At 35.7% G+C, this 72,089-nt stretch overlaps 4 protein-coding genes across 4 annotated transcripts; 3 read left to right on the top strand and 1 right to left on the bottom strand.

Moving 5' to 3' along the window:
* The first annotated feature begins 25,601 nt into the window (after nucleotides 1-25,601).
* Nucleotides 25,602-30,889, top strand: LOC126890925 (uncharacterized). Its single transcript, XM_050660094.1, has 3 exons — nucleotides 25,602-27,608; nucleotides 28,188-28,466; nucleotides 30,812-30,889. The coding sequence occupies exons 1-3, from the start codon at nucleotides 25,602-25,604 to the stop codon at nucleotides 30,887-30,889; spliced, it is 2,364 nt and encodes a 787-aa protein (XP_050516051.1).
* Nucleotides 30,890-32,502: 1,613 nt separating this feature from the next.
* Nucleotides 32,503-33,174, top strand: LOC126890924 (uncharacterized). Its single transcript, XM_050660093.1, has one exon. It carries the CDS (start codon nucleotides 32,533-32,535, stop codon nucleotides 33,172-33,174), a length of 642 nt encoding a protein of 213 aa, XP_050516050.1. The 5' UTR covers nucleotides 32,503-32,532.
* Nucleotides 33,175-39,118: 5,944 nt separating this feature from the next.
* Nucleotides 39,119-40,336, top strand: LOC126890923 (uncharacterized). Its single transcript, XM_050660092.1, has one exon. The coding sequence runs from the start codon at nucleotides 39,119-39,121 to the stop codon at nucleotides 40,334-40,336; it is 1,218 nt and encodes a 405-aa protein (XP_050516049.1).
* Nucleotides 40,337-43,554: 3,218 nt separating this feature from the next.
* Nucleotides 43,555-45,698, bottom strand: LOC126892497 (uncharacterized). Its single transcript, XM_050662040.1, has 3 exons — nucleotides 44,639-45,698; nucleotides 44,317-44,396; nucleotides 43,555-44,018 (listed from the first exon to the last, which is right to left on the bottom strand). Exons 1-2 carry the CDS (start codon nucleotides 45,459-45,461, stop codon nucleotides 44,332-44,334), a joined length of 888 nt encoding a protein of 295 aa, XP_050517997.1. The 5' UTR covers nucleotides 45,462-45,698; the 3' UTR covers nucleotides 43,555-44,018; nucleotides 44,317-44,331.
* Nucleotides 45,699-72,089: the final 26,391 nt, after the last annotated feature.

Below are 72,089 nucleotides of genomic sequence, written 5' to 3'. Positions count from 1 at the left end.
ATGCAGGAAAGCTTCACATATGTTGAGTTGAACCAGGTTCTGAGGTTATTTAACCAGGATGTTCTTCTTCTTCCTGGACCTCGCTTTCCAAATATTTTTCCTTGCAGAATGGCTTGTAGGAGGGCATATCTGGATTCATTTCGCATAATGTGTCCAAAGTATTCCAACTTTTGAGATTTGATGGTGGTTAATACTTCTCGGTTTTTCCCCATTCTTCTGTAAGGACCTCCTCATTTGTGACCCGATCAGTCCATGGGATTTTAAGAATTCTATTATAAGTTCAAAAAAAATTCAAAAAAATATGCTTGAAATATTTATTTCAAACTCTAAGCTCACCCCACCTTAAGGATAGCTATGACACGAATTTGATAGGCAAGCCATGCAAGTCGTTTTTGTCTATGTATGAAATTTAATAAAAAAATGTCTCATCCGGAAAGCAGATGGGTGCAGGTCGACCTATATTCGGATCTTAGACTATAACGTATATATAGTTTCGTAGAGTTTTGCTATCAGCCGTTGATGATTTGCTGATGAACGCTACTCGTGTTATTTCTTTCCGTTCATGTTCACAAGAGCATGTGTTAACAAGTAATTGGACTTCGTAAGTCCTAGGTTTTCATCCAAAGTAATCGAAAGTAGAACTGGAAGTCGATATTTTAACTCTTCGTGTAACTTTGCGTCGATTCATATACGATTTTACTAATTTTGGATCATATTCATTTACATTCATATCATACTTTGAGTCACTTTAAAACAGATACTTGAGGTTGCAACTCTAAAACTGAAGTCCGATGTTAAATTACTCATCTTTAATACCATCCTTGTGTTATAATCTTTTATTCGAAACCTCATTATTTGTCATTATATCTGTATTAATACGGAGGAGTTGTATGTAGGAGGACAGACGGAAAGACACTCATGAAACCGGAAGTATATATTTGTTCTCGCCTTGCGAAGGTTCGTCGAATAATATATCACTTTTACTATTCCGGTGACTTTAAAACAGTAGGTATTTCCGGTCCTATTTGTAAAACCGGAAGTCCTTGGTCAAATTTCTCACCTTTAGTACCATCCTTGGATTATAAGCTTTCATTCGACACCTCATTTGTCATTCAACCTGGTATAGTGACGGAAGAGTTATATTCGCGGTAGGACGGACCGACGGACAGACAGCCTTGGTCAAATTGCTCATCTTTAGTACCATCCTTGGATTATAAGCTTTCATTCGACACCTCATTTGTCATTCTACCTGGTACAGTAACGGAGGAGTTATATTCGCGATCAGGCAGACCGACGGACCAAATTGCTCATCTTTAGTACCATCGTTAGATTATAATCGTTCATTCGAAACCTCATTTGTCATTTTCCCTGGCATAATGACGGAGAGAAGTTACATTTGCGGTCGGACGGACAGATGGACAGGCAGCCTTGGTCAAATTTCTCATCTTTAGTACCATCCTTGGTTATAAGCTTTCATTCGACACCTTATTGGTCATTCTACCTGGTACAGTGACGGAGGAGTTATATTCGCGGTCAGGCAGACCGACGGACCAAATTGCTCAACTTTAGTACCATCGTTGGATTATAATCGTTCATTTGAAACCTCATTTGTCATTTTCCCTGGCATAATGACGGAGAAGTTACATTCGCGGTCGGACGGACAAATGGACCGACAGCCTTGGTCAAATTTTTCATCTTTAGTACCATCCTCGGTTATAAGCTTTCATTCGAAACCTTATTTGTCATTCTACCTGGTACAGTGACGGAGGAGTTATATTCGCGGTCAGGCAGACCGACGGACCAAATTGCTTATTTTTAGTACCATCGTTGGATTATAACCATTCATTCGACACCTCATTTGTCATTCTACCTGGCATAATGACGGAGTAGTTACATTCGCGGTCGGGCGGACAGATGGACAGACAGCCTTGGTCAAATTTATCAGCTTTAGTACCATCCTTGGATTATAGGCTTTCATTCGACACCTCATTCGCTATTCTACCTGGTACAGTGACGGAGGAGTTATATTCTCGGTCAGGCAGACCGACGGACCAAATTGCTCATCTTTAGTACCATCCTTGGTTATAAGCTTTCATTAAATGTTCTAAACATTAATTACATTTTCATTCTAAATTAGACAATTAGACAAATTTGAGTGATATAATTGTTCTTCCCTGGTATAATTTTATAATATTGGGACATGAGAAGTAGGTAACAAACTATGATGAACCAATATGCGAAATAGATTTTTCCAATACTTTTGGTTTAGATTTTACCACGAGATACGAGCACAGTATTTATCCGAGTAAAATTTTCAGCGAGACCCCGTCCTTAAACCTCCTAGAAAATGAAAAGTTCGCACCTCATATATAAAACCATTTCGAGTCATCTTAGCGAGACCGCACCTGCATACCAATCTGTACTGAAACTAAACTATCAGTTGACTATAAAGTCTGGAGTCCGCGGCTTCGCTTAGATATCTATTGCGTTATTTCTCCGATAGAGGCAGCATCTCTCGGGAAAGAATCTTTTCTCTCTGTTGCACTGCGACTTGGGGACCTCTCTTTCATACAACGGCCGGCCTTAAATAAAGGTAAAATTTGCAATAAAATCAAAGAATTGCGTATATGTCACAAAATTAGCTTAGATTTGAAATGTCCTTAATAATTCGATCTGAGAATGGTTGGAGCATTGCTTCCTCTAGAAAGTATGAAGTATATACAGTAGAAGAAAATGAAGTAAACTGCAAATGTGACATATTTTGTACTGAATGTGGCTCATGCATCCACCGATACAGGTGTTCCTGCATAGATTCTGCAATCAAATGGAATATGTGTAAACACATTCACCTCTTGTGCAGATACAGAGGTTTACATTCTGAAAACCAAGAAAATTTACAAGGTAAAAACAATGGTAATATAACTAACAAATATTTTTATTTGCTGCAACTCACACATTCAATTTATGGTTCTGGATTGACAATTGATTTTAATGTTACTGAATGTTAAAGAAGTACGGATATTGGTTTTGTTTGTTAATATCTAGTTCTGTTTGTAGTTTTAGAGTCTAACAGTGGAAATCAACTATCCCCTACTGATATTTCTAAAAATAAAGTTGAAGCATGTATTCTTACAGAAATAAGTAAAAAAGAAGAAAATTCATCAGCTACATTTAATAAAAAAAAAGATGAAGAAAAGAAGAAGAAAATTTAAATGGGATGCCCTGTATTTTATATCACTATTAAAAAGTACCATTACCGTACTTTAATTTGTACACAACATTCCCTATGTCTAAATTTATTAGTTTTCGAGATATTTTCATTTTTCAATGGACCAGTAGCTTGACTACCCAGATCACCAGAATTTAATAAACTGGACTGATTTTTTGGGGATACTTTTAAACGTTGTTTAGACGCTGTGATATGTTGCTGTGATTTATCGAGATGTGATTGACCACAACCAGTTGAAGAGGGGAGTATTGTTTACACTTTATGAACACCTAGTTTTTTAGTAGAAACAAAACTAGTATTCATCTATCGATCGCATTAAAGCCGTAGCCATGGAGGAAGTATTAATGTCAGTATTAGTCGGATGTTTAGTAATAAAGAAAAGGGAAAAATCGCGAAAACCCAGATCGAAGTGGAGCCGAAAGTGGTTACTAATGAAAAGGAAATTCTCTCATGTGAAGTTAATGCAAGAATTGAGTAATGAGCCAAACGACTGGCGAAATTATTTGAAGATGGACGAGGGGACGTATCATGAGTTGTTAAGCTTAGTTTCTCCGTTTATTACGAAACATGATACTTTAATGAGAAAAGCGACATCCCCGCACGAAAGACTCAGCTACTATTCCTTGCCACCGGAAGAACCTTGAAGGACATAGAATATTCAACTGCCATTTCTAAACCATCTCTGAGCTCAATAATCCCAGAAACCTGTGAAGCTATCTATAAAGTACTGCAACAATTTATCCAGGTATGTGTTATTTATTGTAGAACATTTTTTTCTATACAGAACAGTTTCTTATTTCCTTTTAAAAAGCGGGGATTTTTGTAGTTACTCGAGCGCGTCAGATTATAACATGGGGAGAAATATTGTACCTTGTAAATGTACCCCTACCATATATTGGATCTTAATACAGCGGAGTTCGTTAACGGGGGTCTGAAAAAAAATCTATCCTTAAAAAAACTCGAAATCGTCAGATTAAGATAAGGTAAGTTAAGTACATACAGAACAGTGTATACATATTTCAAAAATCCAAAAATCCAGTTTGAGCAGGGCGCGGCGGAAGGATATGGGTGAGTCACAAAATGTCACAAGATAAAAGTGAATATTTCGAGAAATAAACATCAGATCGAACAACTAAAAAATACGTGTTCAATATTTTTTAAATATGTATCGAATAATACCAAACACGACCCCCACGGAGAGGGGTGGGGGTCAATTTAAAATTTTAAATAGGAACCCCGCGATATTTCGCGAAATAAACAGATCGAAAAACTGCAAAATACACGTATTCATTCTTTTTGAAAAATCTATCGAATGACACTAAACATGACCCCCACGGAGGTGGGGTGGGGGTTACTTTAAAATATTAAATTGGAGCCCCCATTTTATATTGCAGATTTGGATTCCTGGCGTAAAAATAAGTAATTTTATATTTTTCAAATTGTGCATAGATGGCGCTGTAAACGAAAAAACGATTGTTGGAAATGGAAACTTAAATTAAAAATGAAAAGTCCCCACTTAAATGGCAAATTTAGTTATTAGTTTTCTACCTCTTAATGGTAACCATTTAATTTGATAGGTAAATAAATTCTAATTCGGTGTTATTCTCCCATATTGAAGCAATCCAACTCCAATTTCGATAAATCACGGTACCGTTTAGACACGATGATAAGTTAGAACAACTCGATCATCACAACAAATTGATTCAATTCGATACCAACTTCAACCCAATTCCAACTTTGATAAATCGCTGAATGCACCGTTTACACACAACGATAAGTTGCAACAACTCGACAGATATGGATAAGTTGCTTGATTTATCGCTGTGTCTAAATGACGCTTTAAATTGGAGCTGGAAGGTCAGATAATAGAACAAGTAATGGAGTTTAAATACCTAGACATCACACTATAGCTACGGAAGGTTCGAAACAGAAGTGGAAGATCAAGTTAATAGAGCAAACAGAGCCGCAGGTTGCCTGAATGACACAATATGGAGAAATAAAAATATCGGAAAAGATATGAAAGGCAGAATTTACAAAACAGTCATCAGAACAATAATGATATACGCGACAGAAACACGACCCGACACAGAGAGGACAAAAAGATTGCTCGAAACAGCGAAGATGAAAACCCTTCGAAAAATCGATGGTGAGACTCTATGGGATAAGGCTAGAAGTGCAGATATACGACAGAAGACAGGGTAAGAAACATAAGAATAGAATGGAATGACCACATAAGCCGAATGACAACAGAGTAGTCAGGACAGCGAGATACGGTTTCCCAATAGACAGACGATCAGTGGTAAGACCACGAAAACGATGGAACGACAACTTACTAGAGGCACATTGAAAAAACAGACAGTCATGTCTATACAAAAAGAAGAAGAATATGATTTATGAAAATTTTGATAATAAATCAAAAAAATGGCATCAATAATCCATTGCTTTTGTGCTTATTTTTATTTATACAATGAGTTAACTTGTTACAATTTTCATATAAAATTGGTTATAACTTTGTAAAATACCCTGTATAACATGTATATCATAACAATCCTTTATATATTTGTAATAGCGAAGTTAAGAAGATTTTGAATATAAAACAAAATACAGGGTGTTCCAATAAAAAAAATTAAGTTTGGTCTGCCACTATGTAATCGAGCACCCTCTGTAACATTCTAATTAATTTTATAAATGTGAATCTCAAAATTGGCTACAATTTTTGTTATTAACTTTGGTACCTTGGTAGAGCCTATTATGACTTATGGGGCAGAAGTTTGGCAGATGACAAAAAAAGATAGGAAAAGAATAGAAGTAGTAGAAATGGATTATCTAAGGAGAGCGTGTGGTATATCTAAAAAAGATCACATCAGGAATGAAGATATTAGAAGGAGGACACATACTGTACATTCCAGTGTAGATAAAATTGAAACTAGACAATTAGTGTGGTATGGTCACGTGAAACGAATGAATGAAGATAGATGGCCAAAGAAAGCTTTAAATTACATACCACACCAAAGAAGAAGAAGGGGAAGACCTTCAGTTGCCTGGGAAGAAAATGTACGGCACATCATGAAAGATAGAGTCATCAAAGAAGACGAATGGATGGACAGAAAACGATGGCGGTCGAAATGCGAGAAGCGGCAGAGGCTGTAGGAACCTCGCTGATAGACAGATATATAGAACTTTTATTGCTATCATGTGTACATTTTTACTTTTTCTTCAAGTGCCGTCTCCTAATCGGAGGTTGGATATCATCATCACTATCTTTACTCTATCCACCGCTGCTCTAAATAGTTCTATATAACTGCATCTAAACCAGTCCCTTAGATTCTTTAACCATGACACTCTCCTTCTTCCTATACTCCTTCCGCCTCTTCTCTTTCCCTGTATTATCAGTCTTAGCATTTCATATCGCGGTCTCCTCATTAAGTGTCCCAGATATTGTAACTTTCTTATTTTTATTGTGTTTATTATTTCGCATTCTTTACCGATTTCTCGCAATACTTCCGTGTTCGTTTTCTTCTGTGTTCATGCTATTCTAAGCATCCTTCTGTAACACCACATTTCAAATGACTGTAGCTTATTTATGTGTTCTTGCTTTAATGTACAGCTTTCAAGTCCATATCGATGGCTTAGTGTGAAAACCTCGTATCTCATCTTACAGAAAACTTTACAGGAGGGACTTTCAACTGAATTTGTGTATACTCAAGAACCCAAGAACATGAAATTATTTTTACATATTTTTGATTCTGAACACACTTGGATCGTTACACATAAATCTTTCACATTTAGGTGAGAGTATGCAAAAATTAAGTTTAAAGACTCTCGTGTAAATTTTTCTGTAAACTGAGATACGAGGTTTTCACACTAAGCCATCGATATTGTAGTATTGAGAACACGTAGCATCTCAAAGCTCTTACTCTCAGTTCTAAGCTAAGGTCTTTGTTGCAGAGAACGGTTTTTTATTTTTACAAACGCATTTCTTGCTATTTCTACCCTGGTCCTTATTTCTGTTGTTTGATCATTTTTCTCTGAAATCCAGGTTCCTAGGTATTTGTATTTATCAATCCTTACATTTTTTAGTTCACTAATATTATACATCAATATTTTATCTAATAATCTAACCAACTTTAAATTAAGGTAATATAATTTAAGGTTTAGAAACACTGATCTAGCAGATCCTAAAGTGGCTACTCATCATCATCCTTTCAGGAGGGTAGGTGGATTAAATGTTAATTACTAAAGAACTAAAATACTTAGTTGCTATTTGTGCATATTTGCAGATAGTGATGACTCAGTAAAAGATCCGGATTGCCAAAATCCAACACTACCTTCAGTTCAGCCTGAAAATTTGTCACTATCTGTGTTTGAACATTTAAATTCATCGCCATCTGTATTTACATATGAAAATCTATCACCACCTATATTTGAACAAGACAATATGTTATCTAATACTGAACATGAGAATTCAACACCACTTTTAACTGAACATCAAAATCTAATACCGACTGAATCTGGCATCGTTGTGATTGAAACTCCCATCAAGAAAGGAAAGAAAAAACTAAGACAGGAAGAATGTAACTAGAAAGAGAATGTCGCAAAAAAGTTGACAAATAGTGGTAAGTCTAAAACTAAGAAAGAAATGCCTGAACGGAAACTACCACCTTGCAGAGAAACCTATAAGTTTAAGTGCCGATACAATATAACGGAAACTGAACGGCAAGATCTTCTAAATGATTACTGGAATTTAGGAATTGTTTTAGGAAAGGAAAATTTAATGAATTAGGAGGTTTAAACCAAACTGTTGAAAATAAATTAAGTTTAGATGATTTTGAAGGATCTGATCCTATGACGCATCTTTATGATAAAACACCTGAATTAATTGTATCAGATAGTGTTGGCGACATTAGTTCATCAATGATGAATATAGGAGATAACAGTGCGCGTAACGAGGAACAGGATAGTAGTGATAAAGTTAGTGAAAGTGTAGAGGAGAAAATTATAGATAAGGCTAATGTTTTGCCAGTGCGGTCCAGAAGGGTGATTAAAGCTCCCGATCGTTTGGATCTTTAGAGGGGAGGTATTGTAGTATCGTGAGAAACAGTGTAGACACGGCTTAACACATGTAGACTTGGCTTAACGGATGTGACAGCCGTTGATGACAATGATTCTCGCAAAAATGGGTGCGGCTGTGTTTTTTAGAATACGGACATAAGCTTAGTTAGATATTAGATGGTAGTCACCGTTTGTTTTTACGTAAATGTAATAAAGTGTTTAACGGCAACCTAGAGCCATCTTGTTATTTATTTACTACTCCCGGTTACATTAGGTATATATGATAAAAATCAAGGACTTTTGCTTTTAGGATAGGAGTGTGAGTAGCAAAGATCAATTTTGAACTTGAAAAAGTTACTTGTGATCCTAATAGCATATAATACGTTAAAATATCTGTAAATTTTGGAATTTGAGAAGGTTGATAAATACTGTGCAAATATCTAATCATATCTTGAACTTCTTCACTCGAAATAATGGAACTATGCAATGAATTTAATTTTGAAAACATAACTCCGTTTGCTATATTCTCAACAAAATCTATCATCTTATGTTGTTTATTGTCGATGATTATTTCCAGAAATTAAAAAATATGACCGAATTGGAGGCAATTGCCAAACTACAGCTCATCTATAAATGGGCGAAAAGGGTTGTTGCCTATCTCTCCACAAGTCTCCGCAATTTTTAGCAAGAAAGGTTAATAAAAACGGCTAGACTTTGTTGCTCCGGAACATGCGGACAGTGTATCTATCGTGTCATGTGAAAATGCAACTGGACAGGTCATTTCTCCAATGATTTTTGAAAAACTCCATAAATTTTGAAAACTTCAGAGCTGAGGAGCAAACTCCAAGCCCTAGGCGGAAAGCACTCAACTATCAGGCGCAAATAGTAACTAAGGAACTATTCGCTGAATACAAACGTAGCAGAGTGACAAAGTAAATAAATTCCTCTAAGGAGGTTTCAATTGGGAAAGGGAAAATAATTCCGGCAAAACAGAAACATCTGGGGAAATCTAGTAATGAAAGCGACGGTTCTGGTCCAAGCTGCAGTACAACATCAAAAGCGGGTAACTGGTTTTGTCATTTAGCATATATTAATCTTGTCCAGATTGAAGACACAAACGATGAGAGAAAGGAACTTGAAATATTAAAAACTCTTATAGAATTCCAATGGTGTAATGAGTTTTTGCAAAAGCATGGACAAATTTAAATCAAAATAAATGGAATACGAAAGAACTTTTGCCGCTTATTAACGACCTCAAGAAACTTAACATTTTTTTGCAAACAACTGCACAAGAATTATTTGACAAATTGAAATCAGATGAGTATGATTTTAAGATTTATAATTCATTAAAAGACACACTGTATGCGCAAGTCATTCTTCTTAATAGAGAATTAAGAATTAGGTCAAAGGTATGGACAGGAAACTGAATATGATAGACTCTGTATCTGCTTCGTCTTCAAGCAGCTCGTCTTAATCTCGAAGCAGGTCGTCTTCGTCTTCAAGCAACTCCAGGTTTGCTTTCTTTTCAGATGACAGTGTTAAGGATCCCAACTTTCAAAGTAAGGACGATTCACTAAAGAGTGACACTGATTTGGATGAAAATAAATAAAAAAATGTTGCGACTTAGCATATATTAATCTTGTTCAGATTGAAGACACAAGCAATGAGAGAAGGAACTTAAAATATTAAAAATTCTTATAGAATCTCAATGGTGTAATTAAGTTTTGCAAAAGCATGCACCAATTTAAATCAAAATAAATGGAATAAGGAAGAACTTTTGCCGCTTACTAACGACCTCAAAACATTAACATTAACATTTTTTGCAAACAACTGCAAACGCTGAACGGTTCCCGGCGTGCTTTTATTTTATTTCAACTCAATGTTTTATCTATTTCACGTTATTTTATTATAATATAATCTACAATGCCAAGTGTTTATCATGTATTTCGCGTACCTACCCCCTGCAAACCCTTATATTACTAAATAATTAGTAATTTTGCCAATTTTGGCAAAATTGGCCAAACACAAAAAAATACCTACTAAAATCACTAGCCAGTTTTGTCTGAGTTTAGCGAACCGAATATACTGGCCAAATTCAGTTACTCCTATAAATCTGACTAACCTAGATATTCAAGAACTCATCTATGCCCAACACAAACTACAGCAGTACGACGAAATTCTCCAAGATAATCTTAATAAACCTTTCATTATCAAACACACTACCTGGTACACATCACTTCTAATTGTACTAGGAATAATTATCTTAATCATTACTTAAAACTGCTGCAAATGGTACGGTTTTCTTTATTATAACTATTAAAGAAAATCTGCTGTTGTGTGAAAGAGCCAGCCAATCCGAACCAACCATTGAAAGCCGTTTGTGGGCCATGCGTCAATGTCTACAATTAATGTTTTTCTCCGACGGATTGACGAGAAAATCATCCTGTCGTTCGTTATCTTCCTGAAGAAGAAACTCTTCAATACGTACCTGTTACGCCACCTGAAGAATTGCAGGGTCCTCCAGTGTATCAACAAGAAGTCTCATAAAAAAGACTTTTTCAGACAAGCTTAATTTACGAATATCTTAAAAATCTTATAGTTTATTATATGTTTACATTTTTTTAATTAACTCATAACTTTATTTTACAAAACTTTAATTATTTTTCTTTGCTAATATTGTTAAATTTATTTTTTGGATCTTCCTTTTTTTAATTTTTAATTCAAAACATATTTTTTTCTTTCTTTAAAATTTTTGTTAATTTTTAAAATCAAAAACAAAAAAACAGCCCCGGAGGTGTTGTATACCTCATATTTTGTACTAAATACTTTTTATTCACACTGTATGATCTCATTTAAAATATTGTTTTTCGATACCTAATCATAATTTATAAATTTTCCAAACGTTGCTGAAAACAGTACACAAAATATTCTTTGTTTCTTAAATATCGGAATATTCTCGTTCTAAAATAAGGATTCTTCCCATTTTTCATTATTTTTCACTATAATATTTAATTTTTCTAAATACAGTAGAACGTCAATAATCCGGATTAATTGGAACCGGACCCCATCCGGATTATCAAATTATCCGGATTATCGAAATTACCTAAAAAAAGGCCAGTATATACATTAAAGTACAACAAACGGTTTAAAATTTTATGTTTTCTCTTGTACAGTAAAGTGTCTATGAGGTGAAATTAATAAAAACATTTTTTTATATTTAAACACTGTATTGTAATTAATTTATAATAGCACCATGTGTAGAGTCAAAACATCAGACACTATTTGGGCTTTTAAAAAAATGTGTAAAATATTTTTGAACTGCGTAGTCCTGTCGCCAGTGGGGGTACAACGGCCTCCTGTATTCAGATGGACTTACCCAAGTTTTTTTATGTATTTTGACCCGTAGAACATGAATTTTTTGGGTAACAGTTGATCCGGATGTCGATAAGATTGTTATAAACAAAGAAGTTGAGGAATTACATAACAGCGATTTCTCGCAAAACAAAACATTTTTTTGTATTTTTTGGGCCATTCTAACAAAAAAATGTTTCTACAAATTTTATCGTAGGATTCATAGTTTTTGAGATAAACGCGGTTGAACTTTTAAAAAATCGTAAAATTGCAATTTTTGAACCCAAATAACTTTTGATTAAAAAATAAAATAGCAATTCTGCTTACCGCATTTGAAAGTTCAAGTCAAATTATATCGGTTTTAATTGTTTGCATTGCTAAAAATTTATTATTTTATTGTTAAACCAAGCTATAAACAATAAACACCTAGTGTTGAGTGATGTTTTTAATGATTTCTCATTTAAAATCGAACGAGTAGGTAGAGTAGGTAAAAGTGAGTGCGATGCTATTTCTACGTAGCATGCGTTAAAACGCATGTATTAGGCACGGGAAACACTATGTGTTTATAGCTTTTTTTAACAATAAAAAAATAAATTTTTAGCAATACAAATATTGAAAACCGATATAATTTGGCTTAAACTTTCAAATGCGGTAAGCAGAATTGCTATTTTATTTTTTATTCAAAAGTTATTCAGGTTAAAAAATTGCAATTTTTCGATTTTTTGAAAGTTCAACCGCGTTCATCTCGAAAACTATGCATCCTACGAAGAAATTTGTAGGAACATTTTTTGGTTAGAATGGCCCAAAAAATACAAAAAAATGTTTTGTTTTGCGAGAAATCGCTGTTATGTAATTCCTCAACTTCTTTGTTTATAACAATCTTATCGACATCCAGATCAACTGTTACCCAAAAAATTCGTATTCTACGTGCTAAAATACATAAAAAACTTGGGTAAGTACATCTGAATAAAGGAGGCCGTTGTACCCCCCCTGGCGACAGGACTAACGGTAGAGGTTCGTTTTTCGCAGCGAAGTTCTTAATTTATTTTAAAAGAATCAGATATTTTTGCTAGATACAAATCCGGATTCTCGACGGTCCGGATTTTTGACGTCCGGATTATCGACGTTCTACTGTATGCTGTTTACGAAAACTCATTATTTTGGATAAAGTAAATATTATGGCTTCTTCTAGTGTTCCGGTAGAGGAGAAACGTATATCTGTAAATGCAAAGCAAATTGTAAAAACTATATACGGTACCTTCCTTAAAAGAGGAGTTGACACAACTTCCGCTACGAGTGAAATATGCGATTTGACGAAAATACCTCTGACCACAGTAAAAAGAATTACATCAAATCCCATAGAAACAAGAAAAAAACGTAAAGATTCCAGGTCCACCAAATGTATGGACGAAGCCGATAAGTAATTGATACGTCGAAAAATCTATACTATGTACGAAGAGCAACGCATACCTACATTAAGAGCTCTGATGAAGTAGCGGCGCAATGTAGATGAAAGTATATAACTTCGATAAGAAAATTCCGTTCTGAAAATCGTGCGATAATTTACCACGACGAGACATGGTTTGACACATCGTCGCCTTAGAACCAAACTATTCTGTGTCCACTTTTTTTCGAAGTTAAGGTTGTACTTCTAATTTGGTCTATGTCCAAAGACCTTTCGGTCAATAATATTCCAATTGCGATTATCCCATATAATATTGTAAATATGGCGTGGTTGTTTTTATTCTATGTCCACTAAACCTTGCAAATATGCGGACCAAAATATACTATGTCCTCTGGCCCAATAAGAATTGAAGAATTCGTATCACGTGAGGACATAGAATAAGTTGGCTCAAATATTATTTCGGATACATTTTTAGTATTAGTACGTATCTGAAGTTTGTTTTGATCGCAACCGCCGGTTTCTTTAGTAGTTTATCGCGTGAAAATAGAGTAATAAACATGAGTGATTCAGAAGAGGAACCTTTTCAAGACTCGACACTTTTAACCGATTTGGAATATATTCCAGTGAGTCAGATCAGAGTAGCATATTTTTATTCTTATAAACGTACGGGGATCACAACACCTAATCGAGATTTCGAGGGTCTCACGAACAAGCATAAGAATTAAAGATAAGAGAAAAGTAATTAAAGATGATATAAATATGTTTCCCCGCGTTCCTTCTCGTTACTGCAGAAGCAGTCCCTCAAAAGAATATTTAAACAGATCACTATATTTAAGTAAAATGTATGACCTGTACATAGAATATTGTAACGAAAAGAATTTAACTCCAGAAAAAAATGGTTTTATTATAACATTTTCAATGGGGAATTTAATATAGGCTTCCATAAGCCAAAAAAAGATCTTTGTGAGATTTGTTCACAGTATGATTTAAAAAAGGAAGAAAAAAAGTTTAAGTGATGAACTAGAGGAGAAATACAGAATCCACACAGAAGCCACTTCTTCAGCCCGAGAAGAGAAGTTAAAAGATGTGAATTCCACTAAATCAGATGAATCTGTTGCCATTATTTGCTTTGATATGCAAATCGTTTTAACCTGCCCCCAAACACAGATTTCTAAAGCGTATTACAAAAAAAATTTGCTGTTTATAATTTGACAGGTTGTGCTGTAATACAAAAGCAAAGGATATTGTGTGTTATGGCATGAACTACTTGGTGGAAGAAAAGGTGTAGCCATTGCAAGTGCATTGTATCTTTTACTCAATAAACTTATAGACACAAGACCTAATGTTAGAACCATAACTTTGTGGTCAGATTCATGTGTGCCACAAAATAAAAATTCCCACATGTCTGCAGCCTTATTACATTTTCTTAAGAATCATCCTACTGTAAAATGCATTACGCAGAAATTTCAAGTACCTGGTCACAGCTGTGTTCAGGAAGTGGATGCTATGCATAGGGCCGGTATTTCAATAGCTACTGAAGCTTTTGCTTAGCTAAGCCTGTGTCAAAAGTTAAGGAGAAGCTTAAGCTGGGTGCCGTATTTCCATCATTTCCTTAACTAAACTGATGCTCAACTGTAAAGTTAATTGGTTTGGTACCTCTGAATACGTCAAAATGCCAGAACTAACTGTTCTGAGGTAAAAACCACTACTGTTGACATTTAATTTTATCTTGTCATCTGTATCAATATCATTTACTTCACTTAATTTTGTGTGCATGGTACATGTGTTGTTAGTTTATTGTCTATATTTTCTCTGGCTATATTTTTATTATTATTTTGCATAAGCAATAGATCCGTCTTTGTAATTTTGTTTATTGCATTTCCTAAATGTCAAATGGAAAGTAAGTTTATTTTTGTAAAATAAATATACCTACCTAGCATTCTAGACATAAATAATTTTCATGTGCCTACACCTTCCAAAAGTAGTAAGAATTCTATTAATCGTTATTATGATTAATAAATTACTATATTATTATGTAATAATCTAATAATAACGTTATTACTCAAAAGTTGGTTTTTAAAACAACTCTATAATTGATAATTCTATAGAAATAACCTCAAAAAACAGAAAACAAATTTTAAGCAAAGGCTTAAACCAACTCCCGCGCGAGCTTAAATTTATTTGGTTTAAGCCCATGCTTAAGCATCTAATTGAAGTGGAAATACAGGCATGTAAGCTTAAGCTCAGGCTTAAAGTAAGCTTTGGCTTAAGTGAGGTTGGAAATACCGGCCCATAGTATTTTGGACCGACATCTGAGTAAACTGGAATTGCATAGTCCTCTCGCTATTCTTAAAGATATTAAGAATGCAAGAACAAAGAAGCCATATAAACTTATTCAGGTGCAAAATCAAATTGTTTAAGTCTCTCTAAGGTCCCATATAAACACGTTGTCCAGATTTCTTACGAAAATAACGCAAATAGCGTAAAATATAAACTAAAGTTTAATGAACCAGAAATTCTGCCAAGGCGTTTCTAGAAGGTGTTCCAGATCCTAAAATTCAGTCCCCCTTGCAGACCTTCCAGAAGACAAAGTTGCACATATTAAGTGCCTAGCAAATAATTTCTCAGCAATTGATTTACAATTCTGGAAATGTATTATTAAAGACTTTTAAATTGTTTAACTTTTATGTTGTCAATGTTGTTTATTTGTGAGTGTACCTAATACAATAAAAACGATTAGTATTATTAAAATATTTAACTACTTTTCATTATTAATTTAAGTTTAAGTTGTTTTGTTATATTAACATAAGCATATTATACTATTAAACTTGCTTCGTTCTTTCTTTAATTATTATAGATGTTGATAAAGTAATATTCCATATTAATTACTACCTCAATTACGGGTCCAAATTATTCTATGTCCAAACATTGTTGTTTATAATAATTTTTTTCTCAAAAACTGTTGGTAATATCTAATGCAAACTGCAGTTGTTCTAAAGTACATATCATTATGGTTACTAAAAAAAATAAATTTATTCTCATTTAGTTTACTATTAAGATACTTAAACTTCAAAACTTTAAAAATCCTCTCCTGTAAAATTTTCAAAAGTGGACTTAGAATAGTTTGATTCTAAGGCGATGACATATTCAACGCGACCTAAAGGATTTGCCGATTCCTCCGGTAAATGTAAGGCAAGAGCTCCGTCAAATAAAGGGGAAAAGAATAACGATTTTACATGCTGGATCAGAAAATGGTTGGGTTCTAAATGCCCTGTCGCTTTCTGCAAAGAATATTAAAGACTCCTGCGTCGACTACCATGAAGATACAACGGCAGAACTTTTTAAAGAATGGTTCAAAAATAATCTTATGCCAAACATTCCTCAGATTAGCGTGATAGTAATGGACAATGCAAGCTATCACAGTCACCAACTAAGTAAGGCTCCAAACTCGAATAATACTAAATTGGTTATTCAAAATTACATGGAGACGAATGATATGTATTGTGAAGAATGGTTCACCGAACAAGAGCTTTTAGAAGTTTTAAAGGCATTTTCTATAAAAAAAAGTATATTTATGTTTGTGATACATTGGCAGAGGAAATGGGACATACAGTGCTGCGGCTTCCACCCTATTATTGTATGTTTAATCCCATAGAACATGTGGCACTAATTGAAGTCTAACGTGAGGTCACAAAATATTTCTCCAACGTTAAGTAGTACTGTTGTAGAGTTAATAAGAAAATGTGTCAATGATATTCTTCCAAGTAGTTGGAGAAATTGAGTCCGACACGTAATAATTAAAGAAAATTCATATGTTCATGTAGATCATAATAAATTGAACCGATCATAATTTAGATGAGAATAGCGATAGCGAAACAGAACTATGTGTGGAGTGATACTGTCATCAAATCTACAAATGTTACGATTAAAAAAACGGTTCTGTTGTAGCATGTGTAAAATCCCCCCTTTATAAGTCCCCTCAAAATTTCTCTAGCTACGTCCATGGTAAAGAAGCAACCTTGTTCAGGTGCTCTAATTTAGAAAAATCTATATGACTTGTCTATTCCGCAGAAACACTTCCATAAAATCCGCAGGGTGCAATTTCGTAGCTTTGTAGTCGAGTAGTACTTTCCTTCTAACAATAAATTTTGCTTCTTTTTTTCTCTCAAAACTAAAATTTCTACGAAGCATTAAGGAACCGTTAGCGGATATAAGGATGTTCGCTTAGCAAGAGAAAATTGTGAGTTTCATAAATGTCCCTTCTTCCAGATGTCATTACGGACTATATTTGACTAATACCCCTTCTTTTGCGTTCATCCCTAAAAATTGGATCTAGCTCACAAGTCAATTACAATTTCATTTTCCTGTGTTCGTGTGTGCTTGTACGACGTATCCGAGAGAGGCGGAATTCAGCCGGTAAGTACCCTTTATAGAACTTCTTGATTCCTTCTTGATCTTAACTATTGGAGCATATTTAAAAGAGATTCTCTTCTGTCTTTGCAGAGCCTATCAATTTTCTTTGCTGGCTTTCCGTTCACCAATCTCGTTCTTTGACGTTGTTTGTCACTGCTTCTATCTTTCGTCGTTTGCTGTTTCCTGTCGTCCGGCGACTTTCGAAAATTACCGTATACCGTATACTCATCTATATACAGCTGTTGCTCCGGATAGTTGGCTGTGGGGTCCACTGCAATACCTCATTCAAGAATTGCCGGCGTTTACGACTGCTGTAAACCCATTCTTCTTGGAGTCGACCCATTCAGGTGATGCCTTGTAAGTAACCATTTTATTGCTGTTATTTACCTTCAACCACAAAAACCGCAGTGTTATCCATAAAATATTATTAAAATCAATTGCCGTTAAGTAATAGGTAGGTTATTTTACTCCCATCTTGAGGAGCTATTTAAAATAATTTATGGTGCGATACGAATTATTATTACTTTATTTTTTTGTGTATTATAACTAAGTACATAATATACATAGAAACATTTCTTTATAAAAGAATAATGATCATTAGTTCTTTACATGTGTTCTCAAGGTTCACTAATTACTTAGAAAATGTCTTAAATACTCGCCAAAATATGTTTACAATCTTCACTTTGTCATGACTTGCCTCACTTTTCTTCTTATCAGTGCTTGAGAATATACGAGTACCACTACGATTTAGTTTTTTTGAGATTATCTTTTACTAAAAATTGTTATCTTATTAATATAACTGTTTCAATCAAATATTCACCTATTTTTATTTTATTACCTTTCTTTTATAATTTATTTTGCTGCATGTACATTTGTGTTTCTCTTTCAGGTATTTATTGTTTTTTTTTACTTTCATATGCATGTATATGTCTTTATATGCCTGTATATGTGTTTTGATATCTAGTGATTACCGCTCGACATAAATAACCGCTATTCTCTGTAAATATATTTTGCAACCGCGTATTATTCGTATCCTATCTCCTTCGCCTCATATGTATTATATTTTCTTGTCGTTTTAGTACCGTTAACTTTCTCTATTCCTTATAATTCCTATCCAGCGATAGGTGGCGCCCAAAATTCTCTTCTTTTATCTTATCTTCTCCTCTTCTCTTTCGCACCTCACGCTCTTATCTCTTATATTTGAGCCCTAGAACCCCGACCAAGACACCTCTAACCGACTGAAGCCCGAGCCCAGTGCCGTTCAATGTGTAGCCCTCCACTCTGTTGTTAAAGAGGGTACACTGTTCAGAACCACAAAATATTATTAATGTTTGAATGTTTCTTTTTTTATAATCTCAGTTCTAGTCTAAGCGCCAGATCCATATTTAGAATTTTATACTGACGCGTTAGCCTTTTTCCGATGACCTGGATGGGCTTGAACTCACATACCTAGCGGCGAAGTAAAGTGCGGGTCAGCCGCTAGTCGCACTGAGCTATCCCATCGACTGCGATTTCGCCACTGACTGGTCTAGTTGCGATCAGACTTAACCTTCACTCTAGTTGAAACCTTTTGGTTCAACTTTCTTCCATCACTACTTATCGTAAACGCTGAATACCATGCAACACATGAATACCCGACGCACCCTACAACAGACAGTGACAGAATGACACTAATGCTCAATAACTTAACTAGAATTTCTCTTCTTTTGGTTTAAAAATATGACTTCCTTATCACAAAATGGCTACGCATATCGCTGAACTCTAGCTGGAATCCCCTCCGGCATGCAATATTTAGACAGCTATTGTAACTTGTTCGTCATGATCCACGCAATGCGTGAATTTGGCATCCCTAATGATGAGATAAATATATCCGCTTCTTCATAAAGGGCGATAATAACTCCACCTTTACGCACTGGCCTATAACTAAAACTCAACGATTTGTTGAATTCTTAGAACGCTTTGCACATGAGAAATACCACATAAAGCTTAATCTAGCTAAAACAGTCGTCACTGAACAAAAACAAGACATTCTGACTCTATCCTACGAATGCAACTTTGGCTACCCACGCTGGCGTATTGGCAAGCTACTCGCACAACTACCCAGAACATGGGCATTATTAATTATTACTTTATTATTATTCTTTAAATTTCAGTTTATTATAAGATTATAAGTTAATATCTTAATGTTGTTCTGAAGCTATTTTCTTGTGGCATTTTTATAATCAAGTATATTCAAATGGGAAATAAGCCACAATTTTACCTAAAAATGATTTTATTAACGTTTCGACGCCCAAGTCGGCTGTCGTTGTCAAAATACAAAATAATACTAAATAAACAAAAATGTTGTTGCTTAGTAAACAATTCTTCTAATAATTTATTTAATCTGACTCATTTATATCGGCAATTCAGACACGTATTATACATTTTAAAGTAGACGACTTTAAAATGATATTGCCAATATTGATGAGTTGCGTTCCTGGGACGACTTTACTAAAAGATAGTTCATTCGATTACATGAAATCAATCCCAACTCAAGAATATCCGCCACAAAAAATCATAGCATGTGATATGTCTTTAAAAAGACAACCAAATGCAACGGTGGCACTGAAATTCTCGCGTTAGAGATTCCATAGTAAATAAAATAAAATAAAATATATAAACGTTAATAAAATCATTTTTAGGTAAAATTGTGGCTTATTTCCCATTTTAATATACTTGATTAATATCTTAACTTTCAATTTGCTAGAGATAAATCCAAATGAACTATGCCCCTTCTTCCCCTGTGCCCTTCTTCAATTGTCCCTATCTTTTATTTTGTTTTATTTTTAATATTAAAACAATCTGACCCTAAAATAATAATAAAAATTGCTTTTATTATTAGTATTAAAAATAATAACACAATTGGTAAAATAAGCTGAGGTATTATTGCTTTCTTAATCTTTAAAGGAAGGATAGGAAGAGACCCAGAAATTTTATTAACGATAAAACGAAGAAAACTCGAGTATTTGGGTCACCTGATGAGAGGTCATAAATACGCATTACTTCAAAATATAATGCAAGGAAAAATAGAAGGAAAACGGAATCCAGGCCGTAGAAGAATGTCGTGGATGCGGAATTTGAGAGAGTGGTTTGGCTGCACCACTAATGAACTTTTTAGGTCAGCTGTAAACAAAGTCAGGGTAGCCTTGATGATTTCCAATCTCCGATAGGAGTGGCACAAGAAGAAGAAGAATCTTAAAGGTAGGTCTAAGCCTGAAATGAAAAATCTCACTACCAAAATAAAAACTTGCATCAGACATTTTAATTCGGAAAAATCTTACGAATAGTACGAGTGGCTAATTGGTCGTGAATTTAGGAATAAACTGTATTGCTGGTCTTGTTTGCTATTTAGCTTTAGATACAATTGTACAGCGAAGACTACCAAAAGTTGTAGCGACGCGATGGAATTACAACGGCCGGCTAGTATTAACAGTCTTAGAATACCGCGATTGTTTGATTGAATTAATTTGAGTGTTTTGGAGAATGGTGAAAAGTGGTGCAGAAACCATAAATAGCTCGAGAGGATTTTTATCTAGTTTAAAAGATGATTTTAATTTTAATTTTTTAATATTGTTTTTTTTTCTGAAATATTTCCATTCTCAGATAATTTATTAACATATTGCAATGTAAGATAAACGATATTGGTTTCTGTATAAAAAAATTAACGAATTTAAAGATGTGATTACCAAAAAGAAAGGAGTTTATAAAATGCTGGAATAATATGATGGCAAAAAGTTTTGAACCTAAAAGGAAACGCATATGAACTGAAAATGTTGGAAATGATGAATCGTTTTACCGCCGACTGTACTATCAGATTTAAGTCCAAATATAACAACAAATGGAAAATAGATTTAAAAATTTTGATGACCCAGATTTTCTTGAGCTGTGCAATTTTAATGCATTTAAAAACACAAATTTTCCAGAAAAACAACTAAAATCGTTGATACGTCTTTATGGACAATATTTTGACTTTATTGAGTCAAAAAATAATGCCAGTGAATTACTAAAGTTTTTAAAAACCACTTCTTTGGACCAGGGTTGCAAAAAAACATGTTTTTTTAATTTTAAACAAAACAAACGGTTTTTTTTTGTTTTAAACGTTTTTTTGTTTAAACATGTTTTTTTTTGTTTTTAAATTATATGTTTTAAACAAATAAAACTTGTTTAAAACACATGTTTTTAATGTATTTGAGAATTTTTTTGATGTTATATTAATAAAGAAAATGAAAAAAAAAGCACTTGTTTAATTTAAGTGTTTTAAACAAAATCTGTTTAAAACATGTTTAAAACAGTTGATTAAAACAAAACAACCCTGCTTTGGACAAAGCGTATTCGGAGGTAGTGAAATTATGTGAGTTAGTACTGACCATTCCAGCTACTAGTGCCTGTGTAGAACGTAGTTTTTTAACACTAAAACGAATAAAAACGTACTTGCGAAACTCGACAGGACAAGATCAACTCTCTAATGTTTCCCTTTTGGCAATTGAAAGTAATTTGGTCAAAGAAATGACACAATGTCCACGTTTTTACAATGACGTTATAGACGAGTTTGAGAAAAATGGTAGAAGAATTGAACTACATTATAAATAGGTGAGGTTTTACATTTTTTTATAAATTGCTTCCCTTCTTTCTAATTTCACCGCACGCCCCTGCTCTCCAGCAATGTAGCACCAACAATGGAGTACTAGGTCTCTTATGACCTACAATAAACAAAACTAAAATATATTTATTTTGAAACTCATTTGAAAACATTAATATCGGGCATATAAGGCAAAGAGATTTTACATCCGTTTTTTTTTGTTTTTGTCGTCATAATTATTGTAAGTTTTGTGGAACCTTTGCTTTATTATAGGAGTACCGTCTAGTCAGTGTTAATTGTCAAAAGACCAACTCTGTCTACCTCGTTTGCTTACCGCTCCGGACCTGTCTTAACAATGGGCAAAGTCAGATAAATTTAATAATATTTACGACCGCACTAATTATTGAAGTTAACCACTTTCTGCTAAACAAAATTTGTCAATTTGTCAGCTCTACCGCATGGTACTTTATAGTAGTTACTCACCACACCCCCGGACAACAGCAGCCGCTCGCCGCCGACCAACCAGCGCCGAGAAGACCACACAGAGACGATACGTCACCCAACGGAAAATTCTACCGTTTGGAGCGTATCAGCGGTGCTGTTTCACGCATAGGCACCTCCCCCGTTAACTGGTTTCTGATCATTGAACAGAACTTATCAAATATATTTCTTTGTCTGGAATGAAGCCTATTCAAATTTATAAAGTGTCTTGTGACCAAACAAACTGCACTTCAATAATCAATAACGTTTTAGGAAAGACAAGCTTTAACACCTTACTTTTCAGTTGAAACTTAAAAATTTTCATTGGTCGTTGATGAATCATTTCCTCAGATAAACATTCAGCCTTAGTAGTCCGATACATTAACAGTTTCAAGATAAAAGATGAATGTTTGGGGCTCGTGTTAGTTGAGACAGCCACTGCGCAAAATTTGTATAACATTATTTGTATAACCTTTTTTAAAGAAAATAATATTCCCTATAAAGAGCATAAATACTGGGTTGGGATAAAGTATGGAACCAAGCAAATATCTTTGAAACGAAAAGAACAATACATATGAAACTTTGCATGCAAGTATAGTGACGCAAAAGGCATCTGATGTCTTATTTTGTGTTACTACTCCACTTCCGGTTTTACCGGAAAAACCCTTAACATATTTAATTTAAATGGGACACCCTGTATATTTTTGCAGATTTTAAAAGAACTCGTTATTTTTAATTCATACATACCAAAAGAAAAAAAATTGTTAAAAAGTGTGCAGATAATTTTTTGTATTAAAATACAACGTAGTAGGAAATAAACGAATACCATCTATACTGTAGACTAAAATTGTTGTTTACATGCACTGCATAACTTGACATGACATTTGAATTTAGTATAGTAGGTAAAACCGTTACTGAACGAATTGACAGAAATAAGTTTTGTATTAGAATGGTTCATAAGTGAAAAAGATCGTATTGGAATATTAATGATAGATCGGTTATGGTGAATTTTCATTTTTTGGAGGTGAATTTTCCAAATCGATGCATTGGACGCAGAGGATTCAGAGAGTGGCCCGCTCGTTCTCCGGACCTCAATCCGTTAGATTTTTTCTTTGGGGTTATCTAACATCACGTGTTTACGTTAGGCGACCAATAATTAATGAATATGAACTAATACGTGGAGAAATCTTGCAAAGAGTGACTCACGAATTTATTTATAGGATTGCATGTTGTCAGGAGGTTAACGGCAAGCATTTTCAACATTTGAAATCATTTTTTATGTTTAATCTCATTGGTCTAACGTAAATAAATTAACCCATTTTTTAACTGTAAAGAGATTTACTTCTTGTTTTAATAGTTTTTTCTTCCAAACTTGGTACGTATGAATTAAAAATAACAAGTTCTTTCAAAATCTGCAAAAATATACAGGGTGTCCCATTTAAAGTAAAAAAGTTAAGGGTATTTCCGGTGAAATGGAAGTGGAGTAGTAACAAAAAATATGGCATCAGATGCCTTTTGTCTCCTCATTGTACTTGCATGCAAAGTTTGATCAATATTGTTCTTTTCGTTTCAAAGGTTCCATACTTTATCGCAACTCTGTATAAGAGTATACTCTGAGAATTTGGTGGGCAACCTCCACGTTTGACGTGTATACTACCGAGTTTTGAGAGTGAAATTTTCCTAAGTCTTTTGGCGGACGGATAATTGCACTGTCGGCAAACGCAAATACGAACGTAGATTCAGTGGAGTCGGTGAAAACAGACTCAGATATTTCTCCATTAGTCTTTTTCAAGACTAATGTCGAAACTGCATTTTCTAATAAACCCAATCTAATAAGGAATGTTTCAGATCCCATCTTGAAAGAGAGAATAATCACGAAGGTTGTTGCAAAGAAGGTGCACAAAAAGAAGCCACTCAGGAGGACCAGCAGACCAGCAGTTCAGGACAAGAAAAGGATAACCTTGGAGACGTACAGGATGAGGACACAAAGCGTAGAGAGGAACACCACCGAAGCCAGGGACGCCAGCGAGGACAGAAACGTCATGGACACCACCAGCAACGAACCTCCGATGATCGAGGTACCTGTTCAGTTCCATGAACAAAGAAGTGAAAGCTGGCAACGACGCGAAATATTTGTGACGTTTTTCGACCGTCTGAAGTGCGCGCTTCGTGAGAGACAAGAAGAAAAGAGAGAACAACTAAGACTTTTCGATGCGGTAGCATCAAACGTAATTGTGTAATAATTTTTGTAATTATTGGTTTAATAAAAATACAGTCCGCTAAATCAATTATTTGTACTACAAAAGAAGAGATGAGAGAAAATAATAAGGTATTTGTATACCCATTCATTGGTCTTCGTAGCCGAATTTAAACTTGTGAAATCAGTGACTTGTACACCTGTGAGATAGCCGCATTTTTGCCGCCAAGAAGCCGTATAAAAATTGCCGTATTATCATTAATCAGGGGGTAAGTCCATCCTTTTACACATTTACGTTCCTAAATTTGCCTTATGATAGCAACAATTTGAACCAATATAACAATATAAATCGATGTTATTGATTTTTTGCACGTTAAACGTAAAGATTGGCATTCATCTTTGATTTCGTTGCATGCATATTATAAAATATATTAAATAGAAAAGCATTACGTTATTTTAAACTCTGTCATACAAATTGCATATAGAATCTTGTGAAGTTATTGTGGATTATTATTGCAGGTATTTAATATTTGTTTGATATAATAATTTTGCATAGCATTATCGGATCTATTTTAATACGCGTGAGCGCAGAGCGATTCATACGCCGTTCATTCATTCGAGGCCACGCTGGAGAAAAGTTGACGAGTGATTGCGACGTTGCACGTTTGTGCACAAAAAATAAAAACTTAGGAAATCTGGTTGATTCATTTTGCCGGTAATAATTCTTAATTAATTTGAGATTATTTGAATAAAATAAATAAATATAATATAAAAATATAAAATAAAAGCAAATAAAAACTATTCATACATTAGTTTAGTTGTTCGATATATACAAATAATACATTTTATATAAAAAATGGCTGACGATCAAATTAAGTCACTAAAGTCACAAAGAGCAAATTTAAAAGGTCAGATAACTAGGTTCAGTAATTATCTAACAAGTAATAAAGACAAGCTGGATCAGTATGAGCTAATGGCTAGGCTCGAAAAGGTTGAAGAGACGTTAAGCAAATTTGATATATGTCAGTCAGCTTTAGAGTCCTTGGTGGACAATGAAGATCACAATAGTGAGAGAGATAGTTTTGAATCGGCATATTATGCAGCTGTTTCAAAAGCTCGTTCGATTTTGGGTGGCTCCATAGCTAGCGGTTCACACCTTTCATCAGAATCGTCTCAAATGTCTGATCCAATTGTAAATATTAAGTTACCTCCCCTCAGTTTAGTTCAATTTGACGGAAACCTGGAAAAATTTATGCAGTTTTATGATTCATTTAACAATATTATTCATACTAATAAAAATCTGTCAGCCATTCAAAAGTTTTATTACCTTTCTTCTTCATTAAAAGGAGAAGCGCTACAAACAATTCAATCCTTGCAGGTCAGCGATGCAAACTACTCTGTAGCTTGGGACCTTATATGCCAGAGATATAAGAATTCACGCTTAATTATAAATAGCCACATAAAGGCTCTATTCGAAATTCCTTCTCTAAATAAAGAATCCAGGGAAGACTTAAGAAATCTCTTAGATACTTTACAAAAAAATATTCGTGCCTTGGAAAATCTTAAGCAGTCCGTTAAGGAATGGGACTCTATAATTATTTTCCTCGTGTCATCCAAGCTAGACAATAAAACAAGAAAGGAATGGGAATTATCTTTATCAGATGTAACCACATTGCCTTCTTATGAGGAATTCATTAAATTTCTTTCTACCCGTTGTCAGGCTTTGGAAATGTTAGAATTCAAATCAGATACTACTAACGAAAGCTCTCGCGAAGTTAGAAAGTCAAAAAATAGGTCTTATACCCATGTTTCTCAACAGAATAATAAAATATGTAGTTTTTGCAAAGGATCTCATTTAATATATTATTGTCAAGGTCTCTTAAAACTTACTGTTGACAATCGGATAAAGGAAATTAGAAAATTGAGACTTTGCACTAAATGCTTACGAGCAGGTCATGCTAACAAGGATTGTAGAAGTGAAGATTGTCGCAAATGCAACAGGAATCACAACACGTTGCTACACTTAGAAAAATCGACCAATCAAAATAATCCGTCGACGAGCACTGAAGTTGGAGAAGAAACTTCAAGTGATAGACAGGTAAATCTGTTTTCTTCAAGTTTAGAAAATAAGGATGAGTTGTATTTTCCAACTAATGAAACAGTACTAGCGAGTAGTGACTCAAGTTCATATATTTTACTCTCTACTGCGAATATTTATATTCAAGATAAAAGTGGATGCTTTGTAAAATGCAGAGCTCTTCTAGATTCCGCAAGTCAATCAAACTACATGACTTATAATTGTCTGACAAAACTAGGTCTTAATAAATCTAACGTAGATATTTCTACGTCCGGTATAAGTAAAAAGTTGATACGAATAAACCATTCAACTAAAGCTAAAATATATTCAATGAACAAGTCATTTCATGCAGATCTTAGTTTTTTGGCGTTAGAAAAAATAACGGACAACTTGCCGGGTATATCTTTTAACAGGGAGGCCATCAACTTTCCTAAAAATATTCAACTCGCAGACACTGACTTTAATCAATCTAAACCTATTGAGGTATTGTTAGGTGCTAGTATATTTTGGTCACTAATGTGTGTTGGCCAGATAAAATGTGGCAAGAACATGCCTGTGCTCCAGAAGACGCATCTTGGCTGGATACTCTCCGGACCTATAAGTTTACTTAATTCTTGTAATAATATATGCAATCTAAACATAAAAAATCTTGATATTCAAGAAAAGCTAGAAAAATTCTGGAAGCTTGAGGAATGTCCGACTACTACTCGGCTATCCCAAGAAGAATTGGAGTGCGAAGAGCACTTCAAACAAACTACTTCTAGAGGTAGTGACGGCAAATTCATTGTCAGTCTGCCTATCAAGGCAACATTAAACAAAATGGGTGAATCCAAAGATGGCGCAATACGTCGATTGTATAGTATTGAAAAACGCCTATCTAAAAATGAAAAATTAAAAGATCAATATCATTCCTTTATGAAGGAGTATATTAAATTAGGTCATATGTCCTTAATTAATGAAAATGACGAAATGTCTAACATAAAATATTATATGCCACATCATTGTGTAATTAAAGAGTCAAGCCTAACGACGAAGTGTCGCGTGGTTTTTGACGCATCTGCTAAAACTTCTACCGGTTTATCGCTGAATGATGTCTTGAAAACTGGTCCGAATATACAAGATGAACTTTTTTCTATTCTTCTTAGATTTCGTTGTCACAACTACGTATTTACTGGTGACATCGAAAAAATGTACCGTATGGTAAACATAAAGGAATCCGAACGCGATTTGCAACGTATTGTTTGGAGATTTAATCCTGACGAGGAAATTAAGCAGTTTAGACTTAATACTATCACGTATGGCACTGCTCCTGCGTCATTTATTGCAACTAGAGTATTGCATCAAATTGCACAAATTAATTCGAAGCAATATCCCGAAGAGAGTCGTATAATTTTAAGGGACTTCTATGTGGATGATTTAATCACTGGGGCCTCTACGATTGAGGAAGCCCAGAAATTTAAATGTAACATCTCAGCTATGCTGTCAGATGCGGGTTTTATACTCCGTAAATGGGCGTCTAATGACCAGAAAATTTTGGAAGGTGATAACGATATAAATCTACCACAGTACTTCATTACAGACGACAAAACAGTAAAAACCTTGGGTTTGATTTGGGATTCCAATAACGATGAATTAGGTTATTCGGTAAATTTTAGCGAGCGTATACATAAGCGAGTTACTAAAAGATTTATTTTATCTACAATCGCGCAAATATTTGATCCATTAGGGTTAATAGGTCCAGTATGCATACGTGCCAAACTAATTCTACAGCAACTGTGGAAGGAAAAAATTGATTGGGATCAAACTGTTCCAGCTGATTTGTTCTCATCGTTTATTAATTTCTATAAACAGCTGTCGGATATTGATAAAATTTCTATACCAAGGCAGGTAAGCATGGTGGACGCAGTTGAATTTACATTACATGCCTTCTCGGATGCCTCTATTGCAGGCTACGGTGTATGTATATATTTGGTCTCAAAAACCGATAATGAATCCTATTATTCTCGAATTCTGTGCTCAAAATCCAGAGTCGCGCCGCTCAGAAGTATATCCTTACCGCGACTCGAATTATGTGGAGCTGTACTGGCAGCTACGCTAACGAAAAAGGTGATAGATACCTTAAACGTGAAGTTATCCTCCACGTATTTGTGGACTGATTCCACAATTGTGCTTGCTTGGATTTCCATGCAACCTAGTGATCTAAAAACATTTGTATCCAATCGTGTTTCTATTATACAAGAGTTGACAGAGGCATCGCAATGGGGTCACGTGCGTTCTCCAGAAAATCCCGCTGATATCGTTTCACGTGGAATGAGCCCAATGGAATTAACCTCGTCGCAGTTATGGTGGCATGGTCCCGATTGGCTGGGAACGTCCCATTTAAGATGGTCTCGTCAGAATAAAGTTTATACTGAAGACATTCCAGAAAGACGGAAAAATAAAACGTTAAATTTTTTAACTATAAATGAATTCGATTTGTTGGAACGCTATTCCTCATACTTAAAGCTATTGCGAGTTACGGGCTACTGTCTTAGATTTAGGTACAACGCTCAGAATCGCGAGTCTAGATTAACGGGTCCTCTAACAATTGCTGAGTTAGATAGGGCATTAAATGCGTTAATCATGTTGGCACAGAGACAAGATTTTTCCAAGGAGATCGACGCGTTAAATTCCGGTAATGTATTGCCTAAGAAAAGTAGAATATTATCCTTGGATCCTTTTTTAGAAGGTAATTTAATAAGAGTGGGCGGCAGATTAAAAAACTCTGACCTACCCTACAGCCAAAAATTTCCCTTGTTATTGTCCGACAAAAACAATTTCACTAAGCTATTGATCAGATATCAACATCAAAAGATGTTACATGCTGGTCCTCAGGCAGTTTTATGCAGTCTGAGGGAGCAATTTTGGCTCTTAAACAGCAGAACCGTGGTAAGAGGCATAATAAGAAAATGTTTAATCTGTTATAAGTCAAATCCACGCCTAATGGCTCCAAAAATGGGAGACCTTCCGTCTTCCCGAGTAACATATTCTCATCCCTTTAGTAGGGTTGGATTAGATTTTGCCGGTCCCTTTATGATAAAGGACGGTAAATTGCGCTCTAAAAAATTAGTAAAGGCATATTTATGCGTATTCGTATGCTTCACGACCAAGGCCACTCACTTTGAGTTAGTAGGAGACCTCTCCTATACGACGTTTTTGGACGCCTTAAAGCGTTTCATTTCGCGACGGGGTCTGCCTAGCGACATTTTCTCTGATAATGCTACTAACTTTGTTGGTGCTGCAAATAATCTTAAGGTGGTGTACCAAGCAATTTATGATTCCACAAATAACACACAAGTTAAATCATTTTTAGCCGAAAATAAAATAGAATGGCACTTTATACCTCCTCGAGCCCCTCATTTTGGTGGTCTCTGGGAGGCTTGCGTAAAATCTTGTAAATTTCATCTTAAGCGAATAATTGGGGATGCTCATCTGACATTTGAACAGTTGTATACAGTATTGGTTCAGATTGAAGCGATTCTTAATTCCCGTCCATTAATCCCTTTATCCCAAAATCCTGATGATTTAGGAGTTTTAACACCAGCCCACTTCCTAATAGGACGAACCCTAACCAGTTTCCCTCAAAGACAACTTGATGATGTACCGGCAAACAGGCTAAAAGTTCATGAAAGACTTCAACAATTGACCTGTCATTTTTGGAAGCGGTGGCATCGAGAGTATCTGCAGTCTCTTCAAGCTAGAAGTAAATGGAAATCTTCAACTGGCGAGTTAAAGCCAGGTGCCATGGTGTTGCTAAAAGAAGATAATGTTTCCCCATACCAGTGGCCGATTGGCCGCGTTATTGAGGTGCATCCTGGCAAGGACAAAATAGTTCGTGTGGTGACTATAAAGACTACAAGGGGCTCAGTGAAGAGAGCGTTTAGTAAGGTGTGTCCTCTACCTATTGACTAGCTGCCACACTGATCAGTATACCTGTTGAATCCCTCCAGCGGCAGTTCAACGGGGGCGGCATGTTCAGTTCCATGAACAAAGAAGTGAAAGCTGGCAACGACGCGAAATATTTGTGACGTTTTTCGACCGTCTGAAGTGCGCGCTTCGTGAGAGACAAGAAGAAAAGAGAGAACAACTAAGACTTTTCGATGCGGTAGCATCAAACGTAATTGTGTAATAATTTTTGTAATTATTGGTTTAATAAAAATACAGTCCGCTAAATCAATTATTTGTACTACAAAAGAAGAGATGAGAGAAAATAATAAGGTATTTGTATACCCAACCAGTACCGATAAAGAAGGCCAGGACCCATAGACCCGAAGTGCAGCAACCAGGACCATCGACAGTGACTACAAGTAACAGGTTTGAGAGGTTGGCCAAACCTGACCCGAAGAACAGCGGGAACGAGGACCCAGCTACGAAGGAAGAGAAGAAGGAAAGGATTCCACCCGTAATCCTTGAGGGTAATATCGGAGAATTTAAGAATGTTGTAGCTAACATAAGTAGTGGGCAAATGAGAGTTCTGGCCGCACAACCCCCACCCCTTTTTGTACCCCCCACTCCTACCCTGTATACCCCCCACCCCCAATTATACAGGTGGGGGGTATACAGGGTAGGAGTGGGGGGTACAAAAAGGGGTGGGGGTTGTGCGGCCAGAACTCTCATTCCACCATTTTATACCCCCCACCACATTATACCCCACCACTTTTTACCTCCCACCACTTCATACCTCCCACCATTTTGTATACCTCACACCATTGACCAGGTCAACAACCGGTCAAGAAGTCAACGACCGATCAAGAAGTCAACGACCGGTCAAGAAGTTAACAAACGGTTAAGAAGTCAACGACCGGTCAACAACTATTGAGGAATGAAGGGTGGGGAAGGTAAAATATATTAAATAAACAAGAATTAGTAACAACTTTATTTTTATGTAATACATTTATGACATTGATATTTGTATGGTAGGTAATTGCTAAATAATGAAGTAGAACAGTGTTCCCAGCAAGGTAGTTTCATTTGGATAGCTTCATTTTCACGAATATGTGGTGGAAGTTCATCCCACTTATCTAACAAATCAAACCCATCTACGTGATCCAGAAGGTACCACGCTGGAAATCGCTCCATCTCTTGTTTGTTAAATAAACAAAAATCTTTACGACGAAGGTAATGATCCGTTATCACTTGCTCTAATAAAGGATTATGTTCAACTAGATTTAAAATACAAATATAGCAGTCACTTATAGAAGGAGGATACATCACCCCATCACAGGTGGAAGGCCAATGGTGATAACAGCGAGTAATTTTCTGTCGAATATGCGGATCATTTTTCACTTCATCTGGTAGTTTATGTTCAATTTCTCGTAAATCAGATGTTTTCATATACTGAAGATATTGTAAAGGAAAATCACGTAATTCTTCAGAAGAAAATGCACTCAACGGAATAGCAGGAAAGTGTTTACTGTAAGAACCCATGTCGGATACTAAATGTTTGATTAGATGTAAAATAAATAGCCAACACAAGAATAACTGGTTATACCTCACACTCACAGATACCTCCCATCTCGCAGACACCCCCCCTCACAGATACCTCCCACCCACAAATACCTCCCATCCCCCCCGCTTACAGATACCTCCCACTTTCAGACATCTTCTACTTATTAACTAGACGGACGTAGAGACTCAAAGGTTAGCTAACCTGTCTATCGAGTGAGTAAACATGTCTCAATATAACTTTAGTGGTAACACACCCGTTCAAAAATATGTTGTGGAGAATAAAAAAGATGTAATAATAGCAGAAAGAAGCTTTCAGTTAAATAGATCAAAATGTAAATTTGTATCTATTGGGTTAAAGTATGGTGCGGAGTGTATACCAGTGATAACTCTATGCGGTAATCAAGGGCAACGGGTGATATTCACGGAAGAAGATTGGAAAGATTTACTATACTACCAAGGAGTAATTACAAATTATCTGTATACAGTGGGAGATAGTGTGTCTATAGATAGAAAAAACTATAGTGTAGAATTTGAAAAGGTGCAGGAAGCTAAAGTAATAAAAATATCTCAAACTAACTGCTATATATATTTGGGGTACGAAAGCATTTGTAAATTATGGGAAGTGTTACCGCTTATACAACATCATATTAACCATTTAAAACAAGGAAGTTTCGATGAATATTTGAAGAGTCTATATCAGCGATTACGAAACAACACAGGTAATTTTTATGAAAACGTGTTAAGAAGTGTCGACGCAAGCACCCACATTCGCTTTGAAGATTTAAGTAATATTTTGGAATTAGTGTATGTGTATCCAGAAGTTCTAAAAGATGTCTACACAAACTGGGAAAAGAGTAACTTTTAATGAATATCTTAACAAAACACATGTTCTACGAGTTTGGAAATATGCACATCATCAAGCACGGCAAAGGTATTGGGAAATGTTTGTAATAGATACAATCAGGTTTAAAAAAAGAATTGAAAAAACTTCAAAAATAATATCCCCGATTTTAAGTTTAAATCATAGAATGTATGTATACAATAACAGGTTTAAATAAATATTAAAACATAAAAGTCTTTTATTTATAAAATTTATTAAATACAAAATGTTTAACATATCTAATAATTACATTTACAAGTAGAAAAGTAACACAAATAACTAAATACCAGGATAAACAAATGTTTGATAAATATTCTCTTCCAACTTGAGTATCACCTGAACAGCTATATAGTTGACGCCATTCCGTTTCATCGTTTAAGTAATTTGGGAAGGGTAACCGTAGTTTGTACACTGTACTGTTACTTGGTATGTAAGCAAATCTAAGTTCCACCCCATTTAGCTTGTAGAGGCTCATGTTGACCCACTGTGAAGGCCAACTATCATTTTTTATACCATTTTTATCAAAACATATATGGATATCTTTCACAGCATAAGGTTGGTAAATATAAAGTACTCCCTGCACAACGGTATGTAAAATGAAAAGACCTGCTCCAGACATTACTTAAGCGTGAACTAAATCCGTTTAGTTACGTTTTCTATATTTATACGACATTATTTTTACTAATCCAAGAGTTGTGACTTTTATCCATACCTAACCATTTAACATAAACTCGATTAGCTTTGCGTTGTAATATTTTTTCTACAAGATATACATCCGAATATTTAACTTTTTGAAGTTCTTCTGTGTAAAAAGCTCCCTTAATCTCCTCTTGTTTGGAATCCTCAAGTAAGTAGGTAGTCGGGTTGGTAAACTGTACTTTTTTAATCTTAAATATTTCAGTGGTCCAAGATGGTGTGTATGATTTAGCAAACGCGTGACGATATTTACTTATTCGAACATAATCCCCTTCTCGAAATTTGGGTTTACGTTTATCGACGGTTTTTAACCAGTTGTAAGCAGTTATATACTTCGCATTTCGATCATTAACTTTACTTGGAATTTCCCCCGTAGTTGAGTGTCTGGTGTTATTATACTGTTCAACGATAGACGGTAGTATTTTAACCCATTTATAAGAACCTTGCAGACTAAACTGTTTCCACAACTTCGACTTAAGAGTCCGTATCACACGTTCAGCAATACTTGCTTTTAAATTAGAATATGTGCTGTAATGATTTATACCATAGGATGACATCAGGTGTTTAAATTGTGAATTATAAAATTCTGTTCCATTATCTGTTTGTAAATGTTTAGGGGATTTAGACATTTGAGATAAAAATTTTTTCATACATTTGGTGACTTCAGCCCCTGTTTTTCTTTTAACTGGTGACGCCCAGACATATTTACTAAATGTATTTATAACGATAAGGATATAGTTATATCCATTGTTGTATTTAACAAAGGGTGACATAATAGCTAAATCTGCCTGACACAAATCATGCAAACCTTTAATTATAACATGTCTTCGTTTAAAGTTTTTTCTTGCAGGTTTATGCAGTTCTTTAACGACTTGTTCTTTAAGATTAGACATTTTTTTCCAGCGGGCACTGAAGGGTAATATGAACAAAAACGTTAGGGCTTTTATCAAGTTTAAACGAAAGTTTATCACCTTTTTTTATATGTAAACCAGGTAATTGACCGTATTTATACTGTGTAGAATTTATTAAAAGTAATCCATTAAAACTGTAATGCTGTATTGTTTCAATTATACCGTCCACAGTAAATATATATGACACACCCCCATTATCTAATACATAAAACTCCTTGCTCAAACTCGTTTTTTTCTCCCCACTTAAAGCTATAATACATTTACTGTGGTAAGAAGTTGGATCACAAATAAAATATAACGGGTTTGTAGAATTATCACAAGACTTTAAATCAGTTAGAAAGTGGCTCCCAAATTTATTACTAGGCATTATTATTGAATTATACCCCCTTCTCGAAGTTCCTCAATAATGGAAATGATTTCGTTACCGTGAGCGTTATTTCCTGAAGATTGTGATGCTGCAAGCAGTCCAAGTCTCTTTATGATTTCATTGTAATTGTCAAAGTATTTATACTCCGTCGGCTTCGTAGTTAACCGTTTCAATGTTAAAGCACCGCCTTTTTACCGGTAAATTTTTTAGTGTGTTGTCTAGTTGTTACACCAAGACCTGAAGGTAGAGAACTCAACCTTTGTCGGGGAGGTTGCGGTCTAGTTTCTAACACTGGTTGTATGATAAAATTATACTTATCTTTTATTTTAGCCTCAATTCTTCTAATTGGTAATTCAGGGTTATTGTCTCTATGAAGAGCATTGGTCCTCCGTAAAATATCAACATATTCGTTAACATCTTCACGTTTAAAACTAATAGGGTTAGCCTTAAATAATAATTCATAGAGACCTGGAGTCCCTATATACTTAACACCGTTTATAATCATATCCGGTCCTTCAAACTCAATATTCGAATCACCAATTGAGAATTTTTCGTTTGCTAAATCGTGATACACTCCTAATGTATTATCAAATTCACCTTCCACATCTATATTATTTTTAACGTACTGCCGAGGTAAAGGGTTAGTGAATACTTCATAATATTTCCTCATTACGTCAGGATTATTAACCATACTGTTAAACTCTAGTAGAGTTTCTTCATATAATCGATTGAAATCTTTACTACTATTTCCTACATGTTGTGATGTAAAGGTTGAATTTTCTGCACTATCTCCCCCATGACTTGTTTCGAATGTTTCTTCGATCGCGTTAGGCTGGATAATAGAGAGTTCCCCAAAGTTAGTATGTGTTTTAGATGAAGTAGAACCTTTATTTGGTGATGAAGTAGAATTTTTATTTGGTGATGGAGTAGAACCTTTAATTGGTGATGAAGCCGTAAGTTGATAATATTTTGTAAGATTCGGTGCGCTTAATCGACGAGAATTAGATACAGAAGATTCAAATTTAGGAGTGACAGGTTCTTGTTTTATATTACTTGTAGGTTCTAATTTTAATAACAACTCCTTAAGCGGTTTTGTTATGGGTTGATAATTTTTTTCTAGCTGACTTTGAGACTTGGTAATATCACTTTTTAAACTACGGTATTTACGTTTTAATGCCTGACGGGTTTTTAACAGCTGTTTAGCAATTCGAGTATCCATTTTTACTAACACTAACAAGGCGCACTTCTTCCTTTATATATGTACGAAAGTATCAAACCCTTTACGATATTTTCCTGAAGATAATAAACAATCCTTATCAATCACTACAAACCCATAGTTATCTTTCCAACAAAAAGAACTAAAATCTTTAAATTTTTGAAAACTCATATCAATATTAACATGGTCGTCATATGTGTTTTAAATTCGTCATATCTTGTTGGAAAATCACTAAAAGATTGGCATTATCTCGCACCAACTGTTTCGGTACAGAGCTATAAGTTTGTGATAAGTAAAAACAATCGGTAAGTTTATGTCTACCAAAACAAAAATAACTTTGAATAAGTTTTTGATCGCAAGAAGCTACATCATCAAAGATTATTATTGAATAGTTTTTAACGTCTTCTGGAGTAGGTATGTTTGCGGAATCACTATATTCTTCATACCCAATTTCAGATATCGGTTTAATTAAATCACGTAGGTATACATATTTTGGTTGATGAAGTGATTTGGAATAAACATAAATGTTTTGAAATCTTAAACCATTAGGATGAACAATCAACGATAATAATGTATTTGTCTTACCACACCCACTCGGCCCTATAATAAGACAGCGTTTTGAATCACCGCCAAATAAACCCCCATGTTTTTTTATTTTATTATCCTGTACAACTACATCGTGGTTTGTAATAGGGAGAGAGAGTTGTTGTTTTTCGATCTTCATTATATCTGAGAATGATGTGGGTATATATAGGGTGGCAGATTATATATAAAAGGAAGTATAATGAGGCAAAAAAGGGTTAGTAGAGATCCAGCAGTAAAACGAAGAGGTCGCGGATTATTAAATTCTATCATTAATAAGCTACCAGTCGAGGTACACATCCCAGGTTATTCGTATTGTGGACCGGGGACTAAGCTAGAGAAAAGACTTACACGCGGTGATTCAGGAATAAATTTATTAGACGAAGCCTGCAAAGAACACGACATTACATATTCCCAACATAAAGAACTTGCTAAAAGACACGAAGCTGATAAAATACTAGAGAACAAAGCTTGGGATCGGGTAAAATCCAAAGACGCTACATTTGGTGAAAAAACAGCAGCTTGGTTAGTTACAACGGCGATGAAGGGTAAACGCAAATTAGGTATGGGTTTACGTAAAAGATTTAGGCGCAGGTTAAATAAAAAAGGCGGTTCCTTAAAAAGAAAAAAAATTAATTTAAAAAAACGTATTATTAAAACACCTAAAAAAGGAGGTTTTTTACCTTTACTATTACCGTTACTCGGGGCTTTAGGCGCTGTTGGGGGTGGGACAGCTTCAATTATGAAGGCCATTAACGACGCAAAAACCAACCGTGAACAAATTGTTGAACAAAAACGGCATAATCTTGCTATGGAAAAAGGAGGTAAAGGGTTATACTTAAAACCTACTAAAGGGTATGGAATGTATTTAAAACCATATTCAAAAAACTAATATTCCCCCATCATCCGTTAACAGATGTCGATATAAGAAAATATGTGAAAGTATTAAAAATCCCGCATTTTAGAGGTGTTTTCATGAGAGATACCTTACCAAATAAAATTCGAACAAATGAAAGCGGTATTATAAATATGGATTCAAATAGTGGAAAAGGTACGCACTGGACAGCTTATACAAAGGATAACAATAACATTATATATTTTGATTCTTATGGTGATTTGTCACCACCACGCGATGTAATCAAATACTTTAAAACTGGCGGTTCTGTGAACATAAATTATAATTATGAAAGGTTGCAACATAATTCATACAACTGCGGTCAATACGCATTACAATTTCTATATAACCACTATAAGTAGGTCCTGTGGGTCAGTATAAACAATACAAGCCTCTAGAAAATATGTCATACAACTTTACCCTGACCGGGAAGTCTTCCACGTTAAGTTATAATTTTAATCCACCCATCTACTTGGATGAAAGTCTTGATTATGAAGTTGGTTTAACAAACTTTTATTCTTTTAACTCCATACCCAACATTGACGAATCTAATAATGTATTTCTCTTTGGTTGCCGTAATTTTACTTATACAACTCATATTCCCTTGGGCTCATATGAATTAGAAGATATAATTCAGCTTTTAAGAAAGTTGATGAAAGAACGAGATAAAACTGCTTATATAAATATCACCCCAGATAAAAACACATCTAAAGTATCTATTGAAAGTAATTGTGCACTATATTTCACTACTGAAAACTCTATAGGTAAAATTTTCGGATTCAAGAAAAGGGAACTGGAAGCAAATAAAACACATGTTTCTGATGAACCAGTAAATATTTCAGTGACGAATGCAATCTGTGTGGACTGCAATATCGCTTCAGGCTCGTATTTAAATGGGAACCCAGTTCATATAATCCACCAGTTTTTCCCTACCGTACCGAGTGGGTATAAAATAGTTGAGTCACCTCAAAATATTTTATATTACCCCATCAGCGTTAAGACGATCAACAACATTAGTATAAAAATTGTTGATCAAAACGGTAAATTACTTAATTTTCGTCAAGAAGAGATTACTATAAATTTACATTTACGACAGCGATTATAATGGTTTTAAACTTTTCTTACCAACAACCACATTACATAAAAAACTATAAAAGAGACAACCGAAAGCAAAAATCTAACAGTTTCAAAAAAACAGTTGCAATATTAACACCATCTAATCGATTATTATTAAAAAAGCTTGGCTTCAAAGTTTTAGTGTGATGGAAGTGTTACATGTAACTGGGCAACCTTATAATGACACGACTATACAAGAATACCAATTTCACACCTATTCACCATATATTCCCGGAAAATTGAACTATAACGATGAAATACGAATTCCCATTCAAGATCTAGACGCGTACACGTTACCTTCGACATCATATCTCGACATAGAGGGGAAGCTACTCACACACGATGATAAGGAACCAACAAAACTGAAATTTATAAATAACGCTATTTCATTTTTATTTCGCGAGCTTCGGTATGAATTAAATGGAGTTATTATAGATTCTGTTCGAGAGGTTGGACTGGTATCAACGATTAAAAACTATCTAAGTCTCAACGAAAACGAAAGTATTCTATTCCAAAATGCTGGATGGTTTCCAAAATCAGGAAATGAAAAAATAATAGTGGACGCCCATGGTAACTTTAACGTTTGCATACCATTACGATTATTATCAGGTTTCTTTGAAGACTTCAGACGAATTATAATGAATTGTAAGCAGGAGCTTATTTTAATACGATCAAACGATGATGTCGATGCGGTTGTGAGTATTGACGAAACCGAACGTCCTAAAGTCGAAATTACAAAATTACAGTGGAATGTAGCTCATGTTAGCCCAAGCATGCGTGAACAACTACGATTAAATAGTATAGCTCATAAAAATATTGAGCTACCAATTAAATTTCGTTCGTGGCAAATGATTGAATACCCATCATTAAATAATGCGACACGGCATACGTGGGCGGTAAAAACCAGTACTAACATTGAAACACCGAGACATATCATTATCGCATTTCAGAAAGGGAGAAAATCAAAGATTACTAAAGATATGAGCAAATTTGATCATAACGACCTTAAAAATATAAAGGTATTTTTGAATTCTGAACGATATCCTTATAATGATTTACAAATAGATTTTGACACTAACAAATTTGCTCAAATTTATGAGATGTTTGGAAGTTTTCAGACAAGTTATTATAATTTAAACTTAAACCAACCGATATTTAGCCCGCAAGATTTTAAAACTAAAACACCACTAATACATATAGATTGTTCTAGACAGAAAGAAGTGATCCAAAATGGGTCTGTCGTTCTCCGTATCGAATTTGAAACAAATACACCTTCAACAACTGATGTATCTGCTTATTGTTTAATTTTACATGAGAAGGAATTTACATACAATCCACTAACAAAAATAGTAAAGCAGTATTAATACACAGGTGTTGGAATTGTATATTATTTGATAGTAACAATTATAAATGTTAGTTTACGATGTATCGCTCACATGCAAACACGTTAAATAACTTCACAGACCATTTAAAAGAACTTAAAAAACAAATTCAACAGTACGAAACCCTAAAACACGTTATTCGAAAATTTAAACAATTGAAAATATGAAACTTGTTATTGACATTCAAGGTTTTAAAATCGAGAATAATAAGTTTATTTGTAAAGAATTAGCGTGTTATTCAGGAGATAAAGTTATAGTATATATATTTAAGCCTCCTTTTCCATTACGAATGTTACCTCCCAATTTAATTCAGCAGGTGTCATGGTTAAGTAAACACCATCACTGCATTTCTTGGAATGAAGGTTATACCCCATTGTATGAGTTTAAAAAAATTATAAGGAAAATAACAGAGAAAGCTGAAATAGTCTATGTAAAAGGGTTGGAAAAAGCGAATTACATAAGAAAATATTCTACTACACCTGTAGTCGAAGTAGGTGAATTTCCACCACTACCAGTATCGGAAGCAAAATGTTTTTACCACTCTGAAAAAAAATGTATATGTGCTCTTTCAAATGTATTTTTTATATATGATAATTTTGTAATGGAGTAAATTTTAATAAAAAAATTATATTTTATACTTTTTTATTTTTAAACTCAAACTACAATAATAAATTCTATCTATAGTCCACTTGTACAGCCAAGCAACCTTCACACTCGTAGGAATGTTGACACCACGTACGCATGAATCATGGAATCCTTGGTAGTACCAGGTGTTCCATGAGCTTAACAGTTCACAGGATTTTACCAAAACAACCTTCACATCTGCAAGGATGTTGATACCGCGCACCCTCCAATCGTTTTAGAATCCTTGGTGGTAGCAGGTCTTCTATAGGCTTAAGACGCTCCAATTGTTGGTATTGAACAAGTTTTGGGAAAAGGTCATCAAAAGTTGATGTCTTTTTTAGGAATTGTTCCACCCAAAACCAAACTTCGGAAAGTTCAAAAATTCTTTGCAAAGCTGTGTCTAATAGATAACGCATTGTCGGGTATGTGTTAACGTACACACGCAATTTTATCCTTAGACACACATCATCAAACATGTTGTGTTGTCCGAGTTCACAAAGTACCTCTACCCAACAGTTTACACAAATTTTATTTAATTTTTTTTTTTGTTGGTGTAATATCCAATAGATGTTAAGTTAGGTATCGATGTTTCACTGGTAACTAATTTATTCACTTTATCCATAATAAGTTCAACACTTTCTTGATGCATGGTTATAGTTATTTTTACTCATAAACTGATTTTATGATTACATCAATACAGTTATATACCATCGATTCCCACTCCACCGCATCAAAACAGGTTTTAAAACTTGTATCGCTAACTACAAATTTTAGAGGTGAACCAGTTTTCTTAGCAAAGTTAGAGGTTAACCAACTTTCTTTGTTCCCAATGTAAATTTAAATCTAATAAGTAGTACAAAAATATTTTATAATTTATTACAAATTGTATATAAAACAGTTAGAATTACAATTACAGTTAAAAAACAATCATAAATTTTAAAGTTTTCAAGTTTCGGTTTTGATTTAACCAACATATTCGGTTTATCATCAGGTTCAAATGTTTTAGATTTCATTAGTCTTGCAAACAGACATGTTGAATACTTTATGTGTTCATCAATAGGTATATCGTATGATTCCCATTTGTGTATTTCGATTTTACAGTAGAAACAGCAAACTACATCAGCAACCCCTGTATGGTAGAACCCAGCTTTGCTTAACAACACGGGGTCGACTAGACCTCTCCAATATTGAAATGATAGTAAACGATTCTCAAACGAACGCATACTACCAAAGTTACCATCGTCAAGACACATGTTTGACTAAAAAAGTTATACAGGGATATAATTTATATAATGTAAAATTAGAATGGAGGGGGGTATAAACCCATATATTTTTAAACTCACCACATTAATAACACTAATTACGCTATAAAACAGAAAAAGTTAATAATATTAATAAAGAGTAAAAACCAACAATAAAATATAAAACCTTGACCGCTTATTTAACCTTTTATTATCTAACTATCCGTAACCGGATATTCACCTTTCTTTACCGTCTACCTACCAACCTCCCGTATTATCAAAAAGTAAAAAACCAACAATAAGAGATAAAACCAATAAAACTTTGACTGCTTTTTTAACTTTTTGTTACCTAACTACCCGTGACCGGATATTCACCTTTCTTTGCCATCTACCTACCCACCTCCCACCCTCATTGTTCGGTCTGGTAGTGGAGAGTGGTACCTGCCACAGAAATCGAAAATAGTCACACTCAAGAGTTTGAGAGGTATAGTGATCTGTCCGTGACCGGATAATCATTTTTTATCCACCTACCCAACTTCCACCCTTATTAGTCTGGTGGTGGGGGTGCTACCTGTGATAGAAATCGAGAGATAGAAGAGTACGAGAGGTGTAGCGATTACGGGAATCTATTCTCCATCAAACATGTTAGTAAATGTTAATAGTGACGTATGTGATTCTAGCACGGACTGGGTGGTAAGTAGCGGCACTATTGATCCCGGCCCATGCGATTCTACAACAAACCTGCTGCGATCTGCATGCAGCCTCTCAACAATCCCGGAGGACTCTTCTTCAGAGGATGACGGGGTGGAGGATGAAATAGATGAAGAAGATAACGTTGATGATAATATGGCTATAGAAAACGGGCGTGTGTGTGAGATAGAAGAAATCTGTTGGGAACCTATGATTGTACCACCCGATCTTGTCGATGTAATCATAGAACTTTAAGTAAATGTTGGAATTAATTGTTATAATAATTTGTAACATGTTAAATTATAATTTACTTTGTATACTTATATACCATCTGAAAATATAATTGATAATAAATTATTTACAAACTTATTTCCACCCTTTTGTTACAACCTGCAAACCACAATTTTTACTGTTTTTTCATTTAAAACAAGATTTAATACAACTTTAAATAAATGTTTAAATTATATGTTATACTGCAACCTGCTAAGTTATATTTTACTACCCAAACATAAAATTAATACTAAACTGTTTGATAATAAAAAGCTTATTTTTTACTCTTTATGTTGAAAGCGGTTAAGATGGATACCAAAATTATAATTTTTTGCTTTTTATTTAAAACTACTTTTAAAGCGATCGAATTATGGTGTAAATGACGATATAAGTCTTACTAAGATGGAGAGAAGAAATTTTATAAAAATTAGACTGGACGAACTATAGAACTTGGTTCACAAAAAGTTGATTCAAAATGATAATAAAGTTATGCTAGAATAATTATGAACTTGATAGGTATAAAAGCTTGATTTAAAATAATATTTTAACTTTTTTTAAAGTAAATTTGTTTCTTACCCCCTTTGTCATAAATATTATTTTATAAAAATTAAATACTTCTCTAAGTTTAAAGTAAGAAAAACTCATGTATATTGTTAAATACGTTTTTATTAGAAAATAAATAAATAAACATAAATATAAAATTTAATATATACACTTAAAAAATAATTAATACTAACTAAAAATAAACATAAATACAAACTATGATTCAATATATACACTTTTAAAAATCATGCATACTAACTATACAGGGTTGCAGGGGGCCGCCTACGGGGTAGAATCTGTAACAAAGAAATAACAACATTATAGAAAACAGTATAAGACACTATAAACACTATAGAAGAACAAATTAAAATTCTGTAATATATGATTTGTAAAAATCCGTAAAAAACTGTTTTGTTATGCTAGTAAAAAGTAAAAGTTAGATACGTAAAAAGTTGTATTAATATACAAATAGCATTAATAGAAGAACGAAATAAAATTCCGTAATAGAGAATTTGTAAAAATTCGTGAAAAACTGTTTTATTATGCTCGTAAAAAGTAAAGTTAGATTAGATAAAAAATTGTATAAAAACTCACACAATATATACCGCTTTATGCACCCTCATCCGTCATTCCGCATCTCCGGATATCACCAGCGGCATTTTTGCTGAATAAGTCTGTAACAAACGAAAAACATAATCAGTATTGTAATTGTCATTATTTTAGTAAGTAATTTTAACAAGTTGGTAAAAAAATAATTACTTAAGTTAATAATTAATAAATAGTTAGTAATTTTACCAATTTTGGTGAAATTGGTAAAAAACAAAAAATTACCTACTAAAATCACTAGCTAGTTGTGTCTGAGTTTAGCGAACCGACTATAAAATTGTTATGATATATTATAATCAAAAATTCTTACCTCGAGAATCTGATTTTACAGCATTCGCTAGGAGAGTTTTTGTGTTGTTAAGATCAACGATTAGGCGAGTTTTTTCCAAATGAAATGCCTCCATCATTTTCTTAGCATACGAAAATATATTCTGGACAGCTTCCTCAAGTAAATCGCTATCCTTGGTATTTTCGTCCAACCTATTCTTGAGGCGGTCCCGATGGCGTTCTAGAGCCGCCACTAACCCTCCTTTGAAATCGTCACAAAACGCGATGTGGTGGGCTTCATCGCTATTTGTGATTTGTAGAACATCCGCCACTACAGTATTGAGTGACGGCTGTGACTCCGAGATTATTTTTTTTTCTAAAACTTTTACCTCTGTCATGGGTTTCTCAATTTCTTCCCTTTTATAATCAGCGATATTTAATATTTCATCCTCGACAGAGGGTTTGGAGTAAGTTAGCACAGGTGTACCGTCTTCGGGCTCGGAGATATCCTCGATAACAGGTACGTAGTCACTTGAAGTGCTTGGGGGAGCGTGCACCTCCGCCGCTACAGTAATAGTTTGGGGAGTCACCACCACTTTATTTTTCTTAACTTTTAAAATTAAGCGCTCCCTTTCTATAGTTTTTGGGGTTAGTGTTTCACACCCCACATATATGATACTGTCTTCTGACGACGCTCTCTTCTCTCTCCCACTCACTTCCGGCACCGCTGGAGAGATGACCGACGGAACGACATCAAACAATTCACACCGTTTTTTTTTTCTCGGTACCGGTGACTCTTCACGCGACTCTTCACAAATTACACGCTTTGCGGCGATTACACACTTTTCATGACAATCTAAATCCATTTCAGGATCGGAAGCGGTTGAAAAACAAGACTTAATTGAGCGAACATCTTAAACTGAAATTTATAAGAGAACTCAACCCAACGAAGTGGTAGGGTAGATTCTTAGGCCCGTCCTGAAACCAGTTCTGAAACAAAGAAAGGTGGATGCCCTCCTGAAACCAGTTCTCAAACAAAAAATTTTTTTTTTTTTTTTTCAATTTTTTTTTTTTTTTTTTTTTTTTATTTTTTTTTTAATTTTTTTTTTTTTTCAATTTTTTTTTTTCAATTTTTTTTTTTTAATTTTTTTTTTTTTTTTTCATTTTTTATATTTTTTTATTTTTGAGGTTTTTTTATTTTTGATCCTATCACCACCTTCCAACCACTCTAATGAAAGGTCTTGACGGTTGGAGTACAAAACTATCGTTATTTTTTAGAAAAAATCATGCATAGCAGGATAAAGCGGTAAAAACTGTTTTTTTTTCATCCTACTTACACATTTCAACCACTCTAATGAAAGGTCTTGACGTCTAGAGTGTAAAGCTATCATTATTTTTAGAAAAAAAATCAAGCATAGCGCGATAAAGCGGTAAAACCTGTTTTTTCATCTTACTACCACATTCCAACCACACTAATGAAAGGTCTTGACGTCTAGAATGTGAAGCTATCATTAATTTTTAGAAAAAATCACACATATCGCGATAAAGCGGCAAAAACTGTTTCATCCTACCTCATAGTCAGTATATACTAATCAGTATATAAATACTAATCTGTTATTACTTGAAAATAACGAGGATATCCAGTTTAAAACTGGTATCCAACTGGTATTTCCAAAACTGGTATCACCAGTTTAAAACTGGTATTTCCAGTTCAAAACCGGTATTCGAAAACCGGTTTATATTTATACATCACACTTCTTTTGTCGTTGTTTATTTTTGCGTCATACGTCCACCACCTTTCAGTCAAGAAACATGCAGTGCGACTCCTGTTTAAAAGTTTTATCCAGCAGAAGCAGTGTAACTCGACATAAACGGGAAAGTTGTCCACAACGGTTTAATAATAAAGTGAAAAAGGCAAAACTGTCAGGTGTTGATACATCAGCTAATATAAACTATTCGGCTACTGCAGAAGCAACTTCCCGTCCTACCGCAGAAGGATCTAATGCCCGTTCAGTTACAACTAGATCCAATATTATAGAATGTCAAGATTGTTATAAAAAAATTTGTGGAAGAGGGCTAACAGGGCATTTACGTAGTAATTCACACAAAAGTGTTATTAATTATCTAGACAGTGGGGTTGAGAAACTATCAAGTTCGTTTAAAAATCGTATTAGTAGTTACCGTCTAACTAGCAGCAAACATCACACTGACCACATGGAATTTTTTAATGAAATTGAGGGTAACGTTTTGAGCCTTCTACATAACTATTTACACGAATTTAAAGTGATAAAAGTTAATGTCGAACTTTACTCTATGTATACAATACCTGAAAAAGATACTTATGATTTAAAATCATTTAATACTCAAAATCAAATTATTACTATTTCTACTAATCTGAAACAAGCATATCAAGATTTTATTAGTGAAATATTACCCAAGGTTTCGGAAATACAAGAAAAGGATTCTGGATGGAGTCTTTTACAAATCCAATCATTAGAAGTTAATATCAATAAGTACAACCCTCTACGATCTTCTTCATATATCAGGTTGCCACGACAAATCGAGGTGAAAAAAGCGGTTATTAATATAATGAATAAAGATGAAGCATGTTTTGGTTGGGCGGTAAACGCATCCATTTTTAACCCGACAGGTAAATCCAATCTTACTACTTCTTATCCGCATTATACTAGTCTCTTACAGTTCCATAATATAGAATTCCCTATGAAATTGTCAGATATACCAAAATTTGAATTACTAAATAATATTTCAATTAACGTTTTTGGGGTCGGTGAATGTTTTAAAAATAATGTTACACAATTGGAAATCGTTGGACCACTATATCATACAAAATCTAAAAAATCTACACATGTTAATTTATTACTTATTTTTGATGATAACGGGAATAGTCATTATTGTTATATTAAAAATTTATCGCGGTTAATATCAAGTCAAAAATCACATCATAATGGCCAGACTTTTCTATGTAATGGTTGTTTACAATTTTTCTCATCCTTGGAACGTCTTCACAAACATGAAGACAATGATTGTAACTTTGTATATACTAAGCTTCCAACTACAGACATGATTCTCAATAAATTTGGGCATCTACAAAAAGAAAATATCTTACAGTTTTCCAACTTTCATAAACAAATGCAAGTTCCGTTTGTTATATACGCTGATTTTGAAAGTATACTACAACCGATACAACATGTGACACCTTCTGATAATTCCTCATTCACTGTTAAAACCTACCAGCACACACCATATTCATTCGGTTTTTATATTAAATGTTATTTTGATGATAGCTTATCACAACTTATTATTTACCGCGGTGATAATGTGGCTGAAATATTTATTCAAAAACTAGAAAAAGAAGTTTACACGATTTATCATAAATACCTTAAACATATTAAACCTATGAAAAAACTCACAACGGAAGAGGAATTACAATTTTTTGAAAGTAAGTGCTGTCACATTTGTGATAAATAAAGACTGGATTATATGCAAAATGCATATGCATATATATGCTGCATATTTCTCATGTTTTTCATAAATGCATATGCCTTGCATATTTGGAGATTTAAGAGCATATAAATGCATATTTTGATGGGAATTTACTCTACCCCATTTAAAAATAAGGTATATATTAGTAACATCAACATCCATTAAAATAAAATGTGAAAGTAAATATTTTGCTGTTAAGCTCCTTTGTTGTTGTACCCATAAACATAATGGGCGTTATTTATAGCTGCAGGTATCATTATCCGGATATTTAAGATTTATAGACTTCTCAGAATTTACAAATTACCTAAGTAAATACCGATTATATTTTGAATAACATTACAAATATTACCTGTACTTTCTGCTGGTGTCGGCCAACTATGAATTATTCTGGGAAAACCAACCAAAACGAAATTTTAAGCATTTTAAGGTTAGGATAGATTATTTTATTTTATGAATGGTTAGTCTTAAATCAATCGCCGATTATTCAACTTTTGTGATTGCAAGTTATTGACTATACTGTGTAAAAAAATCATTTTATTATTATTGTGAAAATGCCTAAAGTAGCAAGGGAAAAATCAAGTCTTCTCAGAAGTTGGATTGGAAGTAACAATCATCTAAAAGTTATCGACAGTGAAAGTATGTTTTGCACCATTTGTGATAAAAAGGTAAGTTCTCCACTTCAATAGATTTTTAAACTTATCAAACTTCTTTGCACATCTATGTGTCTGTCTATTCTAAAATGACAAACCGTCCCATTTCTTCAAAAACTGTTTTTTAAAGTTCGCAACGGTTTGGCTTATACAGAGCGAGGTGTTGAGAGTGGCCCACCCTGTATACTACGGTACACTGACTGTACTTTATTGTTTGACGATTTCAATTTCACTTTGAGAAATAAAAAAAAATTGGGGGAGGTTTAAAAAGTTTGATCATTTTAATGTAGGTATCTATTTACGAAAACATCTAAAACATCATTATCATTATATTCCAGATTCCATGTCAAAAGAAATTCCAAGTAGTTCAACACATAAAAACTTCACTTCACCAAACTAAGCTATCAAAAAATGATAATAAACCTCGCCAGCAGATTCTACAGAACAGTTTGCAGATTCAGAATACGTCAGTTGGGCAAGAAACCTTTGCAAAGGATTTATGCCATTTTTTTTTGAACTGCAATATCCCTCTGCACAAGTTAGAACATAAATCGTGTCAAAACTTTTTAAAAACTTATTGCAAGATTAAAGATAAACCAGCTCAAATACCAAGTTCTTCAACTCTTCGGAAAAAATATGTCAGTGCATGTTACAAAGATGTGATGACGAGTATTAAAAATCAGTTAAAAGCCGAATATCTTTGGATTTCCGTCGACGAAACAACGGATACAAAGGGTCGACAAATTGCGAATCTAATTGTTGGAGTTCTTAACGACTCTGGCGATTTTAAAAACTCATACTTAATTAGTGTAAAATGTTTGGAAAAAACAAACTATGCTACAATAGCTAGATTTGTTAACGAATCCCTAACAAATTTTTTTTTACCTGATCAAGTACCATTTGAAAAAATATTATTAATGCTTAGTGATGCCGCCTCATATATGATGAAAGCTGCATCCAATCTTAAAATCTTTTTCCCTAATTTAATTCACTGTACATGTTTGGCGCACGGCCTAAACAGAGTTGCAGAGAAAGTTAGAATTGAATTTCCCAATGTAAACACCTTAATAAATAATGTACAAAAAGTATTTCTGAAAGCACCACTACGTGTACAGGTATATAGGGAGATGCTTCCCGATATTCCTTTACCACCAGAACCAGTATTAACCAGATGGGGAACTTGGCTTAAAAGTGCTATATTTTTATCTGAACACTACGACGACATCAAAAGCGTTATTTCAAGTTTTGATCCGACTTGTACCGCTATTGATAACTGTCAAAATATTTTTAAAGAAAAGTCTATTAAAAATCAATTGTTGTATATAAAATCGAATTTCGATATCATTGAAAGTTCAATTACAAAATTAGAGGCTCAAAATTTATGTCTTCACAATAGTATGTCTATTGTTGATTCGGTTAAACAGAAAATAACAAATCTGAATGGGGAAATTGGAGTAAAAATTAAAGATAAACTTGATGACGTTTTAAACAAAAATGAGGGTTTCACTTTATTGCGTTCAATAAATAATATAATCAATTTTGGAAACTTCGATGAAAATATTAATATGGATCCGTCTCTAATAGCAAAGTTTAAATATGCCCCAATTACATCTTGTGACGTTGAGAGATCTTTTTCTGCCTATAAACAAATATTAACAGATAGAAGACATAATATTAGTTTAGAAAATATGAATCAATATATGATTATTTATTGTAACAATAAAAATATGTAAATTTGTTTTATTGTACTCTTTTTATAATATTAGTTTAGAAAATATGAATCAATATTGTAACAATAAAAATATGTACATTTATTTTATTGTACTCTTATTTATCTTGTGGTCAAAATAAAATATTTTGCCGTTTTATTTGTCACAAAACCTGAAGTTAAAAAAATATATTAAGAAATAATAATACAATTTGGTTTAAATTCAAACCTATTTATTTATTTTTATTATTTTTTATTTATTTATGTATTTAACGTAAACCATAAAATTATTCATATAAAAATAAGTGCATATATAAATGCATATTTGCATGTTAATTGTGCATATTCAGCTTGTTTTAAAATGCATATTGCATGCATATTTTAGACATTTTTTAGTGCATATTTTCCAGTCTCTAGTGATAAACCATTCGATATTAACGAAATGAAGGTTAGAGATCATTCACATTTAACGGGGTTGTTTTCGGGAGCAGCTCATAACGCTTGTAATTTAAATTACAAATTACCGAAGTTTATCCCCGTTTTTATGCATAATTTAACCAATTACGATGCACATCTTTTTATAACAAAATTAGCTCAAAATAACGAAAAAATTGATGTTATTGCACAAACTAAAGAAAAATATATATCATTTACCAAATTACTTTTAGTTGATCGCGGTCTAGAACAAAATACATATTTAAAATTAAGGTTTGTAGATTCTTTCAGATTTTTACCTCATTCACTAGATAATTTAAGTAAAACTCTTGACGGTGATCAATGTCTAGAGTTACGAAAATATTGTCGGTCAAATGAAGAGTTCGGATTGTTACGACAGAAAGGCGTTTTCCCTTATTCATACTTGGATAACTTTTCAAAACTTAATAAGATATCTTTACCTGCACAAGAACAATTTTTCGATGTTTTAAAAGGTGAAGGTATTTCCAATGAAAAATATTTACGAGCTAAGCAAGTTTGGGGAGTTTTTGATTGTAAAAATTTAGGGGAGTACTCTGATGTTTATTTAAAGTCGGATGTTTTATTATTAGCTGACGTTTTTGAAAATTTTCGGCGTAATTGTTTATTTAATTATAAATTAGATCCTGCTCAATATTTAACAGCTCCATCACTTAGCTGGGATGCCATGTTGCGTAAAACTAATATTCAGCTTGAATTATTAACAGATATTGATATGCTTCATTTTTTTAAAAAGGGAATACGTGGAGGTATAAGTCAATGTAGCACTAGATTTGCTACTGCAAATAATCAGTATTGTGAAAATTATGATTGTTCTAAACCTACTTCCTATATTCTTTATTTAGACGCAACAAATCTTTATGGTTACGCCATGAGTCAATACCTTCCACATGGTGATTTTCGGTGGTTAGATGGTGTAGAAATCACTAATTTTGATTGTTTATCAATCGATGATGAATCTCCGAAGGGGTATGTTTTGGAAGTTGATTTAACATATCCTGAAACATTGCATGATCATCACAACGACTTACCGTTTTGCCCTGAAAATATAATACCTCCTAATGGTAAAGATCCCAAACTTGTATTAACGTTGTTACCGAAACATAAATATATTATCCATTATAGAAATCTAAAACAATGTGTTGAACAAGGGTTAAAGGTGGCTAAAATTTATCGAATTCTAGAATTTTCTCAATCACCGTTGCTAAAACCTTATATTGAATTGAATACGAATTTACGTAATTCCTCAGATAATGAATTTGATAAAAGCACATATAAGAATTACACCAACTCTATTTATGGGAAAACTATGGAAAACGTTGATAAAAGGGTTGATATTAAACTATTATCCCACTGGGAAAACTTACCCGGTAGTATCGGTGCTGAAGGATTTATTAGTATGCCGAATTTCCACTCAGTTTCAATATTTTCTGACAATTTAGTCGCAATTCAAATGAATATTTTAAAAATTGTTTACGACAAACCGGTATATGTCGGTTTTTCAATTTTAGAAATATCCAAAATTCGTATGTATGATTTCTTTTACAACTATATTAAAGCTAAATATATGGGTGATGCAACCCTTTTGTATACCGACACTGATTCTTTAATTTTACATATTCAAACAGAAAACGTGTACCGCGATATTAAAGAAAACCTTGATTTATTTGATACATCTAATTACCCAGTAGATAATATTTTTAATATACCCAAAACACCATCAGTAGTTGGTAAATTAAAGGATGAGTTTAAAGGTGAACCAATTACGAATTTTTGTGGTACTGGTGCCAAAGCTTATTGTGTGACATTGAGTAACAATAAACATTGTAAAAAAGCTAAAGGGATTTCCAAAAACGTTATAAATAAATCTTTAACATTTACGGATTATAAACAAGTGGTTGATAATGCTAATGCAAAGATTTATCGTAAAATGTATACATTTAAGTCGCATTTACATGAAATGTATACCGAGTTAAAAAATAAGGTTGCTTTAACTTCCCACGATGATAAGAGGTATGTTATACCTGGAACTATTAACACATTAGCGTGGGGTCATTACAAAATAGATACGTTTACACCTGATCAACAACGAAACAATCTCGATTATTTAATCCAACAAGCTAAACTACTTCTACCAGAAGAAGAAAATAATGATGGGCGTGAATTTTATGTAGATAGTTTTGAAATGGATTTATTATAAAATCGTAGTGGGGTGCTAACCATCTGTTGGTGGGGGGTTTTAGTTTATAACGTGTTGTAAAGAAAACTTATACAGTCGTTCTTCAGCTTCACTGCTAGTAACTAATATTTACAATGTGGATGTGTTACGTTACCGACATCGAAGTTACGGATTTAAAGAGTGGTGTTGAAAGTTTACACCAACTTTTCTCCAATTTGGAATTTGATGCTTCTCATGAAGCCATTTATGGTGCAGTGCGTCCATCACCATATTCTTCAGAATATTGTATAGAATTAGCCAAAAAATATGAAAAAGGTGTTGAAATTTGCGACTTGTATCTTAAAAACCAAATCTGTTTATATGGATTTGTATCGTTACTAAAAGTTGTAGAATTGGATGGTTATTTAATTCGAATAAAAAAATTTCTCCCATCTGCTTTATATGGAAAAGAAGAAAATAATGAAGGTGATACTTGTAGTAATGAGGATATTGACGTAGACATTCATGATCCTGAAGATGGTTCAAGTAAATCATAAACGTAATAATATTATAATTAGATTTTATTGTACCAGCGATAGTAATTAATAAACATATTTTTTGTACTAATAATTGTTTTATTTTAATGAGGTGAACTCCCACTACATATTCTCAGTACTAAATGAAACTACCTTGTTGGGTGTAGATGGTGTAAATGTATTAAATAAAAATCAAGTTGTTACTAATTCTTGTTTATTTCATAGACTACCTTTAACGGGGGAATTTTTTATATTTCCCATCCTTCATTTCTCAACAGTCGTCGACCGGTCGTTGACTGTTCGTTGACTTCTCAACCGTTTGTTAACTTCTTATCTGTTCGTTGACTACTTGACCTGTCGTTGACTTCTTGACCGGTCGTTGACCTGGTCAATGGTGGGAGGTACACAAAATGGTGGGAGGTATGAAGTGGTGGGAGGTATAATGTGGTGGGGGGTGTAATGTGGTGGGGTATAATGTGGTGGGGGGTGTAATGTGGTGGTGGTATAAAATGGTGGAATGAGAGTTCTGGCCGCACAACCCCCACCCCTTTTTGTACCCCCCACTCCTACCCTGTATACCCCCCACCTGTATAATTGGGGGTGGGGGGTATACAGGGTAGGAGTGGGGGGTACAAAAAGGGGTGGGGGTTGTGCGGCCAGAACTCTCATTTGCCCACTACTAACATAGATTCTATTCTAGGTCACAAACGGTTCCAGATAGCACCTGCTGGAAGAACAACCCGAGTCTACACCTACAGCCTGGACGACTTCAAGAAACTCCAGGAAGGACTTAAGCAGAAACAGGAACCGTTCCACACCTTCGCCAGGAGAGAGGAAATAAAGAAAAAGATAGTAATGAGAGCTGCCCCTAACATGAATACAGCAGAGATGTAGGTAGAACTGAAAGAAGCAGGGATTGAAGCCACAGTCACGGCCATGAAACCGAAAAACGTACAGGAACAGGATTCACGTACCTTCTACAGATGCCCAAGGACCAGGACATCAAGGAGGTGAAGAGCATTACGGGAGTCCAGAACGTAAGAGTCAGGTGGGACTCTTACAGCAGACCGTCCAGAGCCACGCAGTGCTTCAACTGCCAGAACTTTGGACACAGCGCCAGGAATTGTTTTAGGGCTCCGAGATGCATGAAGTGCGCCCTAGGACACGCAACGAGAGATTGTCCACTTCCCAAAAACGTGGTCAATACGGTGGTATGTTGTAATTGTAGAGGCAACCATACAAGTAATTACTCGATGTGCCCCAAGCACATCGAATTTCTTGATTCGCAGGTAAGGAAGAGCCAAAGGAGCGTTCCAGTGCCACAGGCCCCAAGACCAGTTCACCCCTCAGTCCATAGAACCACCACAAGAGGGATGTCCTATGCCCAGGCGTCAAGGAATGAGCCACAACAGACCAGGATGCCCTTCAATCCACCGAGGACCAACCTACCGAAGACATCAGGAAACCAACCATCCAAGATGGACCAGATCAATGACCTATGGGCCGAAATCAACGATATGGTTGATTACGATAGGATGATCCAGTTGCTGACCGCCATGAGGGACGAGCTAAGATGCCACACGGACCTAAGGACACGAGGAGCCATCTTCGCCAAATACGAAGCCCTCTACAATGACCCATAAGAAGTTGAAGATCCTGCAGTTCAATATAGCGTCCCTGAAGCTAAGGATCAACGAATTGAGGGAAATGGTTATCCGACTCCAACCAGATGTCATCTGCCTGTCAGAAACAAACTACATGACGACAACTCAGCTTCCTAGGATTACCAACTACGAGGGATTTGGAAAGAGGGATGCTCACACCGATAGAGGAGTAGCTATTTACATCAAAAATAGCCTGGTATGGTATCAGGTAGAGGTTGTATCTCACAATTTTGAAAATGTTGGTGTTAGAATAGGTGATACTAATATTTTCTCTTGCTATAGGAAACGTCAGATTGAGTTACCAGATCTTGGAGATTTAGTTGCTTTAATGAATACCTCAGAGACTGTAGTGCTAGCCGGAGACTTCAACTGCCACCACACAGCATGGGGATGCCCAGAATCCAACCGCCAAGGGGAAGCACTACTAAGACACTGCGAAGACAGAGGATGGATGATCTTCGCACCAGATGAACCAACCAGAATAAATCCAATCAGAGGACAACGAGACAACACCCTGGACCTCTTCATCACCAAGGAAGCCATCATAGAAGACACCAGGACCCACTACGAGTGCAGCTCGGACCACAAACCAGTCACCGGAACCCTGACGACAACGGCGGACCTCCCAACAGTAGAACTAGAAGAAAGATGGAAATGGAAAGAAGCAAACTGGACCAACTACAGACAACAGCTCAACCAATTCCAGATGAAGAGAGACTTCGAAACCACGGAAGACATAGAAGGAACGGTAGAAGACATCACCAGAAGGATCAAACAAGCCATGGAAGACCACATCCCAAAGGAAAGGACCAACCACAAAGGGATAGTCGTACCAGCTGAAGTTCAGGACCTCATCAAAGACAGAAACAGAGCCAGACGAACCTACCAAAGAACCAGGAGGGAAGAATACAAGACATATGCTGACGAACTCTCAACGGAGATAAGACAACGACTCAGCACCCTCAACGAAGCAAAGTGGCACAGCCTCATCCGAAAAGCAGAAGAAAACCACGGCAACGTATGGAAGATGATCAAATCCAAGAAGAGAGGAAAACAGAGGATGCCACAGATCATAGACGAAGAGGGAATCCACTTCGAAGCCCAAGGAAAGGTAGACGCCATAGCTAGAAGGCTAGCCGCCATCTATGGACAGAACCGGGATATGTCGGACCCGAGGACCATCCGTCAAGTCAACAGAGAGTATGAGAGAATCATAGCAAGAGACGAGTTCCAACTTGAAGATGAAGACCAACTACACCCACAGGAAGTCATCAAAATCATCAAAAAACTCGAAGGTTCCAGAGCTCCAGGCCAAGAAGGAATTCATAACATAGTCCTCAAGGAACTACCAAGGAAGATGATGGTCCAACTGTTCTACATTTTCCGGTTCTGTCTGCAAAAAGCCCACTTCCCGAACAACTGGAAGCATGCCAAGACGATACCTCTCCTAAAGCCAAAGAAGGATGGAAGACGACCAGAAAGCTACAGGCCAATATCCCTCCTGGAACCAATGGGGAAGATACTGGAGAAGATCATATTCAAGCGACTGATGAAACACGCAGAAAGAAGAAGAGTTATTCAAGACGACCAATTTGGATTCCGAAAAGGAAGGAACTGCGGACTACAACTAGCCAGAGTAGTCAGCGACGCCAAAATCCAGTTCAACAGGAACAACAAAACAGCAATGGCCATCTTGGACATCGAGAAAGCCTACGACACAGTCTGGAAAAAAGCACTAATCTTCAAGATGAACAGGGCTGGTTTACCTCATTACATTACTAATATTTGTAACAATTACCTTAGTAATAGAACATTTCAGGTCTCTGCCGACAGAAAGATGTCTAGGATGCAGGAAGTCCAGGAGGGGATGCCACAAGGCAGCATTTTATCCCCAGCTTTATATAATATTTTCGTTTCAGATATGCCAACGGACGCCAGAACTAACACTGCTTTGTATGCGGATGATACAGCCATTTATACATCAGGAAAGGACGAGGGGAGAATAATCGAAAGATTAGAAGACCACCTAGAAAGGATCCACCAATTCACGGACAAATGGAAAATAAGGATAAACAGGGAAAAGACGCAGTACACCATCTTCACGAAGAACAACATGCCAATTCCCCCACTAACAATGAGAGACAACATCCTCCAGGCCAGCCCATCCATCAAATACCTAGGCGTTCACCTGGATAAAGGGCTGACATTTCATACGCATACAAAGCAAATTAAATCTAGGGCAACTCAGGTAAAAAGACTGATACAACCTTTCATTTACAGGACATCTCCACTTTCCAGAAAGAAGAAGATCCAACTGTACCAGGCATACGTACGACCCCTGATGTTGTATGCCGCACCAATCTGGAGTTCCACGGCCGAAACCAACTGGAGGAGACTGGAAAGGACAGAAACATCATGCTACCGACTCATCGAGGGATCATCATGGCAGGACCGGATCAGCAACGAGACAATCAAGGACAGACTACAATACACCCCAGTGAGAGAAGTTGCCGTGAACAGGACCAGGCACTTCTTCAACACAGCCACTAGAAGACTCAGGAAAACCAGAAACATCCTCGCAGACAACCAGGCCCAGAGGATGTTTCGAGAAAAACACCGACTGATCGACTGGGCGATCAACCACTAGGATAGGAACCGGACCAGGGAAGTAGGCACTTAGCCGGAAAAAAGTGCCTACAGAAGAAGACGAGGACGCCACCCACAGCCAGGACCAAGAACCGACCAAGGAGACAGCCAAGAGGGGATGGTGCTACGCGGAACTTCCAAGAAGAAAAGAAGACTAAAATATCTTAAGTTTTTATTTTAAATCTGTATTTTATTAATGGCAATAAATGTTTTTATTTTTATTTTTTATTTTATTATCTGTATAAGAGTCCTGAATATTTCAGAAAAATGGATAAAACCAAGTTCGCAAGGTGTTCACTATTTTAAATGTGATTTAAAGACAATACAAGGGGACTTAAAATTAATCGGGGCGTTAGACAGGGCGACCCCCTGAGCCCTCTACTTTTCAACTTGGTGGTGGATGAGCTCTTGAACACGTTGAACTCCGAGGTCGGCGGTACCGTCAGTGAAGGTAGAAAGGTCACAGCCTTGGCTTTCGCTGACGATATAATCATCCTCGAAGGCGATCACAAGTGGGTACAACTGAGACTACAGGATACTGAAAAGTTCTTAACAGCCACGGAGATGGTGATCAACGCGAGTAAGTTAGGAGTTCGATACAATATCAATTTCAAGATAAAAGATTAATTTTTAGGGCCCATGTTAGTTGAGACAGCCACTGCGCAAAGTTTTTATAACATTATAATAACATTTTTTAAAGAAAAAATATTCCCTATAAACATAATTTAGTATGATTTGCTGCCGATGGAGCAAATGCGATGACGGGGGCACATAATTCTCTGAAAACTATTTTAGTTAATGACGTCCCTGATCTATACGTCATGAATTGTATTTGCCACTCTTTAGCACTGTGTGCCTCTTATGCATGTGAAAAATTACCAAATGCTACCTAGAAGCTAGCTAGAAGTATTTATTCATATATGTATCATAGTTTTAAGAAGCAATCAGAATTCAAAAAATTTCAGCCACTGCGTAAAGTTTTTATAACATTTTAATAACATTTTTTAAAGAAAAAATATTCCCTATAAACATAATTTAGTATGATTTGCTGCCGATGGAGCAAATGCGATGATGGGGGCACATAATTCTCTGAAAACTATTTTAGTTAATGACGTCCCTGATCTATACGTCATGAATTGTATTTGCCACTCTTTAGCACTGTGTGCCTCTTATGCATGTGAAAAATTACCAAATGCTACCTAGAAGCTAGCTAGAAGTATTTATTCATATATGTATCATAGTTTTAAGAGGCAATCAGAATTCAAAAAATTTCAGCCACTGCGCAAAGTTTTTATAACATTATAATAACATTTTTTAAAGAAAAAATATTCCCTATAAACATAATTTAGTATGATTTGCTGCCGATGGAGCAAATGTGATGATGGGGGCACATAATTATCTGAAAACTATTTTAGTTAATGACGTCCCTGATCTATACGTCATGAATTGTATTTGCCACTCTTTAGCACTGTGTGCCAGTCTTTAGCACTGTGTGCCTCTTATGCATGTGAAAAATTACCAAATGCTACCTAGAAGCTAGCTAGAAGTATTTATTCATATATATTGAATTCAAAAAATTCAATTCTTTCTTAATATTCTAATAAATAGTATTTATAAAATAATAATTCTAAACCCCTTAAGCTGTTGCAAGCTGCACAGACTAGATGGTTGGTTCTGTTTGCTACTGTTTCTAGAATTCTTAAACAGTATAACGCGCCGAGTACAGCGCGGCATACCATGAGCTGCCCTCTTAGGTTGATGCCTCTGATGCTGATGCTAATGCTTTCGACGACAATATCCCAAGTAGACCTATGACACGCTCTAGGTCGGCTGAATCAGTCCTCTCCTCTGGCTTGCCCTTCCAGGTGCAAAGTAGAAGGAAGAGAAAGAATCGTAAGAGAGCCCAGAAAAACAAAAAATCCGACAATCAGGCAGTTGCTAATGTTGAGGTTGCTACAACCTCCATACCAAACTCCGAGTCTTCTGACGCTCAGGTCCCTTCGACCTCAGCGACTACTCAACCAACTAGTTCTCCTGACAAACAGCCTGATAGTTTCCACTATAAAATCCTGAATATACCACAGTTTACGATACCCAGAGGAAGTTCTTTCAACTGATTAACACCAGGGAGCTTCTCGAGGGTATCCTGATCAACACTAAATTGGTCCTTAAAGACCACCTTGCTTTCATTGAGACCAATCGTCAGATTGACCTCAAAGTCACTACTAAAAGGCTTCAGGATAGAACTGGGGTCCCCACAATTGTCATTGAGCCCAAAGGTTCACGTCCTGCCCGTTCAGCCAAGCCACAGAACAACCACAATAAATTGTCAGAATTCCAAGTCGTCGTGACAGACATCGATCCTAAAATTACCAAAAAAGAACTCAGCCAAAGCCACAACGAAGTGGATTTTCCCTTCAATAAGATCCACAGAATTATTTCCAGACGAACTAATAAACCTACGAGGCTAGTCAGGCTGTACCTCGACTCCGAGGCGCACTTCAAAAGGGCCCTTGCTAGAGGCATCTGTATAGATGCCGATTTTAAAATATTGCAGCCGATGCTGCAAAAGCGGTCACGACATCACCGAGTGTGAGCAACGCCAGGTGGTCTGCCCTAACTGCGGTAGAGACCACAAGGCTGTCGAGTGTCCCAGCCAGAACAATCCAACCTGCCCTAATTGCAAGGGTAAACATCAGCTTGGCACCCTAGCTGTCCTAAGAGACAGGAGGTGCCACTCACGGTCAAAGAATACAAACCTCTTGCTGTCGAGAGGAGGTCACCGTCATATTTTATGGCTCCTCTACATAATTGGCGATTACAGACAATGAAGCGCGAGCGATTGTGTAGAGGCTATAATCGCCCGTGAGTGTCTATGATCGTTCATGACTGTAGGCGATCCGTGATTTTTCGGTTTTTTGGAGACACTTCAAAGGGAATCGTCGAGTCATAAATAATAAGTTAATGGGTAATAAGTAATAAGTTGTTATAGTTGCACTGACATGCCCACGCGATTGTCGTTCATTCATTTCCCGTCGGAAAAGGTTGTGCTTACGTTATTAAAAAATGTAATTTTAAGTTAGTTATATTAACAATTTTATGCAGAACGTACTGAATATGGCTGGTGGTTGGTCAAATAAAGAAACAGTCAACTTTATAGAACTATATCAAACCAGTCCAGCAATTTGGAACCCGAGACACAAATGTCATAAAGATATAAAAGGGAACAACTTGCACATCTATTTATTTATTTTAAAGACGAGGTCATTATGCTTTTTAGTGCGAAAACGACCACATGTAAATTTTTACAATTTTCATAATTTTTTGTTTATTTCTGGAATAATATGGGAAATAAGCGGACAATATCGAGCGATCGGAGCCACAGACGTTCAAAAAGATCTCGTCATGGGCTAGAGAAGGAGTTACGAAGGCTGAGAGAAGGGCTTGAAAGCCATTGTTCATCTCGAAGCCATCGTAGGTCCCGCTCCTCCAAGGGTTCTAGTACAAGATCATAGATGGAAGTAGGAAGATGTAGTGGCACTGGTGTGCCTAAAAATACTGCAAGTACAAGATCATTATCTGAGTCTGAAGATTCAGATTATTTACCTAACAAGGGTAGAGGTAGTAGTGGCACTTGTGTGCCTAAAAATACTGGAAGTACAAGATCATTATCTAACTCTGAAGATTCAGATTATTTGCCTTATTAACAAGGGTAGGGGTAGTAGTGGCACTGGTGGGCCTAAATATACTATGCAAGTACAGGCTGATGTACACAAAGTAGGAGATCATGATCTCTCTGAGTCAGAGTTAAATTTGTTGGCGAGCCCATTATCTGTAGATAATTCTGAGAGGCCCAAACTGACACAGTTGTAAGAATGAGGTAAAGCTTGATGAAGTTACACTACAAATCCTTGGCATGAATGAACAAACTGAAAATCATTACATGTGCTACTTACAGGTGGTATGGGAAAAGATACTAGAGATAAACTTGTAAAGAAATACCAGTTGCCTTCCAATTTAAAAGAATTGGAGTCACCTGAGCTTAATCCCGAAATAATCACTCTTGTTTTATTCTTGATTTACTTTATATTAAAGCTATGTACTTATTTACTCCACTAATTACAGGTTCAAGATGCCTGGACACGTACTGCTGATAAAATGCAAATGCCAGTGGTAGAATTAAAAAAGAAAAGGACAATTTGCTTGCAGATTTTCGTCCAAATCATTAAAAGGTCGTTGCATCTCTCAAAATCTGGTGCTGGGGAAAGCAATGTCTATAAACCTATCACATGAGAAAATTACATATTTCCCCCTTGCTTGATCGCCTCGTGCCTTGGCTCGTGCCGACAAACTTCCGAGCTCGTGAGAAATATGTCTGTTTTCTCACTTGTTATACAATATACTATTTATTATATTAACAGCTAGGTAGTACTATTAGTCCAAGAACTGGGAGCGGATTTTGCTCGGGATAAGTAATATGGACAAACTATAGGGGGATATGTCGAATTAGTTGAGTATGTCATCGCAGCTCACGCTTGCGATGTGCATCGCCCCGCCTTCTCTCCTCTGACGCGAGTCAGAGGCTCCACCCGTCGAGGCATTGGAATTCCCAGTTTGCCGCACGCGTCACAGCGACGTTTCTATAAAAGCTGGCGGTTCCAATCCTCGATATCTCAACTAGACTGTGACGACTCGTACTTGGCCGAACATTCTAACCCTGTCATTCGACTCTGTCTCAGAGAGAACTGACGCTCGAATTCTTCTAAGTTCTTGAGTATATCAAACTGGTCGGACGGTAGACTGAGCAGTTTGGAATTTTTGGAAGAAAAAATTCAGGTCTAGGAGAAATCCGTGAATAACACAAATGAAATAGTCTTTCTTAAGACTAACAAAGGACCAGCGTTTGGAACGTCGAAAAAACGTTGCAGAATCATCAAGGTTTCTAGCACCCCTAGAAACAATAACCTTCCTAATCTGAGAAAAGATTTAGTGAAGCAAGCAGCCAAGAATATCAGGTCAACCTCGAATAGAGGTGGGACAAAAATAACGGAAAGGAACGAAAATCAAGAAAAACAACTTTCAGGACAAGATGGACAACTTCCACAATGAAACAATGGAACAAGACGGATTCGAACCTGCAAAAGTGTCGAAAAGAGCAAACAACAATAACTTAGCAGACGCACGAGGACAAGCTTCAACCTCATCAAGCATAGCGACGGAAAATAGGTTCGAGATATTCAAGAGACCCGAAATGCAGAACAAGGGCAACGAAAATCCAACGACAAAACCGGAAAAAAAAATCAGGATAGCTCCAATTGTACTTCAGCACGAAATTGGACACTATACGGATCTGGTGAAACATTTGACCAAGTTACTTGGTCATAAAAATTTCACAATTGCACCTGCAGGTAGAAGTGGCACGAGAGTGTTCACCTATACCAACGAAGACTACAATAAGGTGAAAGACAACCTTATAGCACAACAACAAGGATTCCATACATACTCGAAGAAGGAGGATATAACCAAAAAGATCATCACGAGAGCAGCCCCAGGAATGGATATCAAGGAGATGACAAAAGAGATGAAAGAAGCCGGAATTGATGCTAGCATATCAGCATTAAAACCAAAAAGTGGATTGGATGGAAGTACCTATCTAATACAGGTACCGAAAACACAAGACCTCAAGGAAGTGAAAAGACTGACAGGAATTCAGAACATTCGTGTACGGTGGGATACTTATAGTAGACCACAGCGTGCTACGCAATGTTTTAACTGTCAGGCTTTTGGGCACAGTGCCAGGAACTGCTACAGGACCCCAAGGTGTATGAAGTGTGCAGAAAACCACAGCACAAGACTTTGTCCTTTGCCAAAAGGACAAATCAACAAGGTAAAGTGCTGCAATTGTGGTGATAGCCACACATCGAACTATCAGTTGTGCCCAAAACACCTTCAATTCCTGGATTTCCAAGCACAGAAGAACGGAAGAACTCAACCAACGGCGCCACCAACAGCACCAAGAAGTCACCCTTCGGCCTATAGGACTACGACAAGTGGAAGAACCTATGCACAAACCATCAGGAGTGTACCTCAACAACCCCAACCGAGGAACAACAGCCAAAAACAGGAGGAAATAAACAACCTATGGCAAGAAATATACGACATCTGTGACTACGACAGGATGATCCAACTACTCAAGCAAATGAGGGACGAACTCAGGATACACACCGATCTCAGGACAAGAGGAGAAATCTTTACCAGATACGAAGCTCTCTACAATGCCAAATAGGAAGTTAAAAATTCTACAATTCAACATAGCCTCCCTAAGGTTAAGAACAAACGAATTAAGGGAAATGGTGATCCGTCTTCAACCTGATGTCATATGCCTGTCCGAAACGAGATTTCAAACAACAACACAACTACCGAGGATAACTAACTACGAGGGAATCGGAAGAAACACCCACAGAGGCGTGGCCATCTACGTGAAAAATAACATCGTATGGAACCAAGTAGACGTCGAAACTGAAAATTTCGAAAATATTGGAATCAAAATAGGAAATATTAATATTTTTTCAGTTTACAGGCCCTTCAGAGTAGACCTAGACCTAGGTGAAATAGAAGAAATGTTCAACACAGAAGAGACAGTAGTCATAGCCGGAGATTTCAACTGCCACCACATCAACTGGGGATGTCATGACACGGACAGAGAAGGTGAACAACTTTTCAGATACTGTGAAGACAGAGAAAAAATGTTCGCACCTGACGAACCCACAAGGATAAATCCAATAAGAGGACAACGCAACAACACACTGGACTTATTCATCACGAAGAACATCATCGTAGAAGACGTCAGAACCCATTTTGAATGCAGTTCTGACCACAAACCAGTAACAGGCACCACGACGTCAAGAACAGACCTCCCTACTGTTGAACCAGAAGAACGATGGAAATGGAAAGAAGCAAACTGGCCAAACTTCAGAAGACAAATCAATCAATTCCAGATGAGAAGAGAATTCGAAACAACAGAAGAAATAGAAAGAAAAATAGAAGAAATCACCAGGAAAATACAACAAGCTATGAAGGACAACATCCCAAGAGAGAAGACAAACAATAAAGGACTCATCATTCCAAATGAAGTCAAGGACCTAATCAGAGACAGAAACAACGCAAGAAGGGCTTACCAAAGGACAAGAAGACAAGACTACAAGGACTACAGCGATGAACTGTCAGCAGAAATAAGGACAAGACTGACCAGCATCAACGAGAACAAATGGCACAACATCATCAGAAAAGCCGAAGAAAATCAAGGAAACGTCTGGAAAATGATGAAGGCCAGAAAAAGAGGAAAACAGAAAATGCCACCTATCACGGATGAGGAAGGAACACACTACGAGGCCCAAAGAAAAGCAGATGCAATTGCAAGAAAACTGAAAGCCACACACAGGCAAAATCAACACATGTCGGACCAACAGACCACAGACGAAGTAAACAGGGCCTACAACAGGATTTCAGAAAGAAATCAATTCGTGATAGAAGAAGAAGACCAACTACACCCCTCAGAAGTCCACAGGATCATCAAGAAACTCAAAGGATCCAGAGCTCCAGGACAGGAAGACATCCACAACATCGTCCTCAAGGAACTACCGAAGAAAATGATAGTACAACTGTACTACATTTTCAGGTATTGCCTTGAGAAAGCTCATTTCCCAAACAACTGGAAACATGCAAAGACGATACCTCTCCTGAAGCCAAGAAAAGATGGAAGAAGACCAGAAAGCTACAGACCAATCTCACTGCTGGAACCCTTGGGAAAAATCCTAGAGAAAATCATATTCAAGAGGCTCATCAAACACGCTGAAAGAAGAAACATCATCCAAGAAGACCAATTCGGATTCAGAAAAGGAAGAAACTGTGAACTACAACTCGCAAGAGTTGTCAGCGACACCAAAATCAGGTTCAACAGAAAACAGAAAACAGGGATGGCAATACTGGACATAGAAAAGCCATATGACACGGTCTGGAAGAAAGCACTCATCTTCAAGATGGACAAGGCTAGATTACCACATTATATAGTTAATAGTTGTGACACATATTTAACTAATAGAACTTTTCATGTTACAGCTGACAAAAAGATGTCCAGGATACAACAAATCCAAGAAGGGATGCCACAAGGCAGTATTCTGTCTCCCATTTTATATAACATTTTTGTTTCAGACTTACCAACAGATGCAAGAACCAGTACAGCTTTGTATGCAGATGACACGGCAATCTACACTTCAGGCAAACAGGACAGAAGAATCATCCAAACATTAGAAGGCCACATAGAGAGGATTGCAGAATTCACGGATAAATGGAAAATCAAGATAAACACGCAGAAGACACAGTTCACCATCTTTACGCAGCAACCCAACCCACCAGCGGCAGAACTAACGATGAGAGGAAACGTTATACCAGCCACGCCATCAGTGAAGTACCTAGGAGTCCACCTAGACAGAAAAATGAACTTCAATCTGCATACAAAGCAAATTAAGAAGAGAGCCACAGTCAGTAAAAAACTAATTCTGCCTTACATTTTCAGGTCATCACCACTATCTAAGAAGAAGAAGATCCAGCTCTACCAAGCATATGTCAGATCGACTATGCTTTATGCAGTCCCAATATGGAGTTCAACCGCCAACAGCAACTGGAAGAAACTAGAAGCAACAGAAACGTCATGCTACAGGATAATCGACGGTACAGCATGGCAGGACCGGGTGACAAATGCAACCATCCAAGAAAGGCTCCAGTACACACCACTGAGGGAGGTGGCCGAGAAAAGGACCCAGTACTTCTTCCACCAGGCCACAAGAAGACTCCTAAAGACCAGGAACATCCTCGAGAATAACAGGGCCCAGAGGATGTTTCGTGAAACACATCGTCTGATCGACCATATGATCAGACAATAGCCAGGTGGTTGCAAACCGGTCAGGAAAGTAGGTACAGAGCCAAATAAAGTACCTACAGAAGAAGACGTCCAGGACACAACAAGAGAAGAACCAACACCGAGAGGATGAAGACCAAAGGAGATGGTGCAACTGCGGAACATCTAAGAAGAAATGAAATATCTTAAGATTGTGACATGTACATTTTATTAGGGCAATAAACGTTTTTATTTTTATTTTTTATTTTTATTTTATTACCTCGATATCTCAGTCCGCAGTCGTGCTCCGGCCTGCACGGGCTTGCCCGTCAGCCTGGGGCGCTGCACCTACCTTCCCTGACTCTGTGGTCTGGGGTCACCTTCTACCAGTAAAACAGTTGTTTTTATTTCATAGAATAGTTCCAGTGTTCTCTTTTAGGGTTCTTTTCGGATGTAAGAAAACAGTAGCTTTGGCTTGGTTCTTTTCAGAACCAGCCAAACGCTACCAGAGAAGCAGAGTAGCTGTATATATTTTAATTTTAGGTTTATTAATGTCAGAAACGACACTGAGTTCTTGTCAGAACTCAGTGTCCCCTTTGCACTCGCCTTTGTCAAGGCCTGGCGCATTTTCCACATTGCCTTAGCCCTGGAGGGGCCATGTTAGAGTGCCTAACATTCCGCCATCAAGAACTCCTGCGGCACCAGACGTCTTAGGTGTGCCAGGCCATCGACGGGCCAGACTTCGCCGAAGTCAGAGGCGTTCCAGAAGCCCGCGATAGTCCTCGGAGTAGCCGTTGAGTCAAATCTCCTGGCCAGGCGCCGGTCACACAGCACCAAATGCCGCAGGCAGGACTCGCCTACAACAACCCGTTGGAACATGGTAGATGGAAGACCAGAAGGCCAAAGCGTGAAAGGGACCTGGTGCACTGACGAGGAATGCTTGTTGCGGAGAGGAGATGCAGCCCGCACCACCGACGACCCCCCCCCCCCCCAAGAAGCTGTCATGTAAGTGATTTATGGGTGCGCTGAGCTATTTTTCTAAAGACATTTTTCGGTAATTTTACCACATTTTTCTAAATGAAATTTTATTCCAGCCACAGAGTCTCCGAAGGAGGGGGGATGTCATCGCAGTTTTTTTCGGATGTAAGAAAACAATAGAAGAGAACCAGCCGAACGCTACCAGAGAAGCAGACTAGCTGTATATATTTTAATTTTAGGTTTATTAATGTAAGAAACGACACTGGGTTCTTGTCAGAACTCAGTGTCCCCTTTGCACTCGCCTTTGTCAAGGCCTGGTGCATTCTCCACATTGCCTTAGCCTTGGAGGGCTGATGACCAGCGAAGCCGTCTTGGAAACTTGGGAAACAAGGAGACTTAAAAAATGGCGGATAGGCCGGGGGTGAGCCGGGGGCGGAGACCCAGACTTTTGCCTAGCTTATTCCCCCTATCCGTAACAAGTACATGACTTTTCCCTACGGGCGGAAACCATGTGACGTTCCATCACTTATCTAATTAATTATTAATGGGAACACCTTATTTAATTACGGTTAAAATGATTTTTCTTGTAATCAAAACAAGCCGTTCGCTCAAAATCCTCTTGATGATGTCACACCTAGGTGCTGTGGCATCACTAATAGATTTTTGAAGTTGGTATTGACGCCGGTCGCCAGCTGTCATCAAGTCGAACAGTGGAACGAACCTCGTTGTTCTCTGCGAAGTGCCAAGAATGGCGGTGTAAATTCTTAAGTGATCGAGAAAATTATATTTTAGCCGCATGGTTCAATTATTGCTGTATTGCCAGTTATTTTATTAAGTTTGTGTTGGAATCAAAGTGACGGAATATAATGAAACTGTAAGAAGGATTTTGCACCGGTATGTTTTTTATATGTAATAGTTTTTTCATTATGGCATCCTAGTTTTGGACATTGTAATATTATTTTCATTATGGATTGAATTTAAATCAAGTCATCGATTGGCTTTTATGTAGAATATTGCAGTGTCTATAATGTATCCAGAGAATATATCTAATAATATTCTTAATATGTGGTTAAGTTCATCAAAATTTTCCAGTTCTGAAAACCTTGCAAATAATATCATTACTTCCTGAAACTTATATCTAGTATGTTCATATATTTTCACAGTACCTATTTCTTTATACAATACATGTACAACTTCTTTTGAAAAAAAAACCTATTATTTGTTAAAATACCAAAGGTATCATATTCTACATTTAAATTGTAAGTTTTCTTGTCTATTCGAATCAAGGCCATATGTGTTAAAAGTCTTATCACAACCTATGGTTAAAAGGTCAAGCTAGATAGGTTTTTTGGGTCAATGAAAGGTCGGGTTTTTGTAGTCTTCTCTTCTAAAAACCTTTCCTCGTTAACTTCTCTCTGATACTTCTTTTTATAAGATGTTTTATTGGAAATAAACTGGGAATGTTTTTGGTTTTAGCCATTCGGGAGAACTCGAAAACAACACATGAACTCATAAAGACCCACAACACCAAGGGTAGGCACTTCCAGGGTTCAATCGACAAGGGACAGGTCTGGAGGATATACAACGTCCCATTTTGACTTTCTTTATTTTGGGGGCAGTTTCAGTAACGGTTGGACAGTTACACCGAGTTGGTGGTAACTTCGTACCCCGGACTTGGGTATCAGACATCAAGGAACATTGGAACTTGTGAAAAGGGGTTTGTTTTGGGGACATTTATTCGTACCGGTTAAAGACAATTTTTTTTTAATTTTTCAGGACATTTAGCATACTCATACTTTCATAATTTAATTTTACATATATTTTTCCTTTTCTTCAAAAACATAAGTACATTGTAATTTATCATAGCCATACCTAAAGTTGATAGTGTTCCCCAAATTTACATAATTCCTTGGTAGAAGTTTCGAGCTCGAATATTCTTCCCACATGCTCGAATGTTCTTTACCCTTGATTTGTATAAATTTTAGACTTGTTCCCATTTAAATTAAATATATAATTATCTAAATTCACTTAAACTTAAAATCATTCAACTTGCTTTCATAATTTGTCAATTTTTATTAGTTTTTGCAAATATTATTTAACTTTAACGGATTAATCATTTCATTTTTTATATTAAATTTAAATCAATCCCTAGTACCTAGCCCCTCAGGAAAGTACTAGTTTTACTTGTTACTATTATTCAGAACCACGAGTCAGGAAAAGGATCTGTTGCATCCAGGACTCAGTTGGTTCACTTAGGGACTTGTTACCCATCAACTCATTGAGAGTTGTATAAAATATATTATTTATATTAGGTATTTTTATTATTATATTATCAGGTAGTATTCAATTAGGGTGTACGTATTAAAATCGTACAAGTGTTATTCGGTGAAGGGTTCATACTAATCTAGGTGTAAATTGTACTTTCTACATTAGATATACTCATGTAAATTTTCAAACATCATTATCACTATTGTTATATTATTTAATTCTGTAAGAGATTTTGACCAGTGTCATTTATTGTCATGTTATAGTCACATACTAGTCACTTGGTTTAACTCGGAGATTGTGAAAATCTAGTAGTTATATGTAATAAATATTTATTTATTGTGATATCATTTTTTTATCATTCCTTTATATTCACAGATTTAATATATATCCTTGCTAAAAATTTAATATACTCTATAGCAGCGTAGAATACCTAGAAGAGTGTTAACTTCCTTCTAGTTGACAATCTAGTTATCTCCCTTATGGCGCCCAAAAATTTATTCTATTTTGATTGTATTATTATTATATCTACTCTATCTATTTTCTGAACATTATCTTAATATCTCCTTTTCTAGGCATCATTGTCAATTCCTTTAATTTACTGTCTTGCAAAATAGGCGTGCAAATCTGCCGAATCCATCCTTGAGTGTCAAGTGGTCATTATATCTATCTATTCATAATTTCATTATCCACCTATCTCACATTCTTCATCTTTGCATCTTCCTCTACGAATACTACTACAAAAGTAGTATTTTGTTACAACCAGAGTGGGGACGAGGGTAGTTATAAGGGGTCAAAGTCGCTGTTTTTGTTATCTTTTTGTCACGCTCATGATCGAGATAAAGCACCAAAAATATTAACATGAGTTCAATGGGTGGTAAATAAACTTTGGCGGCAAAATTATTTACTGTTCCCTCTGATATTTTTAAATTAAATAAAATTAGAAGCATCATTTATTGCAGAGCATAATCATGCAATTAACGTTACTGATTATTTGACAGAACTTATCAAATCTATTTATTTGTCTGGAATGGAGCCTAGTCAAATCTCTAAAATGTCTTGTGACCGAAGAAAATGCACTGCAATAATCAATAATGTTTTAGGAAAGACAAGCTTTGATCACCGTATTCCTCAGCTAAAATTTAAAACAATTTTAATTGATGGTTTATGAATCTACGGAGATTTCCTCAGATAATCATTTAGTCTTACTAGTTCGATACAACAACAATTTTAAGATAAAAGATGAATTTTTAGAGCTCATGCTAGTTGAGACAGTCATTACGCAAAATTTGTATAACGTTATAATAAACTTTTTTAAAGAAAATAATATTCCCTATAAAAATAATTTAGTAAACCAAAACAAAAACTAAGAAAAGAAAATATGCGAGCATAAAAATATAAAGCCGAGTGGGAGAATCATGAAGATTTCAGAAATATGAATAAAACTAAGTTCGCAAAGCGTTCATTTTAAATGTGAAATTTGTAATAAAGACTATATAGGTGGCAAAGTGCTGTTAGAAAAACATAGTTTATCAAAAAAAAAAAACATATCACCAACATGAGTGCAATGCGTGGTTAATCAACTTTGTCGCGAAAAGTATTTACTGTTACGTCTGATAAGATTATAAAACAAAATGAAATTAGAATTGCATCATTGATTGCAAAGCATAACCTTGTAATTAACATATCTGATCACTTGACAGAACTTATCAAATATATTTCTTTGTCTGGAATGGACCCTAGTCAAATTTATAAAATGTCTTGTGAAATGTCGTGTTATAAAATGTCAGTATGCAAATGAGTGTGACTTATGTTACACTAATAACCCAGGCTCTCGAGTGTCTTATAATATTGTAGAAATGTTTTCGAAGGCATTTCTTCATGTTGCCACTATGGAGAAAGCCATAAAAGGTTTTTAAATGACAGGAATTTATTCATTCAATAATGACATATTTCCTTACGAGTATTTTCTTCTTGCTGAAGTCACAGAAGTTCCAGTGGAGGAAGAACCTGAA

The sequence above is a fragment of the Diabrotica virgifera genome, chromosome 9 (genome assembly GCF_917563875.1).
Source record: "Diabrotica virgifera virgifera chromosome 9, PGI_DIABVI_V3a".
Classification (NCBI taxonomy): Eukaryota; Metazoa; Arthropoda; class Insecta; order Coleoptera; family Chrysomelidae; genus Diabrotica; species Diabrotica virgifera.
The sequence above is the reverse complement of the archived record's forward strand: the minus strand, read 5'-3'. Positions and strand labels throughout refer to the sequence as shown.

Coding starts and splice junctions, on each gene's coding strand:
- LOC126892497 (XM_050662040.1), bottom strand. CDS start 45,461: ATGGATTTAGATTGTCATGAAAAGTGTGTAATCGCCGCAAAGCGTGTA. Junction 44,397..44,638: donor TGTAAAATCAGATTCTCGAG/GTAAGAATTTTT, acceptor CGTTTGTTACAG/ACTTATTCAGCAAAAATGCC.
- LOC126890923 (XM_050660092.1), top strand. CDS start 39,119: ATGGAAGTGTTACATGTAACTGGGCAACCTTATAATGACACGACTATA.
- LOC126890925 (XM_050660094.1), top strand. CDS start 25,602: ATGGCTGACGATCAAATTAAGTCACTAAAGTCACAAAGAGCAAATTTA. Junction 27,609..28,187: donor GTAGTGACGGCAAATTCATT/GTCAGTCTGCCT, acceptor ATTAATTCGAAG/CAATATCCCGAAGAGAGTCG. Junction 28,467..30,811: donor ACGATGAATTAGGTTATTCG/GTAAATTTTAGC, acceptor GAATCCCTCCAG/CGGCAGTTCAACGGGGGCGG.
- LOC126890924 (XM_050660093.1), top strand. CDS start 32,533: ATGTCTCAATATAACTTTAGTGGTAACACACCCGTTCAAAAATATGTT.